General features: G+C 33.6%; 10 protein-coding genes and 1 pseudogene across 24 annotated transcripts in view; 1 reads left to right on the top strand and 10 right to left on the bottom strand.

The window, feature by feature from the left end:
• LOC131182919 ((+)-neomenthol dehydrogenase-like) overlaps window positions 1-803 on the bottom strand; it is a 4,006-nt gene extending 3,203 nt beyond the window's left edge. For both annotated transcript variants that reach the window (XM_058152383.1, XM_058152384.1), the window contains exon 1: window positions 674-803. In XM_058152383.1, the coding sequence (XP_058008366.1) occupies window positions 674-680 (7 nt within the window). In that variant the 5' untranslated portion in view covers window positions 681-803. The remainder of the gene's footprint in view (window positions 1-673) is intronic.
• Window positions 571-3,324, bottom strand: LOC110644555 ((+)-neomenthol dehydrogenase-like; annotated as a pseudogene).
• A 12,580-nt stretch (window positions 3,325-15,904) lies between these two features.
• LOC110644533 ((+)-neomenthol dehydrogenase) lies at window positions 15,905-18,177 on the bottom strand. The gene is made up of 5 exons (XM_058152386.1): window positions 18,023-18,177; window positions 17,674-17,920; window positions 17,243-17,308; window positions 16,814-16,987; window positions 15,905-16,493 (listed from the first exon to the last, which is right to left on the bottom strand). The coding sequence occupies exons 1-5, from the start codon at window positions 18,040-18,042 to the stop codon at window positions 16,116-16,118; spliced, it is 885 nt and encodes a 294-aa protein (XP_058008369.1). The 5' UTR covers window positions 18,043-18,177; the 3' UTR covers window positions 15,905-16,115.
• A 2,868-nt stretch (window positions 18,178-21,045) lies between these two features.
• LOC110644534 ((+)-neomenthol dehydrogenase-like) lies at window positions 21,046-23,797 on the bottom strand. Its single transcript, XM_058154223.1, has 5 exons — window positions 23,682-23,797; window positions 23,202-23,355; window positions 22,526-22,591; window positions 21,823-22,056; window positions 21,046-21,599 (listed from the first exon to the last, which is right to left on the bottom strand). The coding sequence occupies exons 1-5, from the start codon at window positions 23,795-23,797 to the stop codon at window positions 21,192-21,194; spliced, it is 978 nt and encodes a 325-aa protein (XP_058010206.1). The 3' UTR covers window positions 21,046-21,191.
• Window positions 23,798-24,067: 270 nt separating this feature from the next.
• LOC110644535 ((+)-neomenthol dehydrogenase) lies at window positions 24,068-26,320 on the bottom strand. Its single transcript, XM_021797352.2, has 5 exons — window positions 26,168-26,320; window positions 25,812-26,058; window positions 25,591-25,656; window positions 24,992-25,165; window positions 24,068-24,660 (listed from the first exon to the last, which is right to left on the bottom strand). The coding sequence occupies exons 1-5, from the start codon at window positions 26,185-26,187 to the stop codon at window positions 24,283-24,285; spliced, it is 885 nt and encodes a 294-aa protein (XP_021653044.2). The 5' UTR covers window positions 26,188-26,320; the 3' UTR covers window positions 24,068-24,282.
• Window positions 26,321-33,975: 7,655 nt separating this feature from the next.
• On the bottom strand, window positions 33,976-42,606 carry LOC110656650 (NAD-dependent malic enzyme 59 kDa isoform, mitochondrial). 2 transcript variants are annotated; one of them, XM_058152381.1, is made up of 19 exons: window positions 42,259-42,605; window positions 41,487-41,583; window positions 41,192-41,310; window positions 40,932-41,099; window positions 39,962-40,090; window positions 39,482-39,542; window positions 39,234-39,337; window positions 39,061-39,144; window positions 38,840-38,946; window positions 38,637-38,739; window positions 38,044-38,151; window positions 37,819-37,884; window positions 37,195-37,267; window positions 37,013-37,099; window positions 36,507-36,561; window positions 36,343-36,414; window positions 35,661-35,723; window positions 34,775-34,889; window positions 33,976-34,479 (listed from the first exon to the last, which is right to left on the bottom strand). In XM_058152381.1, exons 1-19 carry the CDS (start codon window positions 42,385-42,387, stop codon window positions 34,408-34,410), a joined length of 1,812 nt encoding a protein of 603 aa, XP_058008364.1. In that variant the 5' UTR covers window positions 42,388-42,605; the 3' UTR covers window positions 33,976-34,407. The 2 variants fall into 2 exon arrangements, with proteins under 2 accessions (XP_058008364.1, XP_058008365.1); XM_058152382.1 differs by lacking the exons at window positions 33,976-34,479; window positions 34,775-34,889 and adding an exon at window positions 34,903-35,174 and having other exon boundaries at window positions 42,259-42,606.
• Window positions 42,607-44,510: 1,904 nt separating this feature from the next.
• On the bottom strand, window positions 44,511-47,957 carry LOC110656653 (uncharacterized). Its single transcript, XM_021813528.2, has 3 exons — window positions 47,795-47,957; window positions 47,387-47,628; window positions 44,511-44,722 (listed from the first exon to the last, which is right to left on the bottom strand). Exons 2-3 carry the CDS (start codon window positions 47,570-47,572, stop codon window positions 44,636-44,638), a joined length of 273 nt encoding a protein of 90 aa, XP_021669220.1. The 5' UTR covers window positions 47,573-47,628; window positions 47,795-47,957; the 3' UTR covers window positions 44,511-44,635.
• A 271-nt stretch (window positions 47,958-48,228) lies between these two features.
• Window positions 48,229-51,510, bottom strand: LOC110656651 (uncharacterized). The gene is made up of 6 exons (XM_021813527.2): window positions 51,165-51,510; window positions 50,827-50,986; window positions 50,121-50,308; window positions 49,856-49,979; window positions 49,248-49,378; window positions 48,229-48,555 (listed from the first exon to the last, which is right to left on the bottom strand). The coding sequence occupies exons 1-6, from the start codon at window positions 51,393-51,395 to the stop codon at window positions 48,433-48,435; spliced, it is 957 nt and encodes a 318-aa protein (XP_021669219.2). The 5' UTR covers window positions 51,396-51,510; the 3' UTR covers window positions 48,229-48,432.
• Window positions 51,511-51,940: 430 nt separating this feature from the next.
• LOC110656654 (pentatricopeptide repeat-containing protein At3g42630) lies at window positions 51,941-54,346 on the top strand. 4 transcript variants are annotated; one of them, XM_021813529.2, is made up of 3 exons: window positions 51,941-52,062; window positions 52,408-52,598; window positions 52,781-54,346. In XM_021813529.2, the coding sequence occupies exons 2-3, from the start codon at window positions 52,467-52,469 to the stop codon at window positions 53,942-53,944; spliced, it is 1,296 nt and encodes a 431-aa protein (XP_021669221.2). In that variant the 5' UTR covers window positions 51,941-52,062; window positions 52,408-52,466; the 3' UTR covers window positions 53,945-54,346. The 4 variants fall into 4 exon arrangements, with proteins under 4 accessions (XP_021669221.2, XP_021669223.2, XP_058008362.1 ...); XM_021813531.2 differs by having other exon boundaries at window positions 52,776-54,346; XM_058152379.1 differs by lacking the exon at window positions 51,941-52,062 and adding an exon at window positions 52,069-52,297.
• A 116-nt stretch (window positions 54,347-54,462) lies between these two features.
• Window positions 54,463-59,027, bottom strand: LOC110656655 (uncharacterized). 3 transcript variants are annotated; one of them, XM_021813534.2, is made up of 7 exons: window positions 58,809-59,027; window positions 57,900-58,269; window positions 57,650-57,743; window positions 56,982-57,103; window positions 56,728-56,877; window positions 55,862-55,960; window positions 54,463-54,835 (listed from the first exon to the last, which is right to left on the bottom strand). In XM_021813534.2, the coding sequence occupies exons 2-7, from the start codon at window positions 58,218-58,220 to the stop codon at window positions 54,779-54,781; spliced, it is 843 nt and encodes a 280-aa protein (XP_021669226.2). In that variant the 5' UTR covers window positions 58,221-58,269; window positions 58,809-59,027; the 3' UTR covers window positions 54,463-54,778. The 3 variants fall into 3 exon arrangements, with proteins under 3 accessions (XP_021669226.2, XP_021669225.2, XP_021669227.2); XM_021813533.2 differs by having other exon boundaries at window positions 57,900-58,241; XM_021813535.2 differs by having other exon boundaries at window positions 57,900-58,235.
• Window positions 59,028-62,141: 3,114 nt separating this feature from the next.
• On the bottom strand, window positions 62,142-65,708 carry LOC110656656 (cell division protein FtsY homolog, chloroplastic). Of its 8 annotated transcripts, none has more exons than XM_021813536.2 (12): window positions 65,409-65,708; window positions 65,201-65,305; window positions 65,002-65,075; window positions 64,838-64,896; window positions 64,555-64,592; window positions 64,102-64,222; window positions 63,923-63,991; window positions 63,741-63,841; window positions 63,305-63,373; window positions 63,029-63,091; window positions 62,806-62,954; window positions 62,142-62,696 (listed from the first exon to the last, which is right to left on the bottom strand). In XM_021813536.2, exons 1-11 carry the CDS (start codon window positions 65,706-65,708, stop codon window positions 62,841-62,843), a joined length of 1,113 nt encoding a protein of 370 aa, XP_021669228.2. In that variant the 3' UTR covers window positions 62,142-62,696; window positions 62,806-62,840. The 8 variants fall into 8 exon arrangements, with proteins under 8 accessions (XP_021669228.2, XP_021669229.2, XP_021669230.2 ...); XM_021813537.2 differs by having other exon boundaries at window positions 62,142-62,427; XM_021813538.2 differs by having other exon boundaries at window positions 63,741-63,823.
• Between the last annotated feature and the right edge of the window lie 2,527 nt (window positions 65,709-68,235).

Here is a 68,235-nt window from a genome sequence, read left to right as displayed (position 1 = left end):
ATTATAAATATTATTATAAAAAACATATTTTATATTTAATTAAATATGTATATAAATAAATTTAAATAATAAATACCGAACTCAACTCAAATCAATAAGTGATTGTATTTTTTTAATTTTAAATCTATCTTGAACTTGATTATATTAAATTCAAATTCGTCCTATTAAAATTCGATTGAATCGAATACTTATAAAAGTAAAATTCAATCTATTATCATCTCTAACTTCACATAGGTAAAGTTACTTTTCAATTGAAATTTAAATTCATAATTTTGCAACACTCTTTCAAATATTTGGAATTTATTTTCTAACCCCACAAAACATTTACTTAATTAACAATGGGATAATTACTAATATTTTTTGAAATTTTCCTTAATCTACACTTTGATCGAATAAACACTTCTAATACTTGACTATAAAATTATAAATTTTTTCAATATATTTTAGTTTCTGATTTTTTTGAAATTAGATTATACTTTGGTTTTAAGGTTTGAATTTTAATTGCATTATCATACCAGAATTATTATCTTATAATCTACTTTTGTGTTCTTTTTTAACTTGCATTCAAAATAAATAATCCAGCGGAGTCAAACCCTATTATTCAAATCTGTTTTCACTGAGTATGAGATTATTCTCCAACTATACCGTTGAAAAGCACATAAACTGATCTAACCATGCATATTTTTCTGCAGAAATGTATCACGTCCAATTAAAAAGGTGACTCCTCTTTGCGATCGAAGAATCAACCAGAAGGACCATCATTAGGCAACGGTGCTAACGTCACTGGACTTTCAGCCCCTTCTTCAACTGATAATATTCCTCTATTCATGTTAATGTCTGTTTTGACATAGCCAGGGCAAACACATTTGATGCGAAAAGTAGGCAACTTCTTGGCTAGGATTCTTGTGTAGGCATTCATAGCTGCTTTTGAGAGTATATAAGCAGACTCAAAAGCAGGCCAACCTTTGCTTTCAAGAGAACCCTCTTTAAAATCTTCTAGATACTTGCTTAACACCTCATCAATTCTCTCTTCAGAAAGGTTGTCAGCATCACCTAGCACCTCTGTAGTCCATTCATTTGATATATTCTGAAACAAATTACAAGAGAACACTTTTAGCTATCACCATCATTATCAAAGTCACAATTAACCATCTAATTTTATCAGGAAGAAACTAAGGAATGGCAAAACAATCAGTTGTTCAATGGGGAATTATTGCTGCATTCTAGAATTCAACATGTGTATACACTATACAGTTATTATTTTCAATGGCTCCAGCAAAAAATTTGCATTCTGTTCAGCATAGCTGAACTTTTGTCCAATTCAGCCACTTGAATCAAACTGGAGAAAGTTTCTTTACAGAAACAATGATCTGTAGCAAAATGTCATACGATTTCACCTTCAACTTCCCCAAGGAGGAGGAAACATTGACAATCCTCGGCGAATCAGACAATTGAAGCAGGGGAACAAGCGCCTCTACCATTCTTTTTGCACCATAATAGTTTATGGCTAGGCATTCTTCAGTTAACTCTTATGTTTGAGTTATTATTTTATGCCAATTGATTTTTTCACCTTCCTGCAACAATGAAAGAAACTTAATCATCATGCTAGTTATATGCATTATCACAACCAAATGTCCAGCAGAAAAAGCTTATAGTTTACGTTGCCTGTCTAGCAAGCCAAACCACACTTCAAATCACAGAAAGTGTTGTGTATCAGTAAAATTTCATCTCAAAAGTCATAATAAACTGATAAATTATCTTCAAAAGCACAATTAGCAACTTTGACACTTAATTAGCCGACAAAGCAGATGTGGGCATATATCTATGAGGGTTACCTCCACAATAAAAAGGAGAACATGGTATACACTAGAAATTTACAGAAAATGTTTACAGTGAGGTGGACAAAAACTCTCAGCCTTCACACAATCATTCAACCAGACAGATATTGATCTCTACGCAAATAGTAACAAGTCCAACCATAACCATCAAATAAATTACCCTTCCTTTAAGCTTCATCAAACATGTTCATTTGTAGAAACTTGCCTTCCTAGACTTGGCTCTTAAAACATCAGCATCAGCTCTAACTCCAGGAACACCAGCATTGTTCACCTGTGGGGAGGTGCAGCATCTTTAATTATTCAACTTGTAAAAAGCTCAACACAAAATAAAAAGAAAACCTTTAGAAGTTTTCATCTTTTTACTATTAGGTTCACTTCAGAAATTTAATAGCAAATGGACTAAAATCTTGAAATTTTCATTTTCCAGCATTAAGAATTCAATAAAACATTTGGACGGCCAGCATTCCACATTTCACACCCTTATGCTCATTTCTCCCGATTAATTGAGAAACAAAAAATAAAGAAGAAGCAGTGTTGCTGCTGCAAATTTCTTTTTTTTTTTTTAACATGGACTGGGACTCGAATTCAAGAATGAAAGTAATATTATTTAAGTACTCCTTCACACTTGTATGATGAATAAAGAGATTCAATATTTCAAATTATTTACCAAAAAAAAAGTATAAATTAAATTTGGGGGCCAGTTCTTTTTATCAATCACCCATATATATTACTTTTTTTTTTTCAATTTTAGTTGACCAGATTGGGCAGCAGACAAAGGACAGAGCCAATTCAATCCAGTGATAAAACAGGATATAGGATACCATGTTGAAGAAAAGGTAAGTGGGTTTTAGTTGGTACCAGGATATCAAGCTTTCCTATTTGCGTTCTGACGAAATTTGCAAGAGCAGCAATACTGGCAACGTTAGCGACATCAAGTTGATGAAACACAGGAAGATCAGAGAGACCAGAGTGTTTGAGTTTTCCAAGAGCTTCAAGGCCTCTCTTCTCATCTCTAGCTGTTAAAACAACCACAATCACATTTAAAGCCAACTGCCTGCAAATTTCAAACCCAATCCCTTTGTTCGCTCCTGTAACCACTGCATACCTGAAAAGGAAAAAGAGAGAGAGAGAGAGAGAGAGAGAGAGAGAGAGAGAGAGAAGAAATGTCAGCAACAAGAAGAAGCAGCAACAGCAGATAACTAAATAGGATTACTGTGTATGCGATGAGTGAAAGAATTGCCTCTTGGTTGCTTCTGCCATTGACGATGATAAAACAGAGATAAGACTGGGACGAGCTAGCTTCAACGGTCTACTTTTCTTTTGATCTCAACAATAATATTTTAATTATATTCTTATAATTGAAATTTCACCGCTTTGAAATTTCTCCTGGCTCTCGCTCCACTGCCATTGTCCTTGGCTGCTTGGCATTGTCGTCAAAAACAATGTTGGAAGAGACTTTGCTCTCCACTGTTGAAATTTGGGCCATGCATGCACTTGGCTTACTTGGGCACAACTCCCATCGGGTGAATTATTTGCAGTGCAGCTGAATGGAACTTTCTTCAAACATCACTTTCACGTGGCCTAAGTAAAAGCATTCCAACTTTAGTTAGTAAGGCTTAGGCTTAGGCTTTGTCGTCTTCAAACATCTCTTGATGCCATAATTTGCATATTTAATTTTGAGTAGGTGACGCCTGTTAAATAGAAAACAGAGCAAAACAGAGATATAAACAGAGGAAGTCGAAGACGTATTTATTCAGCAGCTCATCACTTGCTTAAATAGCAAGATTACAACGGGAAATAGGACTAACAGAATTGCAAAATATCTGCTAAAAATCTGCAACTACCCAAAGACTAGAACAAACTAATAATACTTGGTCAAACAAAACATGATTAATTTATTCAACATTCCCTCTCTTAAACTGATGTCAGTTTAAACAAAGGAACACCCTCTCTCAAACTGAACAAACTCCAAGTAGCCTTCTAAGCTTCTCAAAAATTGGAAATCTAAGGGCTTTTGTAAATATGTCAGCTAACTGATCTTCACTTCTGCAATAGACCATCTGAATTACTCCTTCACTGCTGAGATCTCTTAAGAAATGAAATTTCACATCAATATGCTTGCTTCTCCCATGTAAAACGGGATTTTTAGACAATTTTATGGCAGAACTATTGTCACAATAAATTATAGTTCCTTCTTCTTGTTTAAATTTCAGCTCAACAAGAATATTTCTCAACCAAATTGCTTGTGAAGCACAAGCAGTAGCAGCCACAAATTCCGCTTCGGTTGTAGATAATGTGACAATTTGTTGCTTCTTTGTTGACCATGAGACTGCACCTGAACTCAACATAAAAACATAACCCGAAGTACTCTTCCGGTCATCCAAATCTCCAGCATAATCACTGTCAGTGAATCCAACCAATTCTGATTTTTCACCTTTTTTGTAAAACACCCCAAAATTAATTGTACCTTTTAAGTAGCGTAAAATCCTCTTCGCAGCTAGAAGATGTAATTCAGTGGGGTTCTCCATGTATCTGCTGATAACACTCACAGCATGCATGATGTCCGGCCTTGTTGCTGTCAAATACATCAAACTTCCAACAATTTGTTTGAAAAGAGTGCTGTCAATCTTCTTGTCATCTTGATCTTTTGTGAGCTTCAACCCAACATCTGATGGTGTAGTAACAGAATTGCAATTGCTCATTTGAAATCTATCTAATATCTCCTGAACATATTTCTTTTGAGAGATAAATATTCCATCAGCAGATTGCACTACTTCTATGCCAAGAAAATAATGTAGTCTTCCAAGATCAGACATGTCAAACTCAAGCATCATGGATCTTTTAAAATTCTCAAACATAACTCCATCATTTCCAGTATATATTAAATCATCTACATATAAGCATACAAATAACATTTTCCCTCCATCTCCACACTTTATGTAAAGAGTATGCTCATATGGGCATTTTCGAAAACCTTCCCTTTGAAAATAGGCATCTATACGACTATACCAAGCTCTAGGTGCTTGCTTAAGTCCATATAGAGCCTTTTTTAATCTGTAAACTTTATGTTCTTCACCAACTTTAATGTAACCGGGAGGCTGTTCGATAAATACCTGTTCTTGTAAGTTTCCATGTAGAAAGGCTAACTTTACATCTAACTGGAAAATGGGCCATGAATTTTGAGCAGCCATTGCAATCACCAATCTGATTGTATCAAGTCTTGCTACAGGAGCAAAGACTTCTTTATAATCCACGCCAAATTCTTGCTTGTAGCCTTTCGCCACGAGCCGCGCCTTGTATTTTATCAACTTCTCCGTTCTCCTTCAATTTGGTTTTATAAACCCATTTGACACTAATTTTTTTGTGTCCAGTTGGAAGATCAGAAATCTCCCATGTATCATTTTTTTCAATTGCTGTAATTTCTTGATCCATTGCCTCTCGCCATTTTTCATCTTTGACAGCACTTTCAAAATTTGTTGGATCACAATCTGAGAACAGAGCAAGATAGGTGAGAGGATCTTCAGAAATATCAATTCCTGTTACCTCATAGTCTGACATCTAAGCTGGCCTTTTCCGAATACGTTGAGCACGTGAATTTGTTGGAGTTTCAGTTTCTGCCTCCATAATTGGTGCAAGATTAGAATTCGGAACATCGTCAACGTCATTTTGGGAATTTCTAGAGACAGCAGTAGGAACTTCTTCTTCATTTTCTCCATCAAAATTAGTTGGAATTTTGACTGAAGTAACAATTTTGTCCCATGACCACAAATTCTTCTCATCAAAAACTACATCCCTGCTAATGATAATTTTCTTAGTGTTAGGATTGTAAAGTTTATAGGCTTTTGATTGATCACTAACACCAAGAAAAATGCATTTCTCCCCTTTGTCATCTAGTTTCTTTCTCTTCTGATCAGGAATATGTGCATATGCAATGCACCCAAAAATTTTAAAATGATCTACTGTTGGTCTTTGTCCACTCCAAGCCTCTTCCGGAGTCATGTTTTTAACAGCAAACGTGGGACTTCTGTTCAGAATGTGAATGCTCCAATTGACAGCTTCAGGCCAGAAATTCTTGGGGACGCTACTACTCTTTAGAAGACTTCGCACCATGTTCATAATAGTGCGGTTTTTCCTTTCACAAACTCCGTTTTGTTGAGGTGAATAGGCTGCTGTTAGTTGTCTTTTTATTCCATGAACCTCACAAAAATTTTCAAATTCATGTGAGTTATATTCACCCCCACGGTCTGTTCGAAGAACTTTAATTGGACTTCCAACCTCCTTCTCAACAAGAATTTTAAAGCTTTTAAAAGCTTCAAAAGCTTCAGATTTTTCCTGCAAAAAATACACCCAAATTTTCCGTGTATTATCGTCGATGAAGGTAATTACATAACGTTTACCTCCATTAGAACATGGTGTTATTGGGCCGCAAATGTCAGAATGAACAAGTTCCAGAACAGCCTTTGCTCTCTTTGATTTTCCTTGTGGAAATGAATTACGATGTTGTTTGCTCACGACACAATCTTCACAAATTTGAAAAGGTGGTGTAATTTGAGGAAGGCCAATTACCATGTTCTTTTGCTGCAGGGTTTTTAATCCACCAAAATTTAGATGTCCATAACGAAAGTGCCATAACCAGGCTTCATCTCCTTCTTTCACCAAGAAGCATGAATTATCAACATGATTTAAATGAAGAGGAAACATTCTATTCGTTGTCATTTTGACCTGAGCAATTAAGCCCAAATTATCATCCAGAAGCCGGAATATGCCATCCTTAATTCGAATTTCATACCCCTTTTCTTGCAATTGACCAACACTGAGAAGATTGGTGATGTGAACCTTCAAGTAATTGATAACTTGAAAACCCACATTCAAGAATTAAATGAACAATATGGAAAGCACCAAATCAAGATGTATGAATTTGATTCTTTGAACCAGCACAATCAGATTGTTGTGTAATTCAAAGAAAATATCAGAAATGGGATTCTTGACCTAATTCATATGGAGAATGAATAAACCAAGAATATTATGCACATTAAACCTTGCAAGATAACAATCTCAGCAAGTTAATGGGCTTCACAAGAACAAAGGCAACAGCCAATTTACTCACTAAAGGAGCAAAAACAATCTTTCATTAATATTCAAAGTGTGTCCTCCACTCTCTCATTACACTTGTATTTATAGCCTCTTGGCTTCAAAGCTAAAGACAAAAATATCCCTACTTTAGTAACAGCTGCAAGGAGCTTTAAGTCCAAACAAAAATTAATCTATCAAAAGACTAAAAACTCCTTACAAAAAGTAAATTTAATACAGCAGCAAGTAAGGGCATTTAAGTCCAAAAGAGAGGTGGTTATAACAGCAAGGAATATTCCTTGAAAAAGGTGCCAGCAGATACATGTACATGGGTTGGATCTGGTGCATGCATATCCACAGGTTATTCCATGTAACCTAATGCTCCACATGACACCTGGTCACTTCCAAGCTTAATTTTCACCAAATTTAATCCTTTATAATTTTCTTCATGCCATTCTAGCTTATAATCCTTGCTCCTTATGGTTTCACAAATTAAATTCTGAAGTGATTTAGCTCTAGCTCTAGTAATTGGACCTTGGATGAAATCCTTTAGCGTGGATGAAGCTTGATTCTCATCATTCCCCTCCGCTTCAAAAGGATTCGTCCTCGAATCTGTTCCTGCATCAACACAAGGAGATAAATCAGCAACATTGAAGGTGGCACTGACATTATACTCACAGGCGGAGTTTATTTTGTAGGCGTTATCATTAATTTTGGCCAGCACTTGGAAAGGTCCATCACATCTTGGTTGTAATTTTGATTTCCTTCGAGAGGGAAACCTTTCTTTGCGCAAGTGAACCCATACCCAATCTCCAGGTTGAAATGTGACTTTCTTCCTTCCTTTGTTGGCTTGACTAGCATATTTTTCATTTTTCTTTTCAATTTGAAGCTTGGCTTGTTCATGGATTTTCTTCACCAATTCTGCTTTTCTTTTTCCATCTAAACTAGCAAGCTCGTTCACAGGCAAAGGTAAAAGATCCAAAGGAGTTAAAGGATTGAAACCATACACAATTTCAAATGGAGAATACAACAAGTGGAATGCAATCTTCCCATGACTTCAAATTTTGCTTAACCACAGCACGCAAAAGAGTAGTTAGTGTCCTATTTACTACTTCAGTTTGACCATCGGTTTGTGGGTGACAAGTGGTGGAAAATAACAACTTGGTGCCCAATTTTCCCCACAAAACCTTCCAAAAGTGACTGAGGAATTTAACATCTCTATCATTAACTAAACTCTTAGGTATGCCATGCAACCTAACAATATCTCTAAAGAATAAATTTGCAACATTTGTAGCATCATCAGTTTTATGGCATGGAATAAAATGTGCAATTTATGAAAACCTGTCAACAACAAAAATTGAATCATGGCCTTGTTTAGACCTAGGTAATCCCAACACAAAATCCATAGACAAATGAACCCAAGGATCACTAGGGGTAGGCAAAGGTGTATACAAACCTTGTGGCAAAACTCTAGATTTAGCCTTAGCACACACAATGCACCTAACACATACTCTTTCAACATCTCTTTTCATATTCGGCCAATAAAAATGTTCCTTTAACACATCTAAAGTTTTGGCAACACCAAAATGACCCATTAATCCACCAGCATGAGATTCATTCACAAGTAATTCACGCATGGAACTCTTAGGCACACACAATCTATTTTCTCTAAACAAATATCCATCATGCCTATAAAACTTCTCAAAAGCATTCTTTTCACTAGCTGCATACACTCTAGCAAAGTCATCATCTTCAGCATATAATTCTTTCACATATTCGAATCCTAATAACTTTGCATCAAGAAGGGCAAGAAGGTTATACCTTCGAGATAAGGCATCAGCCACCACATTTTCTTTCCCATGTTTGTATTGAATTACATATGGGAAGGTCTCAAGGAACTCAACCCATCTTGCATGACGCCTACTCAACTTATTTTGCCCCTTGATATGCTTCAATGACTCATGATCTGTGTGGATGACAAATTGCTTTGGCCAAAGGTAATGTTGCCATGTTTCCAAGGCACGTACCAATGCATACAACTCCTTGTCATATGTAGAATAGTTTAAAACTGCTCCATTAAGCTTCTCACTAAAATATGCTATTGGTCTCTTATCCTGCATTAAAACAGCTCCAATACCTATACCTGATGCGTCACACTCAATCTCAAAAGTCTTAGAAAAATCAGGTAAAGCCAACACAAGAGCGGAACATAACATGTCTTTAATTTTGTGAAAAGCATCATCTTGTTTCTGTTCCCAAACAAAATTAACATTCTTTTTGACAAGATCATTCAATGGTGCTGCAATGGTACTGAAATTCTTAATAAATCTTCGATAGAAACTAGCTAGTCCATGGAAACTACGTACTTCAGATGCAGACTTTGGAGTGGGCCAGTCTCTAATAGCTCTAATTTTTTCATCATCGACTTCAACACCATTAGCACTAATGACAAATCCTAAAAAGACAGCATTTTCCATGCAAAATGAACATTTCTTCAAGTTAGCATATAATTTTTCCTTTCTTAATACATCGAATACAGCTCTTAAATGATGCATATGTTCATTCATGCCTCTACTATAAACCAATATATCATCAAAATAAACAACAACAAATTTTCCAATAAAAGCACACAACACATGATTCATCAATCTCATAAAAGTGCTAGGAGCATTAGTTAGCCCAAAAGGCATCACTAACCACTCATATAGTCCATGCTTTGTTTTAAATGCAGTCTTCCATTCATCACCTACTTTCATGCGAATTTGATGATATCCGCTTTTCAAGTCAATTTTGGTAAAAACACAAGCACCACAAAGTTCATCCAACATATCATCCAATCTAGGTATAGGGTGGCGATACTTTACAGTGATTTTGTTGACCGCCCTACAATCCACACACATGCGCCATGTGCCATCTTTCTTTGGTACCAAAAGGACGGTGCAAAGACAAGGGCTCATACTTTCTCTCACGTAACCCTTAGCTAGCAATTCCTCAACTTGCCTTTGTAATTCTTTGGTTTCTTCAGGATTAGTTCTATAGGCTGGACGGTTGGAAATAATTGCTCCAGGTACAAAATCAATCTGGTGCTCAATCCCTCGAATAGGTGGTAGTCCAGCTGGCATCTCCTCAGGTAGCACATCCTCATATTCCTGCAAAAGAGAGATAACAACACTAGGCAAATTGGGGTCAAGGTCAGATGTGGATAAACAAGAGTCCTTAAACACAATTAATAACATTTGCTTGTTGGTAAACATGGCATTCCTCACATCTCTTCCTTTAGCATACAAGCTTAATTTTCTCTCCCCTCTTCTCGCATGACTCTCCTTTGCGTAGAAGATTCACCTTTTTCAAGCACTCTTGGAATGTTTTCTTTACTCTCTTTTCTTTCCTCACAACCACCCTTGTCTTGCTCACTCACAACATTTTCAATCAATTTCTTTTCACTCCTTCTTTTCTTCTCTGCTCTCTTTTCGGCCACTCTTGATTTTACCTCACCCATTGCTTGCTTAAGCCTTGTTTGGTCTTCATAAATCTGTTTTGGTGTCATAGGTGCCAATATGATTTTCCTTCCATTCATTTCAAAAGAATACCTATTTTTATACCCATCGTGGATCACCTTTCTATCAAATTGCCATGGTCGGCCAAGTAATAAATGGTCAGCTTGCATTGGAACCACGTCGCACATAACCTCATCTTGATACTTTCCTATTGCGAAGGAAATCAGCACTCGTTTTGTTACTTTCACCTCACCGCATTCATTCAACCACTGCAATTTATAGGGTCTAGGGTGTTTGAAAGTCCTCAACCCTAATCTCCGCACCAAATAAGTACTAGCAACATTGGCACAACTTCCCCCATCAATGATGACACTACAAGCTTTGTCTCGGATAAGACACCTTGTATGGAAAATTGTTTCTCTCTGCAATTCATCACCAACATCCTCCTTCACTTGAGTATTTAATGCTCTCATAATCACTAGAGCACTTCCTTCAGCAGCATATTCCACCTCTGCATCCTCCTCCCCTGAAGATGTGGAATCACTCACAATTTCCTCATCCGTTTCTATCTCACCATTTTCTCTCATGACCATGACTCTCTTGTTAGGGCATTGAGAAGCAATGTGTCCACTGCCCAAACACCTAAAACACTTCACATCTCTATTTCGGGCAGTAGTTGTAACCTCCTTTCCTTTATTTTCTACAAATTTCTTCTCCACCTTCTTTTCCTTTTCCTCATTTTTCTTATATTTGCTAACAGCATTTTCCCTATCCTCCTTCTTCCAGTTAGACTTCCAAGATAAAGAAGTTCCGACATTTCCTCCAAATTTTGACTTGCTTTTAAGTTGCCTTTCTACCTTCATAGCCATGTGGACCATATCCTCCAACTCAACATAGTGATGTAACTCAACAATATGAGCAATCTCCTTGTTTAGCCCATTCAAGAATCTAGCCATGGTGGCTTCTCTATCCTCCTCCACATTTGCTCTAATCATAGCAATTTCCATTTCTTTATGATAATCTTCAACACTTTTAGAACCTTGAGTCAATCTTTGTAACCTCTGATGTAGCTCTCTATAGTAATGACTAGGAACAAATCTCTTCCTCATTATATTTTTCATCTCACCCCAGGTTGCAATTGATTGCTCATAATTTCTCCTTCTACTAATCAACACTTGATCCCACCATACCAAAGCATAATCAGTAAATTCTACTGCTGCTAACTTTACTTTCTTTTCCTCTGAATAGTGATGACAATCAAACACTGACTTCTACCTTCCTTTCCCATTCAAGATACACATCAGGATCATTTTTCCCTTGGAAAGAAGGGATGCTCATTTTAATACTTTTGATATTGTCATCTACCCTATTCCTCTCTCTTTCCTCTCTTCTTATCCTCCTATCCCCATTCCTCCTATCTTCAGCTCTTCTCTCATATCTACCCCTCCTAGGTCTTTCAACCTCAAAATCATAGTTATCAACCTCATCTTCATCAGATTCAACTACTGGAGGTACAAGATCCCTCCTATTTGGCCTTCTCCCATTTTGCCTATCTCTTTGCTCCAATATTTCCAACCTATCTATGATTCCATTGCACACAACATTCATTCTTTCAAATTCTTTGTCTGACTTTGCATGTAGAATGGATTTTCACCTTCCCCCTCACTACCATCACCCCTTCTAGACATGTTTTCAGACCTGCAAGAAAATGGTTAGTGTAAAGAAAACACCTCACTCACTCCCTTACGTGTTTACACTCAACAGGAGACACTCCACTCGTGTTTAACTCAACAAGGCTTTTCCCCTCTTATGAACTCACCACTCTGTGCCTTTTACCTCTCTTGGCTATGTCCACAAGTTCTTATCAAACTCAAGTAACTCAAACCAAGACTGTATTCACAAAAAATTTAACACACAATAAAATTCTTGAACGTGACGGATCAAAACGAGTAATCAAGAAAGCAATAATGTGACTCAAGAAGTCAAGAAAAGAAAAAGCTCAAGTATGGAAATGTAATGCAATAAGGAATCAAGAAAGAAGACACCAAAAAATAAAAGAGTAGCAAGCTGGGAAAGAGACAACCTAAAGTAGAGATATCAAGCTTACATATCCAAGTTTGCCACCAACTTATCACAATTACCAGCAGTTCACACAATACACTAAGAATTGCATAAATTTAGGATCACCAAGCAAACGAGTGTATTTTGATCTGAAATTGAGTAGGCAAATCCAACCCAATACTGACTAATTGCTGCTAGAATTTCAGGCTTTTCTTGACAGGTTTACCTTGTAAACCAAATTTAATCATGTCTGTCGCAAAATTTTTGTTCCCCACCCAAACGGTTAAATTTTGAGCTGAAATTTAATTTGAGAACAGCTCAAATGCGGAAAAACAACCTGTAAATTTTCAGGAATTTCTGGGCTGATTTGCTATGTGAACTTAATTTGATCGGGTCTGCAGCAAAATTTTGGTTCCCCACACAAACGGACGAATTTTAAGCTGAAATTTAATTTGGGAACTACTGAAATGGGCTATAAACACCCGGTAAATTTTCAGGAATTTCTGGGTACATTTGCTATGTGAACTTATTTTGATCGATTCTGCCGCAAAATTTTGGTTCCCCACACAAACGGACGAATTTTAAGCTGAAATTTAATTTGGGAACTACTGAAGTGGGGTTTAAACACTCTGTAAATTTTCAGAAATTTTTGGGTCTATTTGCTATGTGAAACTTGATTTGATCGGGTCTGCCGCAAAATTTTGGTTCAGCAGGCAAACAATATCAAACGACCCCAAAAATTTACACCCAATGTCTTAAACACACCCAAATAATGCTGGTACAATTTCAGGCCAAATTGGTAAGTCGAACTCAATGACCCAATTAATCTCTTATGCTTGATATCAAAATGAAGGAAGTAAGATGGATGGCTAGAATAATGGCTTTGGCTTGATTAACCCAAAACCCTAAGACAAACTCAACAAAACAAATTTTTAAACAAACAGGTCAAACTAAACCCCAAGAGCCAAACAGCAAATATGAAGAAGGTAAGAAACACAAAGAATAAGAAGCAAATAGAGAATCTACCTTGTTTGGACGTCCCTTTGCTCTGATACCAAATCTGATGTGAACCTTCAAGTAATTGATAACTTGAAAACCCACATTCAAAAATTAAATGAACAATATGGAAAGCACCAAATCAAGATGTATGAATTTGATTCTTTGAACCAGCACAATCAGATTGTTGTGTAATTCAAAGAAAATATCAGAAATGGGATTCTTGACCTAATTCATATGGAGAATGAATAAACCAAGAATATTATGCACATTAAACCTTGCAATCAGCAAGTTAATGGGCTTCACAAGAACAAAGGCAACAGCCAATTTACTCACTAAAGGAGCAGAAACAATCTTTCATTAATATTCAAAGTGTGTCATCCACTCTCTCATTACACTTGTATTTATAGCCTCTTGGCTTCAAAGCTAAAGACAAAAATATCCCTACTTTAGTAACAGCTGCAAGGAGTTTTAAGTCCAAACAAAAATTAATCTATCAAAAGACTAAAAACTCCTTACAAAAAGTAAATTTAATACAGCAGCAAGTAAGGGCATTTAAGTCCAAAAGAGAGGTGGTTATAACAGCAAGGAATATTCATTGAAAAAGGTGCCAGCAGATACATGTACATGGGTTGGATCTGGTGCATGCATGTCCACAGGTTATTCCATGTAACCTAATGCTCCACATGACACCTGGTCACTTCCAAGCTTAATTTTCACCAAATTTAATCCTTTATAATTTTCTTCATGCCATTGTAGCTTATAATCCTTGCTCCTTATGGTTTCACAAATTAAATTCTGAAGTGATTTAGCTCTAGCTCTAGTAATTGGACCTTGGATGAAATCCTTTGGCGTGGATGTAGCTTGATTCTCATCAATTGGTCTTTAAATCTGGAACATAAAAGACATCAGAAATTTTGTGAGTAACATTCCTTGTGGTTTGAATAGTTACTTGTCCCTTTCCCATGATTGAGACTCTAGAATTATTTCCAAATTTCACAGAATCTTGGTATGATTCATCCAAGAAAGAGAAAACAAACTTGTTACCACTCATATGATTGCTAGCTGCAGTATCAAGATACCAAATATTTTGTTTAGTATCCTCCTCTGTCTGATTTAATGCTTGGTATGCCATTAGAAGAGTGATTTCAGAATTTCCTTTTCTGCAAAATTTGACTGCCGTCCACCATCTCTATTCAAATTAGTTCGACATTCAGATTGATAATGGCCATACCTGTGACATCTATAGCATTCAACTTTAGATTTGTCAACATACTTTGCCTTTGAGTGGTCATCATCTTTTCCTCTTTCTTGAACAAAATTATCTGAGTTCCTCCCTCCACCATAATTGTTGTTGTTTCTGCCTCTTCCTCTGGTTCTTCCTCGGCCTCTACCTCTTCCGCGACCACCTCTTGATGCTGAAGAGTGATTACTGGAAGAAGTTTGTAAAGTTGCTCCTCAGTGTGTTGACGATTCATTTTCTGCTCATGAACCAGCAATGAACTTTGCAATTCATCAATGGAAAGTTCATTGGTATCTTTGGATTCCTCAATTGAACAAACAACATTGTTGAATTTTGAAGTCATAGTGCGTAGAATTTTCTCAACAATGGTGACATCTTCCATCTTTTCACCATGTATACGCATCTTGTTTGCTATTGCCATAGCCCGTGAGAAATAATCTGAAACAGATTCTCCTGTCATCATTTTTAATGTTTCAAAATCGGCACGAAGCGCTTGTAGCTGTGCTTTCTTTGCCTTTGAAGTCCCTTGATACTTCTTTTTCATGGAATCCCAAATTTGCTTGGAAGTGTCTTTACTAAGAATGGTTTCCAAGATTGACCGATCAATCGCTTGGAAGAAATAATTTTTGGCCTTGAGATCTTTCAACTTTAGTGCCTCATGCTCTGCCTTTTGAGCATCTGATAGCACAACATTCGCCGGTCTGCTAACCCAGACTCAACAACTGTCCAATATTCTTTGGACCGCAAGAAATTTTCCATAAGCATGCTCCAGTGGTCATAGTGACCATCAAAGCGAGGAATGGCTGGTTGAACAAAATTTTCTGCTGCCATTTGCTACAGCAAACTCTCAAATTCTCTCCCTTACGTGTTTCGCTCAAACCTCACGTGTTTAACTCTCAAGACCAGGCTCTGATACCACTGTTAAATAGAAAACAGAGCAAAACAGAGATATAAACAGAGGAAGTCGAAGACGTATTTATTCAGCAGCTCATCACTTGCTTAAATAGCAAGATTACAACGGGAAATAGGACTAACAGAATTGCAAAATATCTGCTAAAAATCTGCAACTACCCAAAGACTAGAACAAACTAATAATACTTGGTCAAACAAAACATGATTAATTTATTCAACATCACCCTTCGATTTCTAAAGAATCATGCTTTGAAAGTGAAATACATAACATTATCATGACAAGAAACTTGCGCTAAATTATTTACTACTTCAGCTAACTCGTTATATCAAAACCAAGTTCATTACAGAATTGTACCTTTGAGGTTTCCATGGTAGAAAAAAAAAAAAAAACCAACAACAACAACTACTTCACATATTACTCAGACTATATGATACATAATCTGATATTATTCTCCAACTATAAAAATCAGAGAAACTCTTACAATGCGTCATTCCCAATCAAAAAGGTGACTCCTCTTTCCGAACAAAGAAGCAACCAGAAGGACCATCATTAGGCAACAGTGCCAACCTCGCTGGGCTTTCAGCCCCTTCTTCAACTGATAATATTCCCATATTCAAGTTAATATCTGTTTTCACAAAGCCAGGGCAGACACAATTGATGCGAAAAGTTGGCAACTTCTTGGCTAGGATTCTTGTGTAGGCATTCATAGCTGCTTTTGAGAGTTTATAGGCAGACATAAAAGCAGGCCAACCTTTGCTTTCGAGTGAACCCTCTTTATAATCTTTTAGATACTTGCTCAACACCTCATCAATTCTCTCTTCTGATAGGTTGTCAGCAGCAACAAACACCTCTTTGGTCCATTCATTTGTTACATTCTGAAACAAATTACAAGAGAACATTTTTACCAATCACCATTACCAAAATCACAGTTACCCGAAACAGCAATTATTCTCCAACATTATCAGGAAAAACTAATTAAGCAATAGTAAAACAATTATTGGCTCAGCAGTGAATTTCTCAATGCTGTATTCTAGAATTCAAGAAGTACCCGCTATAAATAAACATTTTCAATGGCATTTGTTTCTGTTCAGCTTAGCTGAACTTTCGTTGAAATCAGCCTTCCACCAGAATCAAACTTGAGAAAATTTCGTTATGAAAATAAATGCTCTGTAGCAAAATGTGATATGGTTTTTACCTTCAACTTCCCCATGGAGGATGAAACATTAACGATCCTTGGCGAATCAGACAACTGGAGAAGTGGAATAAGTGCCTCGGTCATTCTTTTGGCACCATAGTAGTTTATTGTCAGGCATTCTTCAGCTGACTCATATGTTTGAGTTGATACTTTGCCCCAATTTATTCCACTGCCCTGCACCAATGAAAGAAACTTTAGTTTGTCCTGGCTGTTTAGCAACCAAACAGCATTCCAAATGATTGAAATTCTGTTTCGACAAAATTTGATCTTTACAATCATACCAAACTTAATCGCATAGGGCATCACTTTTCAGAGATTGTATTAGCATTGATCACCATGCAATTAGCAAAAAGTCCAACCAACCATAACCATCAATTAAATTATCCTCACTTTAAGTTTCATCAACCATGTCCATTTATAGAAACTCACCTTACTAGACTCAGCTTTCAAAGCATCAACATCAACTTCAATTCCACCAACACCAGCATTGTTCACCTGCGGAGTGGTGCAACTTTTTAATCATCCAACTTATAAAAGCTCAATAATAAGAAATTAAGAACCAAATAATGAGAAAAAAAAACTTGTAAATGTTTTCATCTTTTGCTACCAAATACAAGGTTCACTTGAGAAATTTAATAGGAAATAGATTAAAATCCCAAAACAAAGTTTTTTCCAGCACTAAGAATATTTGAAAATTCCACACCCTTATGCTACTTCTCGGCTGCACGTGTAGGCTCATCTATATATATATATATATAAAATTTCCAAATTTTTTCGATTTGAGTTTATCAAATTGCGCAGGATAAAACAGGATATGGGATTCTATGTTGAAGAAATGGTAAATGGGTTTTAGTTGGCACCAGGATATCAAGCTTTCCGAATTGGGTTTTGATGAAATTTGCAAGAGTAGCAATACTGGCAGCATCAGCCACATCAAGCTGATGAAACACAAGAAGATCAGAGAAACCAGAGTCTTTGAGTTTTTGAAAAGCTTCAAGGCCTCTCTTCTCATCTCTGGCTGTTAATACAACCACAATCCCGTTTGAAGCTAACTGCCTGCAAATTTCAAACCCAATCCCCTTGTTTGCTCCTGTAACCACTGCATACCTGAAAAAAAAGAAAGAATAATTCGTCACCAACAATCGAAGCAGCCGCAGAAGCAGATAAAATAGGATTACTGTCTGTGTATGTGATGAAGAAAAGAATTGCCTCTTGTTTGCTTCCGCCATTGATGATAATATGAAGTTACGAACTTTGATAAGACTGAAGCAGGCTTTTATCCAGTGCTAATTGGTGCTTAGATTTTTTTATCACTTCTTATATATCTAGAAAATTCTTGGGCGCTAACTCCAAAACAATTCTTACATATATCATACATCTAATTAATACAAAATTAATATATTGTAATTTGAAATAAGAATTACTAATTTCCACAAATATAAAATTCTCTTTTTTTCATATACCTTAAATCATAGATTACTTTTTATTTTAAAATAATATTATAATTATAAAAAATTTAAATTCATGTATATATTTTAATTAATTCTATATAAATTTTATATAAATATTTAATTTAATTATTATTAATTTTGAGGTCTATTAGTGAGTTGGACATGTTGATCTTTCGAATTCTATATCGATTGTGAATAGAGTGTGTGAATAGCTTATATAAGAATAAAAATTTTATTAAAATTATTATAATTTTTATAGATATTTATTTTCGTTACTAATCGTTTATGTGTTTAATATTTACACAAGAAAATAATTTTATGAAATGAGAAAGTATTATATTTTAAATAAAATTTATTATAAATTTAAATAATATATTAATTATAAATTAAGTAATTACACACAATCAGGGGTAAATATGTCTTTTCAGAATATTTTCTGCTCTTGGATGTACTGGTTCCCTTCAATCCACGAGGGCGGGCAAGTGTTGAATAGGGATGATAACTGGTAGATACCCGTAAAAATCACCAAACTCGAACACAAACTCAATTAATATTATCTGCGACGCTATCTTTGGAAAATGACGGCAGGTGACCAGCAGAGAAGAAAAATGGCATCTTGGGCCCTTGGCCTACTACACCAAAATATCTCTCTCACTAAACCCTCACCAGAAGGACTAATTATTTGATACACATAAAGCCACCGAAAACCGCATGTTTACCAGCTCACTTTTCAGGGTCATGTATTTTCATATGTTTTACCGTGTTTGGATTGGAAGAAAGAAAATAATATTAAGAAGGAAATAAATTTTTTTATGTTTAAATATAGAAAAGTAAGTATTGATGGAAAAGTAATTTTATGAATATTTTTAAATTTATTATAAAATATTAAGATATATTTGTAATTTTTAGTATTTCTTTTCTTAATTTTTTTTAATTTTGAGAGAAAATAAAAATAAATCTTTCCTCTCAAAATTATTTCTCTCATTTTTTTTCTTAATGAAACAGAAAATAATGGAAAATAAAGTTTTTTTTTTCTTTCTTCCTTGATTAAGGAAAATTAAAAAAAAATGAAGGGAAAATATTTGGAAAGAGAATAAAATGCAAAGAACAAGAAATATTTTGTGAGTTTACAATTATATCCTTTATTTTTTAAATAAAATTTAAAATATGATGGATAAATAAATAATTTTACACTAAATAGTAAGTTTTTTTTTCTTTTTATTTCTTTTTAAATTAAAGAGAATAGGTTAAAAAGAAAATTAAGAGTCTGTTTACTTTATGAAAAATAATTTTTTATTTTGTATGAAAATTTTGATTTTCATTTTTAATAAAAATAAGAAAAAATATGAAGAATATATATATTTTTTTGCCAAAAAATAAAAAAGGCATTTATTTGTCAATAATAAAAATTAATTTTTAATTCAAAATTTTAAAAATATGAACCTTCCATTATTAAAAAAATACTTATTTTACATTTTAATTTTTTATATTTGTTATTTTTGTAATAACATGATTAATTTTTATCATTATAAATAAATATTTTTTAAATATGTTTAATACAAAAGAATTATAATATAATTTTAATTATAGAAAATTTATTATTTTCATTTAAAAACATTTGAAAATTATAACTTTTGTTATAAAAAAATAGTGAAAGACCAACTTAAAAACATTTTTTAAATTTTAATTAAATTCAAAAAATAATTTTCAATTCTCTATTTGAAAATCAACCCTGTGAATATAAATTTTTATTTTTCATTTTTTTATAATTTTTTTTTTCAAAAAACTACCATAATTTTTCATAAATGAAAATATCCTAAATATCTTTTCTTTTATAATTCCCCTCTTATCCAAGGGAAAATCCTCTTGGGTAATTATTAGATACTGGGAGCACTAAAAAATAGTGTTCTCTGTCTGACAGAAAAATAGATCTACCTTACAATATAGAGAGTGAGTCTCACATAATTGTGAGAGATTGTGCATGTGTACCTAATAATTTCGGACAATATGAGAGATTGTTTGAAGAAAATTTGACAAATATTTAAAATTTTATTTTGTGGTTGCTCTTCAAATGTGCTCAGAACTTTTAGCCAAGTTTTAAATATTTATCATGTTTTTTTCATAACGTGTTAAAGGTTCCAGGTTTTAAATATTTGAAATGTAGAAACTTTCATAACGTGTTTTTTTCATAACGTGTTAACGTGTTAAATATTTATATAAATATTATAATAAAAAATATATTTTATATTTAATTAAATATTTATATAAATAAATTTAAATAACAAATACTTAAATTCGAATTCAACTTAAATTCATCGATAGTTGTACTCTTTCAACTTAAATCTATCTTGAGCTCGATTATATATTATTCAAATTCATATATTAAAATTTGATTAGATCGAATACTCACAAAAGGAAAATTTAACCCATTACCATCTCTAATTTCAGATAGATAAAGTTACTTTTCAATTGAAATTTAAATTCATAATTTTGCAACACTCTTTCAAATATTTGGACTTTACTTTCTAACCCCACAAAACATTTACTTAATTAACAATGGGATAATTACAAATATTTTTTGAAATTTTCCTTAATCTACACTTTGATCGAATAAACACTTTTAATACTTGACTATAAAATTATAAATTTTTTCAATATATTTTAGTTTCTGATTTTTTTGAAATTAGATTATACTTTGGTTTTAAGGTTTGAATTTTAATTGCATTATCATACCAGAATTATTATCTTATAATCTACTTTTGTGTTCTTTTTTAACTTGCATTCAAAATAAATAATCCAGCGGAGTCAAACCCTATTATTCAAATCTGTTTTCACTGAGTATGAGATTATTCTCCAACTATACCGTTGAAAAGCACAGAAACTGATCTAACCATGCATACTTTTCTGCAGAAATGTATCACGTCCAATTAAAAAGGTGACTCCTCTTTGCGATCGAAGAAGCAACCAGAAGGACCATCATTAGGCAACAGTGCTAACCTCACTGGACTTTCAGCCCCTTCTTCAACTGATAATATTCCTCTATTCATGTTAATGTCTGTTTTGACGTAGCCAGTGCAAACACAATTGATGCGAAAAGTAGGCAACTTCTTGGCTAGGATTCTTGTGTAGGCATTCATAGCTGCTTTTGAGAGTATGTAAGCAGACTCAAAAGCAGGCCAACCTTTGCTTTCAAGAGAACCCTCTTTAAAATCTTCTAGATACTTGCTTAACACCTCATCAATTCTCTCTTCAGAAAGGTTGTCAGCCTCACCTAGCACCTCTGTAGTCCATTCATTTGATATATTCTGAAACAAATTACAAGAGAACACTTTTAGCTATCACCATCATTATCAAAGTCACAATTAACCATCCAATTTTATCAGGAAGAAACTAAGGAATGGCAAAACAATCAGTTGTTCAATTGGGAATTATTGCCGCATTCTAGAATTCAACATGTGTATACACTATACAGTTATTATTTTCCATGGCTCCAGCAAAAAATTTGCATTCTGTTCAGCATAGCTGAACTTTTGTCCAATTCAGCCACTTGAATCAAACTGGAGAAAGTTTCTTTACAGAAACAATGATCTGTAGCAAAATGTCATACGATTTCACCATCAACTTCCCCAAGGAGGAGGAAACATTGACAATCCTTGGCGAATCAGACAATTGGAGCAGGGGAACAAGCGCCTCGACCATTCTTTTTGCACCATAATAGTTTATGGCTAGGCATTCTTCAGTTAACTCGTATGTTTGAGTTATTATTTTATGCCAATTGATTTTTTCACCTTCCTGCAACAATGAAAGAAACTTAATCATCATGCTAGTTATATGCATTTTCACAACCAAATGTCCAGCAGAAAAAGCTTATAGTTTGCGTTGCCTGTCTAGCAAGCCAAACCACACTTCAAATCACAGAAAGTGTTGTGTATCAGTAAAATTTCATCTCAAAAGTCATAATAAACTGATATATTATCTTCAAAAGCACAATTAGCAACTTTGACACTTAATTAGCCGAAAAAGCAGATGTGGGCATATATCTATGAGGGTTACCTCCACAATAAAAAGGAGAACATGGTATACACTAGAAATTTACAGAAAATGTTTACAGTGAGGTGGACAAAAACTCTCAGCCTCCACACAATCATTCAACCAGACAGATATTGATCTCTACGCAAATAGTAACAAGTCCAACCATAACCATCAAATAAATTACCCTTCCTTTAAGCTTCATCAAACATGTTCATTTGTAGAAACTTGCCTTACTAGACTCGGCTCTTAAAACATCAGCATCAGCTCTAATTCCAGGAACACCAGCATTGTTCACCTGTGGGGAGGTGCAGCATCTTTAATTATTCAACTCAACACAAAATAAAAAGAAAACCTTTAGAAGTTTTCATCTTTTTACTATTAGGTTCACTTCAGAAATTTAATAGCAAATGGACTAAAATCTTGAAATTTTCATTTTCCAGCATTAAGAATTCAATAAAACATTTGGACGGCCAACATTCCACATTTCACACCCTTATGCTCATTTCTCCCGATTAATTGAGAAACAAAAAATAAAGAAGAAGCAGTGTTGCTGCTGCAAGTTTCTTTTCTTTTTTTTTTTAACATGGACTGGGACTCGAATTCAAGAATGAAAGTAATATTATTTAAGTACTCCTTCACACTTGTATGATGAATAAAGAGATTCAATATTTCAAATTATTTACCAAAAAAAAAGATAAATTAAATTTGGGGGCCAGTTCTTTTTATCAATCACCCATATATATTACTTTTTTTTTTCAATTTTAGTTGACCAGATTGGGCAGCAGACAAAGGACAGAGCCAATTCAATCCAGTGATAAAACAGGATACAGGATGCTATGTTGAAGAAAAGGTCAGTGGGTTTTAGTTAGTCCAAGCTTTCCTATTTGCGTTCTGATGAAATTTGCAAGAGCAGCAATACTGGCAACGTCAGCGACATCAAGTTGATGAAACACAAGAAGATCAGAGAGACCAGAGTGTTTGAGTTTTCCAAGAGCTTCAAGGCCTCTCTTCTCATCTCTAGCTGTTAAAACAACCACAATCCCATTTAAAGCCAACTGCCTGCAAATTTCAAACCCAATCCCTTTGTTCGCTCCTGTAACCACTGCATACCTGAAAAGGAAAAAGAGAGAGAGAGAGAGAGAGAGAGAGAGAGAGAGAGAGAGAGAGAGAGAGAAGAAATGTCAGCAACAAGAAGAAGCAGCAACAGCAGATAACTAAATAGGATTACTGTGTATGCGATGAGTGAAAGAATTGCCTCTTGGTTGCTTCTGCCATTGACGATGATAAAACAGAGATAAGACTGGGACGAGCTAGCTTCAACGGTCTACTTTTCTTTTGATCTCAACAATAATATTTTAATTATATTCTTATAATTGAAATTTCACCGCTTTGAAATTTCTCCTGGCTCTCGCTCCACTGCCATTGTCCTTGGCTGCTTGGCATTGTCGTCAAAAACAATGTTGGAAGAGACTTTGCTCTCCACTGTTGAAATTTTGGCCATGCATGCACTTGGCTTACTTGGGCACAACTCCTATCGGGTGAATTATTTGCAGTGCAGCTGAAAGGAACTTTCTTTAAACATAACTTTCACGTGGCCTAAGTAAAAGCATTCCAACTTTATTTAGTAAGGCTTAGGCTAGGCTTTGTCGTCTTCAAACATCTCTTGATGCCATAATTTGCATATTCAATTTTGAGTAGGTGACGCCACCCTTCGATTTCTAAAGAATCATGCTTTGAAAGTGAAATACATAACATTATCATGACAAGAAACTTGCGCTAAATTATTTACTACTTCAGCTAACTCATTATATCAAAACCAAGTTCATTACAGAATTGTTCCTTTAAGGTTTCCATGGTAGAAAAAAAAAAAAAAAAAAACCAACAACAACAACTACTTCACATATTACTCAGACTATATGATACATAATCTGATATTATTCTCCAACTATAAAAATCAGAGAAACTCCTACTATGCGTCATTCCCAATCAAAAAGGTGACTCCTCTTTTCGAACAAAGAAGCAACCAGAAGGACCATCATTAGGCAACAGTGCCAACCTCGCTGGGCTTTCAGCCCCTTCTTCAACTGATAATACTCCCATATTCAAGTTAATATCTGTTTTCACAAAGCCAGGGCAGACACAATTGATGCGAAAAATTGGCAACTTCTTGGCTAGGATTCTTGTGTAGGCATTCATAGCTGCTTTTGAGAGTATATAGGCAGACATAAAAGCAGGCCAACGTTTGCTTTCGAGTGAACCCTCTTTATAATCTTTTAGATACTTGCTCAACACCTCATCAATTCTCTCTTCTGATAGGTTGTCAGCAGCAACAAACACCTCTTTAGCCCATTCATTTGTTACATTCTGAAACAAATTACAAGAGAACATTTTTACCAATCACCATTACCAAAATCACAGTTACCCGAAACAGCAATTATTCTCCAACATTATCAGGAAAAACTAATTAAGCAATAGTAAAACAATTATTGGCTCAGCAGTGAATTTCTCAATGCTGTATTCTAGAATTCAACAAGTAACAGCTATAAATAAATATTTTCAATGGCATGATCAAAAGATTTGTTTCTGTTCAGCTTAGCTGAACTTTCGTTGAAATCAGCCTTCCACCAGAATCAAACTTGAGAAAATTTCGTTATGAAAATAAATGCTCTGTAGCAAAATGTGATATGGTTTTTACCTTCAACTTCCCCATGGAGGATGAAACATTAACGATCCTTGGCGAATCAGACAACTGGAGAAGTGGAATAAGTGCCTCAACCATTCTTTTGGCACCATAATAGTTTATTGTCAGGCATTCTTCAGCTAACTCGTATGTTTGATGAGTTTTATGCCAATTGATACTTGCACCTTCCTGCATCAATGAAAGAAACTTAATCATCATTCTAGTTACATGCATTGTTAGAACCAAATGTACAGCAGCATCAGTTAATGGTTTCCCCTGCCTGTCTAGCAAACCAAACAGCACTTAAAATTACAGTTCTGTCTCAGAAAATCTTGATCTAGAAATCATACCAAACTTAAATTGTCAGCAATTCAGTGGTATACACTAGTGGGATGTATCTATGAGGTTTATCTTCAGATTGAAAAGGATAACTGGTATCCACTAGAAATTTACAGAAAATGTTTAAAGCAAGGTGGACAAAAACGTCTCAGCCTTACACAATTGTGGGCATCAAACTTGTCAGGGACTGGAATAGCATTGATCTCCACGCAGACCATCAATTAAATTACCCTTCTTTTGAGCTTCATTAAGTATGCTAATTAATAGAAACTCACCTTACCAGGCTCGGTTATGAAAGCATCACCATCAACTTTGTTTCCCAGAACCCCAGCATTGTTCACCTGTGGAGAGGTGCAAAGTTTTTAATCATTCATCATCAGCTTATAAAAACTCAACGTTTTTAAAATTGCTAGAATTTAATTCTTTTAATTAAAAAAAAAAAAAGAGGCAACGAGATACGATCTTGAAGAAATGGAAACAAGATTTTAGTTGGTACCAGGATATCAAGCTTTCTGAATTTAGTTTTAATAAAATCAGCAAGAGCAGCAATACTGGCAGCGTCAGCCACATCAAGCTGATGAAACACAAGAAGATCAGAGAAACCAGAGTTTTTGAGTTTTTGAAAAGCTTCAAGGCCTCTCTTCTCATCTCTGGCTGTTAAAACAACCACAATCCCATTTGAAGCCAACTGCCTGCAAATTTCAAACCCAATCCCCTTGTTTGCTCCTGTAACCACCGCATACCTGAAAAGAAAAAATGAAGAAGAAGAACTCGTCAGCAACAATCGAAGAAGCGGGCAGGGCAGATAAAGGGAGGAATAATATCTGTGAATGTGAATAAGGAAAGAATTGCCTCTTGGTTGCTTGTGCCATTGAAGATACTATTTGTGAGTTAAAAGACTGAAACGGGCATAATCTGGTGCCAATTGAAGATGGAATGGCATGTACTGCTCCCTTTCAATTATGAGCTTCCCTTTCAATTATGAGCTCACCATGTTCCTGTGGGTTGAAAAAAAGAGCACCGATTGAATTTTAATTTATTTTAATTTAAATTGATATAAGTAATTAAATTATTTTATATATATTAAAATTTAATTATTTATATTTACTTTTTTATATTTATATTTTTTTACGTGAAATTTATAATCCTAACAAAAATTGTTTTGAATAACTAATTGTGTGAAATTCATTATAATTTATTGTACAATTTTTAATAGTTCAGATAATCGAACTAATAAGAAATATATGAAATTAAGCTTATTTTAATGATTTACTTTAATTTTAATTTTTCATTAAAAATTAAATTGAACTTAAATCGAGTTGAAATTAAATTGATAATCAATTTTTTATATATATATATATATATAATTTAGTATTATTTATTATTTTTTTATATTTTTTCAATAATTTTATACTAAATTATAATTAAAATATAAAAAAATTATATTAAAATTTTAATTCAATTTCAATGCTTAAATAGATCCCAAATCAAAATCGAAACCACACCCTTTTTACTTAAAGCTACCGATTTTTTTTATTTTTTTAAGTCCTATGAGGCGAACCAAGTAGCGGATAAAAAATGAGTGGATTTAAAAGCGGCGACGTTATCTTTGGAAAATGACGGCAGCTGACCAGCACTGAAGAAAATGGTATCTTGGGCCCTTGGCCTACTACACCAAAATATCTCTCTCACTAAACCCTCACCAGAAGGGCTAACTATTTGATACACATAAAGCCACCGAAAACCGCATGTTTACCAGCTCACTTTTCAGGGTCATGTATTTTCATATGTTTCACTGTGTTTGGATTGGAAGAAAGAAAATAATATTAAAAAGGAAATAAATTTTTTTATGTTTAAATATAGAAAAAGTAAGTATTGATGGAAAAGTAATTTTATGAATATTCTTAAATTTATTATAAAATATTGAGATATATTTGTAATTTTTAGTATTTCTTTTCTTAATTTTTTTTAATTCTGAGAGAAAATAAAAATAAATCTTTCCTCTCAAAATTATTTCTCTCATTTTTTTCTTAATGAAACAGAAAATAATGGAAAATAAAGTTTTTTTTTCTTTTGTCACGACCCAATCTATGGGCCGAACCGGCACTAGGACCTGGGCCAGTCTAAAACCTCCGAAGCCCGTAGTAAGTCTAACTATTCCTCAACCCAACTCTAAGGCCCATTTGGGCCCAATTTCAAGAATTCAACAGGACAGAGTCCGGCCATAAAATGAACCTTTTAACGGGGAGTTTTTTACTCGCCCGCCCTGTAAACACAATATATAATCATCTGGGGAACTCAGCTCACCCTCAATATAATCCTGATGCCATAAAAATAAATGGGAGCTCAGCTCCCTCATCCAGTCTAACACACATGCTTTTAAATAAATTTACAGGTCCAACATGGCAATTATATTACAGACCCAAATCAAATAAATATTTATAACACATGCGGAGTCTAAGAATTTTAACCCAATAGAACAAACACATTTAAAACTATCAATAGACCTGCGAAGAAGAAGAGCAGGTTAGACACAACAAAAATTCTCCTGTAGCATGAAAAAAATATATGAACAGGAGTAAGCGTTCGACTTAGAGAGTAAAATATCAATTTTAACCATAATCTCTATAGCTATCTAAAGCTAATGCACCCTGTAGAGTGAAATGCAACATCGTCATAAATTTCATATAAATCACATCAAAAAGGCAATTTGGAGCACTCACACGCCCAACACTATCAAACAATACATATATGGGAGCTGATCCCCTATACAGCCCTCTTAATCCAACCTCTGTCAGTGAAGATCTCAAGCCGGACTTTCGCTTAATAAATCAATACAGGGTCTCAGCGAAGAACTCAAGCCGTGTCTACCCCGAAGGACCGGGTCCCAACAAATATCTCAAGCTGTCACGACCCAACCCATGGGCCGGACCGGCACTAGGACTTGGGCCAGCCTAAAGCCCCCGAGGCCCGTAGTAAGCCTAACTATTCATTAATCCAACTCTAAGGCCCATTTGGGCCCAATTTCAAGAAATCAACCGGATAGAGTCCGGCCATAAAATGGACCTACCAACGGGGAGTTTTTGACTCACCCGACCTGTAAACACAGTAAATACTCAATTGGGGAGCTCAGCTCACCCTCCACATACTCATCAGCATAAAAATAAATGGGAGCTCAGCTCCCTCATCCAATCCATCAAACATGCATAGAATATTAAGTTTACAGGTCCAAAATAATAATTTAGTTTACAGACCCAAATCAAATAAACATTTCTAACACATGCGGAAATTCTAAGATTTAACAAGTTTATACAAACATTAGTAATCGACCTGCGAGGGAGAAAGCAGGTTAACCTCAAAATATCCTCCTGTGGCCTGGAAAAATTTTTGAACAGGAGTGAGCGTTCGACTCAGAGAGTAAAATATCAATTTTAACCATAATCTCTATAACTATCTAGAACTAATGCAACCTGTGGAGTGAAATGCAACAGCAACAATATTTTTCACATCATAACAGCAAAAAGGTAATTTGGAGCACTCACACACCCTGTAATATTAATCATAATATATGGGAGCTGATTCCCTATACAGCTCTTTTAAATCCAATCTGATGCCAGCGAAGAACTCAGCTCGGACTTCCACTTAATAACCAAATCGGGGTCCCAGCGAAGAACTCAAGCCGTGTCTACCCCGAAGGATCGGGTCCCAGCGAAGAACTCAAGCCGTGACTACCCGTCCTGTCCATAGTCCACACCACATCACACGCACGCCAACGCACGCACACTGCTCCAAATTACCACAACAACATCCATGGCACTTTAACAGTTATGAATGCAACATAAATCGTGCCTAGAGTTTAACTACATAAATATATGCATATAAGTGATGCATGGGCATGCTTGAACATATAATAATATCGAAATTACAATTAAAATTAATATTCTACTCACAGACTTGACAACGGTCCTTTGTAGCGGTAGGCGGAGGAAGAAAGGCGTCAGCTCACCTGACAATTACATTACAATTATTTAACACAATTGACTCAATACAAATCATGAAAAGACCAAATACGTCCTAAGTCGTGCCGAAAATCCGGCAGAGTCTCCCCTATACCTAGGACCTACCCAACCTGCAAAAGGGCTCAAAACACACTTCTATACTCACAATCCATATATCCATAACTCAATCACATCACACAGCCCCTCATGGGCCCATCAAATCAGTCATCCATCACAATATGTAAAATTTCAATTTAGTCCTTATAATTGATCATTTTTGCAAAAACTGCCCAAATAAGCTCTAAAAATTTTTAAACTTTGCCCCGCTGTCCTTAGCAATATTACTAAACTATTGCAAAAAGAATCATAATTTTCTAAGCTACCACGAATATTTTATGGATTTTTAATCCTATTTAAGCACTAGAAAATTACGAAAAAGCAAGGTTCGGGTTTACCTTTACCGATTCCGACTTAGGGGACGTGCTCGGGACATCTGACAATGGGGGGGTAGCCAAAACCTCGGTCCAATTCGGAGACTTTTCAGGTAGCGGGTTTGTCTGGCCGGAATTTCATATACCCGGTCAACTGTCGAATTTTCACGAATTGAGGATACCTACATGAAGCTCACAACACGGGGGTTAGTACATAAATTTTTCAGAATTTTCTAAGCTCATTTAATGCTCGGAAAGACACTGCGAAGTTCTGTGGGACCCACCGAAAAACGGTGTCGGAAAAATTTGAAATTTATGTCGCCGCGAAGCTCTCGACGAGTGGAGCGCTCTGGTACTCTCGGTTTTCTCGTGGGGTTTACGGTTTGTGAGAAATCTAGCCCAAAAGTCAAAATGGGCTAAAAATTTCCCGGGCAAAAATTGAACAAATCGCTCTACGGATTTCGGTGTTCTTGGTGTCTATGGAAAGCTCTCGACGAGTAGATGTGTTTAGACACAAGACCCGGTCCGATTGGTGGCCGGATCGACCGGATTTTGGCCGGGAAGGTGAGCAGTCGCGGCCGCGGGTTATCGAGGCCGTTTCCGGAGGTCGAGGCGGCGAGGTGGGGAGGCAGGGGAGGTGGCGGCGCGGCAAGGGGAGGAGGGAGGAGAGAGAAAAGAGAGAGAGAAGGGAGAGGGGTCGGACGCGCGAGGGAAGGAGGAAGAAAAAGAAGAAGACCGGTCCGATTCGACAGGTCCGATCCGGTCAAATTTGATTCGGCCGGTTCGATTCAGGATACAAAATTTTGAATTTTTACTCTGCCTCGGGACCGAAAACGAGGTCCTAAAATTTCGAAAAAATTTCAGAAAATTCAGAAAAATTCGTAGACTCCAAATATATTTTTAGTTTTGCCACGTGGTCTTTAAATAAATTTTTAAAAATCATCAAAGTTTATATTTTCGGAAAATCGAACCCGATTTTTAAAATCCGAAAAATCTCAAAAAATTTCCTAAAATTTAAATAAAATTAAAATACCAATATTACTCATAAAATAATAAAATTTAAAATTTTTGGGGTGTTATACAAGCTGTGTCTACCCGTCCTGTCCATATCCAACACTATACTTCACGCACGCCAATGCACACACACTGCTCCAAATTACCACAAACAACATCCATGACACTTCAACATTTATAAATGCAATGTAAAATGTGCCTAGTGTTTAACTACATAGATACATACATATAAGTGATGCATGGACATGCTTGAACATATAATAATATTGAAATTATAATTAAAATTAATATTTTGCTCACAGACTTAACCGCAGTCACTGTGGCGGCTGGGCAGAGGAGGAAGGCTGTCCCGGCTCACCTGACAATTTTATTATAATTATTTAATACAATTGACTCAATACAAACAAAAAAAAAAATCAAATATGTCCTAAGTCGTGCCGAAAATCCGGCAGAGTCTCCCCTATACCTAGTACCTACCCAACTTGTAAAAAGGCTTAAAAACGACTTCTATATCCACAAACCATACACCCACAACTCAATCACATCACACAACCCCTCCTGAGCCCATCCAAACAGTCATCAATCATAATATGTAAAATTACAGTTTAGTCCTTATAATTGACCCTTTTTGCAAAAACTACCAAAATAAGCTCTAAAAATTCTAAAACTTTGCCCCGCGGTTCTTAGCAATATTACTAAGCTAATGCAAAAAGAATCATAATTTTCTGAGCTACTACGAATATTTTATAGATTTTTAATCCCATTCAAGCACTAGAAAATTAAGAAAAAGTAAGGTTCGGGTTTACCTATGCCGATTCCGATCTAAGGAACGCGCTCGGGATGTCTCACAACGGTGCAGTAGCTAAAATCTCGACCCAATTCCGAGACTTTTTCGGTAGCCTGTCTGTCTGGCCAGAAATTCACAGACGTGGGCAACCGTCGAATTTCTGCGAATTGAAGGTACCTACGCGAAGCCCATAACACGGGGGTTAGTATATAATTTTTACGAAATTTTCTAAGCTTATTTAGTACTCAGAAAAATACTACGAAGTTTAATGGGACCGAAAAGGTTGGTCCAATTCGACCGGTCCGATCCGATCCGGTTTGATTCGGCTGGTCCAATTCAAGATACAAAATTTTGAATTTTTATTCTGCCTTGGGACCGAAAACGAGGCTCAAAAATTTCGAAAAAATTCTAAAAAACTCAGAAAAATTCGTAGAGTCCAAATATATTTTTAGTTTTGACACGTGGTCTTTAAATAGATTTTTAAAAATCATAAAAGTTTTATAATTTCGGAAAATCGAACCCAATTTCTAAAATCTGAAAAATTTCAAATAATTTTCTAAAATTTAAATAAAATAAAATATTAATATTTACTTGCAAAATAATAAATTTAAAAATTATAGGTGTTACATATTTCTTCTTTGATTAAGGAAAATTAAAAAAAAATGAAGGGAAAATATTTGGAAAGAGAATAAAATGTAAAGAACAAGAAATATTTTGTAAGTTTATAATTATATCCTTTATTTTTTAAAAAAAATTTAAAATATGATGGATAAATAAATAATTTTACAGTAAATAGTAAGTTTTTTTCTTTTTATTTCTCTTTAAATTAAAGAGAATAGGTTAAAAAGAAAATTAAGAGTCTGTTTACTTTATGAAAAATAATTTTTTATTTTGTATGAAAATTTTGATTTTCATTTTTAATAAAAATGAGAAAAAAATATGAAGAACATATATTTTTTTTGCCAAAAAATAAAAAATGCATTTATTTGTCAATAATAAAAATTAATTTTTAATTCAAAAATTTAAAAATATTCATACCTTCCATTATTAAAAAAAAATACTTATTTTACATTTTAATTAAAAAAGAATTATAATATAATTTTAATTATAGAAAAATTATTATTTTCATTTAAAAACATTTGAAAATTATAACTTTTATTATAAAAAAATAGTGAAAGACCAACTTAAAAACATTTTTTAAATTTTAATTAAATTCAAAAAATAATTTTCAATTCTCTATTTGAAAATCAACCCTGTGAATATAAATTTTTATTTTTCATTTTTTTATAATTTTTTTTTTCAAAAAACTACCATAATTTTTCATAAATGAAAATATCCTAAATATCTTTTCTTTTATAATTCCCCTCTTATCCAAGGGAAAATCCTCTCCTATTTTTCTTCAATCCAAACAGGGTTGTGGCCAATTTGAGAGATTGTTTGAAGAAAATTTGACAAATATTTAAAAATTTATTTTGTGGTTGCTCTTCAAATGTGCTCAGAACTTTTAGCCAAGTTTTAAATATTTATCATGTTTTTTTCCTAACGTGTTAAGGTTCCAGGTTTGATTATTGCCCCTCAGTCCTCTCATCAAGCACAATTTGCCCATTACTAGGGCGTATTTGATATTATTATTAAATATTTTTTAAAAATAATTATTTTTTAAATAACATTCAAAAATATTACCTCATATTGCATCACACCATATAATAATAATAATAAAGAAGAAGAAGAAATACTCAGGGTCACGTAACTTTGTTTACAGAGTTATATGTAAAACCATGGCTACCAGAATGAAACCATGACTTGATGATCTTGTTTCCCGTTCCAGTTAAGCTTTTGTGCTAGCAAGAAATATCCAAAACAATGTGCTGGTTTATTACGAGATCTTTCATTGTTTGAAACATGAAAACAAGGGGAGGAAATTTGCTTCAGCCATCAACGTTGACATGAATAAAGCTTATAATCTGATCACTGATCTGATTATAAGCTTTATTCATGTCAACTTAGATGGCCATAGCACTATTTTTTCCCTTTCCTTCTGTGTTTCAAACCTTGAAAAGCTTCATGAGTAACAGGCACATATTTCTTGCACAAAAGCTGATTGGAACAAGAAAAACGGGATCTTTTAGACGTAGGAAATTTCTTTCTAGACTCGGTTCAACATATACCAACACATAAGACATAACGTGGTAAATGAAATTACATAAGCCTGAATATAAACAAGTTGGTTTGATAGAACTTCTATTTGATGCTTGTATTTCAAATTGGCCTTGTTTGGTTATGCTCTACTTCCTAGAAAGTATATTTATCAGGAAGTACATTTGTAAGACACTTTTTTGGGAAGAATGATATAAATGTATTTGATTGCAAATTTAATTTTTTAGGAAGTAAATTACTTTTAAATTGTAAAAGACAATAATACTCATAAAATAATGTAAAGTGTAATAAATTAAAGAACAAATTAGTGAATTCATTATATTTAACTAAGGAAGTGCAACTTACCAATTTAGGTAAGTCACTTTACTTGCACAAGAGAAGTAGAGTGCTCTACTTCTCAGGAAGTTGGTTGGATAATGTAAACTAAACAAGACTAAATTCTACTTCCTAGTCTATTTACTTCTTAACCAAACAAGGCCTAGATTTGTTCCAAGATGATAACATTTCATTGCAGTGATTGAGCTTTGAACTAACGAAGAGACTGAATCAGTGGTCCAAGATTGCTCAATAGTTCATTGACAATCTTCTGAAGTAATCCATTTAGGTTCAAACTTAAAACGATCTTTTCACTATTTTTGACGTTTCTGGAGATGAAGCAGTAGAGGGCGATGATCAGAGCCCATAAATTTTTCATGAACTACAGCTCTATTTCTCATGAACAAGGGGGTTGTAAACTGGGAACCACATATAGCGCGTGATGTATTCCACCGTCTCCTCCTGCATCCAGAATCACCATGAAAAAATTAGGGGGGAGATTGATTTCACGGCAGAGCTACACAAACAAGGCCTATATACAACCAATTATCATGTGTCATCTTATTGCCTTTAGTTGCAAATACTTAATTAATTAGCCAAGGAAAAAAATTACAATCATTTTGTTCTATCTAATGCTTTTTCAGAGACGTATCAATCATTTAATATTAATGCTTTCTTGGATAAGTGTAAAGTTATTTGCCATTTTTTTTCCCTATAAAAGGAGCTGGTTTATTTTTTCCATAAGAAATTGACATACTTTTGACATGTGCCTGAGCTCTCTGGGGCCCACATCACCATGTCCTTCTGCCAAACCTTCGGCAACAGCTGCTCGCAGAACAGCAGCACCAACCTCAGCTGTAATGTGTCGAATACTGCATTATGCACAAATATGGTATCAATCTACTACGAAAAACCATCAGAGAGAGATCTTGGATGGAACCCACAATCCAACTTTTGTAATGATGACAACTTACCAACAAGCTAAGACAAAATATATATGTACAAGATGCACTGTTTTACTCAATAAAAACTATAAGCAATTACCATTTTCCTTCTGCCTACCATTTCTTAATTTTTTTTTTCCTTTAGATGCCTAGAAGTGTTAATCCAAATCCTACGTTTCTCTCAGGGCTATGACAACCAGTTATCATTAAATCCTACATGAAATGAATAATTAAATGATCAGTATTCACATAAAGTTGACAACAAATTACTCAAAATTAATAACCAGAAGCAGGTCATGCAATTTTGCAGTCTTCCTCTTTATTATCTTTTCTTAATTTTTTGTAGAATAAATGGTACCAATGTCAGCACTGGTGATGGCATAATCAATGGTGGTGCTGTTGGTAGTAATAGTGATAGCAATAGTAGTGACCATGTTGGTACCAATAACTATCACGAAAAATAAATGGGTTTCGGAGCTAATTAGTAACATGCACGTAGGCGGTGGAAATGTGGGTGGTGGCAGGAGAGGGGGAAGGAGAACATACGCTTTCTTTTAATTGAATTTTCAGAAACTGGTGAAGTTCTATATAGGAAAACAATAGAAGACAAGTATTCATTGTCCACCTCCAAAAAAAAAATTAAAAAAAAAAAAAAACAAAGGAAAATAAATTGCAATCACCAAGAGCTGGAAGTATTACCTATTAACAGATGGATATAATATGCCCTTCTGGATTTCCTCATCTGTCATGTAAGATGCGAGGCTGTAAAAATAATATCATGTAAGCAATTCATGGCTGAAAAGAGGCTTCAGGCCTCATGATCTCATAAAAATCAAAGAGCACATCTATCAAATTATTGTTCACTTCAGAGTCATATAATAGTGGCACTTGAAAAACTTTTGAATGCAAGTGTTTTGAATATTTAGGTGACATATTCACTATAATGCATGTTTGACAAGATAGAAAACAAATTGCTCCAACCCTCCCAAGTTGCCATGAATTCCAACAAAGCAATTAGCTAAATCGATCAAGGCACAAATATCATAATGCATAAGGATACAGGAACTAAAGCAGAGTCTTCATAACTAACTACTAGAGGATTGGCTCATCCAAACATGTAGGAAGTGTAGTAATAACATAGAAGAAAAGAACTCCACATGGAAAAATAGAACCCAACCCCATGGTAGAATTTCATGAATTACAGCCAATTTCAAGGCAGGAAGCTAATGAGGCTGCACACCAATTTTCATCATGACAAATCAGAGGCCACTAAATCCAACATTTTCCTACCATTCTTCAGCTTTAACTATAGTTCTCTCAATTAAAAATCTAAAAATTTCATTCAAGCAAAGAGGCAAGGAGCAATTCATAAATTCTATACCATTCAGAAGCTGCTTGCAACATTTCATCTGTAATAAAACGTGCACCTGAAAGAAGAGTTCCCAAACCAATACTGATAACAAAAAAAAATATATATGCATAAATGTTAGTTTTAAGCATAATCTACAGAAGTTCAAAAATGAATACATAACAGGGAACACAAACCCAGGAAACAGGTACATATTGTTTGCTTGATTTACATGCCCTACTTTCCCATTCCCTGCAAACACATGCATGATAGTTAAGGCAATAAAAACTAGATCATCAAAGTCAAAAACTTTTTACAATAATAGATATGAACTAACAATTAAGTTTATTAGGAAAAAATAAACCTGCTCCTCCCTGGCAAACCCCAAGGTGGTAATTCATACTTCAGCCATCCTTCATTTTGAAAAAAAATAAAATAATTCTTTTATTTTACAAAATGACGTGTTCTGGACCACTATGCAGTTTTGGATCAGTTTTATGCAATGGACCAAAATGTCCAGTTTTATAAAAACTCAAGGACTATATTGCAGATTTTTTTTAAAAAAAAGAGGAAGATCAAACTGTAAATACGACACACCTTGGGGGACCCTTTGTATTTTTCTCAATAAATAATCATGATAATTGCTTCAACACGTGGTGTCAAAATATTTCCAAACAAGTTAAACATCACTAAGAAATAATACCAAGATCAACATTTTCAAATGGGCTTCCACTAGCAAAAACTATATTTTCCCCAGTATATTTGAAAGCATCAGCAGCAGTGCATTCCGCTGTTCCAGGGGATACAATCACAATACACAATGTCAACAGAAATAACCAGCTCCTGTCATAAATTTGGAAGCTTGTGAAATTCACCAAAGCAGACCATTCATTGTGGGGTTTGACATAGCAAAAATAGCAGGTTTAGTTGAATCAGATTCTTGCATGGCCTTGAGCACCTGATTCATATTCCAAGCAAAATTTATAAGGAACAAAATCAGGAAATATAAAAATAATAATTATATATAGTTTCTACAAAAAAAAAAAAAAATGATTATGGCAATCAAAGCTAGTTTTAAAATTTATCTGACTAATGCATCTGTACTTCTGTCTTAGCAACAAATTCAGTACTTCTCTAATGCACATGCAGTTGTACTTGTGTCTCACCAACAGATTTGTTCCACTTCCAAAGCAAAAATTTGGATGAATGCATCAATGCTAGTGCCACAGAACAAAAGAAAAAGAAAAGGATTATTAACAACCATTATAAAAGTCTTATACAACAATGAGTTCCTTTTATCATCAGATGGTATCGTAAAGTATATTACTCAAACATGATAGCAATTTACATATCCAAAAAATTAGAAAAAAGGAACTCATGAAATAGAGAAGAACCACAGTTAGTAGTAGCAATATACATTTTTTAGCCACTTTTACCAATTTATCAGTTCCAATGCTAATAACTACTCATGACGAAAAATGAAATCACAAAGCATGATAAAGATTTTACCTCTTCATTAAAGATCCCACCAACTCCAGACAAACCAAGAAGAACATGAGGCTTTAACTTTTTAACCTGAATAACATTTAACTCTTACAATGACAAAATGAGTATGCACAATTACAAATAAGAAGTATAACTCTAAAGTTGTGGTTTACAACTAATGCCTTTCATGCCTTACAATATCAGTCTTGTACTTATTAAGGCTGTATAAAGGAGCTGTAGAAGTTTTACCACTTCAGTAAGACTAGCTCCCTCCCTAAGCCCCTCAACATCTTTTAAGCCTTTAGCAAATGGTGCTGCTGCTGTATCAATATTTCTCCTCTCTTTTGTGATGAGACCCTTCATCAGAGATAATAATAATAATAATAATTTTCAAAAAAAAAATTACAGACAACAGGAAATAAATGCTACAGAAGACAATCTAGCGGCAAGTATAAAAAAGAGGTAAAGGTTGATAATATTGATTTCCCCTAAGAACTGCTTCATGTTTCTAATCACTTAACCAAAACTTAAACTACTATAATGACCACAGGTTAAAAAAAATACTGGTTATGCTGATCATCTAGAAATCCATCAGATATGTAATTAATATATTATCAAGGATAAGGCACCTGCTACCATATTAGAAAATATAGAAGACAAATGTAGTTATGTATGATTATAGACTGCTGTATTACACATTTCCGAGGATTTAACTCAAAATCGTTTAGAGTGGAGAAAGAGAATCCATAAAGCCGACCCCAATAAATTTTTGGGATAAAGCCTTAGTTGAGTTGAGTCGAGTATAGACTGCTGTAAAGGAAGGCAAAAGCATAGAACCTTACATCTTTATCGAGTAGGAAAAATTGATTCTTTACAGCTGTTTCATTTTTCCCAGACATTCTTGAAACAGCCTGTACGGCCACATTCAGGACCCCAAGCCCGGCACTGTAAGCATTAACAAATGTAGAAATTAGCACATGCAAGTAACAGAATTTATATGCAAGCCTATTATGTAATATCATCAAAATTGATCTTTAGCAAGTACCTCCCAGCCCCCACTACAACTATCTTTTGGTTCACAAAGTCAGACAATGGCCGACCTTGGGCTCTTACAGTTCCCAGCAATCCCGCAAGTGCAACACCAGCAGTTCCCTGTAAGTCACAAAGTAAGCACAATTGTCAAAACTGCAGAGGCACTCATGATATTTTGTGGCCCACAATGCATTATAATATATGTAACTAGTAAAATAAAACAGCTGTACTCACCTGTATATCATCATTAAACATGCAAAACCTTTTACGATATCTTTGCAGAGTTTCAAACGCCCACTTCATTTGAAAATCCTCAAACTGATAAGATTATCCAAACCACCAAGTTATGGCATGACCAAGACTTTACACAAATACAAAAGGAAACACTTTTTTTAAAAGAAACAAACCTGTACAATGGCCTTGGGCCAACGTGTAAAAACAGCTTCCATGAACTCGTCAACAATTGATAGATATTCTTCTCCTTCCAGCCTAGGTTGTCGAAGTCCTAAATCTGTCAAACAGAGTCATGTGAAATCCATAACTTCATAATATTTGCTAGAAAGAAAAGTTTTTCAAGTTCATAGCATATCTCCTTATTCTCCTAGAAAACAAGAAAAGATCGATTAAAAAAAACAGCATGTAAAATTTTACTCACAAAGACGATCTTCGAGCAGCTTTTGATTGTTTGTACCAACATCCAGCATAACTGGTAGTATCTATTATACATAGATATAGATTGAATAAGAGAAGTGATAACATAATCAGTAGGTAAAATAAGAATATGTGGAAAGGAGAAAGAGTTGAATAATAAATGATCTCCAAAGTTAAAATAGACTCTAAATTTTCAGAGCTTTAAGGCCATATTGTCAGGGAACTCACTTGGTATAGATATTTATGCAAGTATGATAAATAAGTGGAGATAATGGGAAAATTCAGCTTCACATTTTTAGAGGTGGCTGGCTGATAAGCAACTTCAGTGAACTATCCTTATGCATCATAGCCATTGGCACATTATTGCATAAAGTATAGTAAAACCTTTGCGTCAGCTATACAACAAATGTGTATACACTTGTACATATGAGAAGCAACTGGCACATAGCACACCAAGGTAAGAGAGAGAGAATGAGACACATACTTTCTGTGGGTTGATACCAGCAGCAGCAACATACATATCAAGCTTTCCAATGGTTATGCCGATTCCTTGAACACCAAGGTCACCTAGGCCAAGAATACGACTTCCATCTGTTAGGACTATCATGTCCACCTGCAACAAAAGAAAAATAAAAAAAAAAATAATTGGAAAAATTGAATCCCTGTATTTTCCAATGTAACAGAATTTAGATTTATCAAAGCACAGATAAGTTAAAAACTGCCTTTTGACCTAACATTCAAGGACACTACTATAAATAGTACTCTAGGAAAAGTTATCCAAAGCTTTGCTTCCGAGGACTCAGTTAGCAGTAGAAGAGTTAAAGAAAACTTCTTTCTCAGAGACCCTACTTGTTTTCATTTACCTTGACAGTAATAAGAGTCTATTAGGCCATTCTTGCTATGGCAAAAAAAAAAAAAAAAAAAAAAAATCCGCCAATGAGGAAAATATTGTGACCTTGGGTTTATATACCAATTGCCTAAACCAAACTTGAGTCAAATTAAACTGGACCTTCATGATTATATATTTAGCATTTGGGGCCATAATGAAAAAAATAATGAACAATTGGGATGGAAGTAAATTAAATTAAATTTTCTATGTGTTTTTTTTTTTTTTTTTTTGGGTGGTGTTTGGGGGGGGGGGGGGGGGGGGGGGGGTGGGGGGGGGGGTTGTTGGTGTTTAATCTAGAGAAGACTATATAACAAACAAATTCTGCAATTTGTTGCTCCTCTGACATATTTTACATGCTAAGGGAAATGTGCTAACTTCTCTAACAGAACACTATTTCTATAACTCACAATATGTTCATTTTGTCCATCTCAAAATTGCTGCTACATATGAAAAATAAAATAAATAAGAACCAAAAGATAATAATAGAGATAACAAGATGCATGTAAACTCCGACAAGTGAAACAAAAGGGCAATGATATGTTCTCAGCATAGATTCATAGCATACCTGTTGAGCTGGCCAATTATAGATCATTGACATCATCTCTCCTTTATCCTTTGCACTAAAATACATTCCACGGGGACGTCTAAATAGACCTGAATAATTTTGGCATACCAACCCCACAGTTGGAGTGTATATTATCGGAGCAAAATCCTTGATGTTGTCAATAAGGACCTAGAGAGGAAAGGAACCTGAGTCTCTCTAGAGTACAATAAATTGCACTGATACCTTAATATATTCAGGCTGGAATTTTCCACAGAACTTACTCGATAGTACAATGTCTCGTTCCTATCATGAAGCCTATTCAAGATCCTCCATTTTGCTAAGGACACAACACTATTTGGTTGTCCCTGAGTATTTTTCTCCAGTGATCGATATGACTCCACTAAAAATTCAAGTTACAGAGCATAATATGTCATTGATACCAAATGACTAAAAACACATACAATAAAAATAAAAAGGCATATAAATATAATAAAGCAAAAAGAAGTGACAGGTTATTGGCATAATATTTGAGCAATAAGTAAATAATAGCTTCAACAAGGTAGAAATCCAACTTACTAAAACGAGCATATTGCTGGTCAAATGATATAACACGAGGTGGAAGGAGGCCACGCAGCCCTAGTCGATCTCGCTCAGTCAAAGGAAACCCAGTATCCTAAGAAAGAGAGAGAGAGAGAGAGAGAGAGAGAGAGAGAGAGCAGAGCAGAGAAAGGCCTTACATTGATCAGCAAATATAGGCGTACATCTTCCTACACGTATGGGCATATTTTGCTGGGTACAAATTAAATGTAACCGAAAAGAGTCGCATAGCAACAACAACTGGTACAAACAAGCTCCTCCATTACAATCCTTAAAATTAGACTAATACATACAATTGAAGTATAAAAGCTACAAGGTAAACAATTGTGGGTAAATCATCTCTATGGATAAAATTATAGTGGGTGGACCACATAAAACTTTTAGAAATCAACAATATGAAATTATATGTAGCCACTTAAACACAGTTGAAAGCCAAGATTTCACATCCGTTGCCTTTTAACTTCCAGAGTCTTAGAGCTGACAAATAACACATTGTATAAAAACTTCTACTACAATTATTTCATCCTATGTAACGCACACTCAACAGAATCTTCAATTCACAGAACTTGTAAACAAACTGGCATCGAAATCTCACGCATCAATAATCATCAATTGAAACTTTTTTTTTTATTCTTAGGTGTACCGACAGTAACAAACTTTTTATTTTTTTGCTAGCATGGGAACAGCTACTTCAAAACAGTGCTACAACTACAAGCTAAAAACAAAAAGAATTGACGTAATAATGCATAACCTTATTGAACCAAGGATCATGGAGAATATCAGCTCCACGCTTGTGAACAATACATGGACCAGGTATCGCCGTCGAGAAACTCCGTGGTCGGCGCAAACTGGAAGCCGCAAATCGCGCAACATTCCACATTTTGTGCCCTAAAATCGAAGATCTTACCAAACGACAAAATGAAACAGAACTCAAAAATCCACTTCACAATCACAGCATCTTAAACCACAGTAACTATTCTTGAAGTCAGAAATCAAAGAGTGAAGTGATAAACTGTGTAAAAGCAAGTCCACGCTTGGATTTTATTTATTTATTTTTTAATTTTTTTCCCTATAATGGGTTTTGCGACTTTCCTGCTCCATGGTCTCTTGTCTGTATAAGTAGAGCAAAAACAGTTGAAGCTGTTGACACGTGACAGGAAGGGGGTCACGGCTGCCCAAGTTCGGGGGCAGTTGCGGGAACAGATGGAATGGTCGTACAATGGCTGCCCGGAGAAATTACGGGCAGTGAGGGTATTTATGGGAATGCAAGCGAAAAGAATATGACTTGATTAGGAGCACGAGTAGTCAGTCGCCACGTGGATGATTGCTTTTCGAATAAAGGGTAAATTAGTAAATGAACAAATCTCCATCCGAAAGAATTGAATGGTTGGAAATTAATTATTCTCTTTTTCGGAAGAGAATGCAAAAAAATAAAAGAAGATAAATATGTTAGTTGGAGTGTGGAATAAAGGCTCAACAACCAGAATTTAATTTGGGGTCCAATAGAATTCAAAGTTCAAACAAGAGGTTGATATCGTTTGAAGTTTCAAACTTTGAGAATATAGTCACAAGTTCTGGGCCGCACTTGGGGTAGGTATCCCTCTGCAAGTGAACGATGGGGGTTTACCTGGAAAGTCATTGCATTATTAGATATTATTCTGAACAAGTCAAGGACAAATATATGATCTCGCCATAGTTCCTTCTATCTCATATTGTTTTCTGCTTCGCTATTTATAAACAATAAACAATGAGCAATGATTGAGATTAAAATTCAAAATCTAATGGCTTTAGCAACAATTGTATTAGGAGTGTTTGATTTACCAGTTGAGAGCAGTTGATAGCCGATAAATATTCAAACAGTTGAATTAAAGTGTTTGATAAGTTTTAAAAAATAAAGAGTTGATTTGATTTTATTTTTTATTTTGATTATATTATTTTTTTTATTTAGTTTAAAAATTAATATTATTAATATTTTTAAATTTTTATTTATAATTTTAACATTTTAATTAATATATTTTAACTTTATTAAAATACTTTTTATTAATAACATAAAATGTAAAATATTTATTTATATTTAAAAACTTAAAATTAATTATAAGTTTTTTTCTTTATCAACAATAATAATTACTTTATTATTTTATCTAAATTTTTTAATTATTTTTTAAAAATTTTAATTATTTTCTTATTTTAATAATAAAATAAATAATATAATATAATAAATTAATAATTATATTTTTATTTTAATAATATAATAAATGATATAATATATTAATTTAATAATTATATATTTAATTTAATAATAAAATAAATAATATAATATAATAAATTTATAATTTTATATTTATTTCAATAATAAAATAAATTATATAATATACCATCGTTAATCATTTCACATATTAATATTAACACCAACAGTTAAATATAATTTTATCAAACACTTAACATAAATTAACTAACAGTAACAACTATCGGCTATCAACTATATTTAACAGTAAAACTAAATAAAACTTAAATCTTAAAGTTTTTTTTTTTTTTTTATATTCTGTCTAAAGTGGAATTTGATTCGAATGGAGAGCGAGTTAACCCCGGCCGTTCCAGAAATACTTTTGCTTTTCCACGCTTTGTAATTGCGGCAAACCGAAGTTGTTCACTCAATCTCCACTGCTTTTCATCCATTTAATAGATCGTCACTTTTTTTTTTTAATCACTTTTTGTTTCTCTTACCCTTTATAAATCGTTGGCCTCTGGCCATACATGATTGCAGGTGCCTATATACTTGGTGGATTAATTTACTTTTACACGCTCCACTACTCGTTTAATTTCTCCCTGCCCAGGCGCTGGATCTCCTAATCCTATGCGTCAAAATTTCAAGCTACAGTAACGCCGTGATGAAAACAGCATCAATGCCAAAATTGGAGCAAATCTTTTAACAATTTCTTGATGATATGGAGACAAAACGAACAGCAACTTATTAACAATATACAAAAGATTATAACCCACTCATTAAGTTGTAGATTTATCACTTATTTCAGAATATAATTAAACCGAGTCTAGATCAAATCCTGCAATCAAAAGATACAAAGTCTTGCTTTGACACACTGCAAGATACAACTATTCAGCTTCTACTATCACTTCACTTCATTGTAATCTTTCGTACCAAAGTTCTTGCACCAAAGCTGTGACGGAATTGGGCGAACAGGGTGATGTGGCCGTTGCTGCAAGGATAATATCTTTTCAGCTGTTTACTGTCATCTCAGAAGCACAGTAATAATGCATGCACATATAAATTGTAGCATGTTGATTCAAATTAAATTAACTAACCATGCATTAACTCAGAAAGGCCTCAAGCATAAAATAATACAGGGTCATTGTTAAGGTAATTGGTACTATTTCCCACAAAAAAAAAAAAATCCCTAATTTATATGCAATAAAAGAATGAATGAAGTATGTTATTTTGTTAATGAGTAGAAAAGGCTGCACATAATCTAGATACAACAAAATATAACTTAACTTTTCAGCTCCTATGCTTCATCACTACTACTAACTTCAAAAGAAGCATAGGAAAAAGATTGAAAGAATACTTACTAGAAATGATAACCAATTTCATACCTTGAACATAAATTAAAATTTTAATTTACGAGGGAGATGCTCACAAGTTTTGTCAGCTCCCTCCTCTGCTAAGTAACTATTCCTATTCCAGAACCAGAAATGAACTTATTCTAAAGCCTTATCTAATATTTACATAGTCATGATATTGCCCCTTACCAAGGGCATACCTACAGCTTCACCAGAAATTTCTTAAGTGTTATCAGTTTTTATTAATATTTTTTTTTCTTGATGCCTCCACTGAAATTCAATGCTTCAGTTGAATTTTTTCCCATAGTCTATATAAAATTTGACATATGAGAGTACCAAAATTTGAATTAGAATATATTAAAGTTTGATAATTATTTAATTATTTATTGAAGAAATAACTTGAAAAATCTTTTAATGAGATCATTCATTACATTTATAATTCACAAATTATAGTTATGAGCTAAAGTTAAAAAAAAAAAAAGTTCATATTTAGTATTACACTATTACTTATATATTTTAATTGACTGGTAATTACTATTTAATATATAATTAAAAAATATATATAAAATAAATATATAATTATTTTTTGTCAAATTTTCATGAGGATATAATGAATATTGTACATTTCATCTCAAAACAAAGTTTAATAAATTGAAATTTTAACATATTTTTATTAAAAGAATATATTTTTTTTGCTAATGACACAATATTTTGTAAATAAAAAATACATTTAAAAAAAAATGTTTTATAAATACATAAAGATAAAACTTTTGACCCCACTGAATAAAAATTCTGACTTGGCCACCGCCCCTTGCTATGAAGCGCATCAATCTAAAGCATGCACCCAACAAGATACCTTGAGAACATATGACATTAATATATCTAGCTTGACACCATATATCATACACCATGCAACAAATATTTCCAAATTGAACTTAACACAACAATGTGCTGACATGCGGTTAATCCACCTTTCACTCAAAGGTTACAGCAATTTGAAACCAATTATATGTCCATGTTCATGCCATCTGATGGCAAGAGATCATTTTAAATCTCATGACACTCTCAGGAGAATCCAGAAAAGAACCTACCATTCCATATCAACCTAAACAAATTGACCTCTGTAATTAAGTAGTTCCTCTGCCCCTCGAGAGGAAGGGTTAAGGGTACAACTCATTGGAGATAAAAATATACATACCAAGAAATTATCAAACTATCCTGTAAAAAAGTTGTTATTTTAGAGAAAGGGAGCAGAAAAGCAACACGTGGAAAGGAAGGAAAGCCTGGCCATTCAATAACTAAAAATTCACAATCAAGCACATAAATTGTAGACATGGCTTAAAAAATAATCTATGGATTATCAACTATTTGTGCCACCTTGGCTTTAAACATTGAAAAGGACACAGAAAGGTTAAGTTGGAATCTTATCAGCCCACTAGACTGAACTCGATATGACAACTGATACATCCCTTGTCTCAGAAAGTATTTAAGTAAATAGCATCTGATACATGTTATATCACATAAGAATCTCCCAAACAAATGACTGTAATCATGATTTAAATTGTTCAAGCAAGAAATCAGTTAATTTCAATTTGAGCATTGGTCATTAGCAAGAAACAACCCAAAAGATTTGTGCAAATGAAGGCGGAAGAAACAATGCAACAGCATTTGAGGAAAGATGTCACCAATCCGGCAAACTAGTGCTCACAACACAAGAAAATGGGCAGATAAAACATAGGCAGTGATGGTTATTACAACAACTGAGCATACCATAACTGGCTGTTTGAATGTTAGTGGCAGTTGAGATCCCAATGTTGGTGCAGCCGTGCAGCCATAATACAGTGGCAAACAAGAAAATAGAAATAACTCATTGATTTAGCTAAACCACTGTCTTTATTTTAAAACTTCTACCAAGTGAGGCTTCATCACTCATACTAGCTGAATTACAATTAAACCCAATACCAATAACCCAATTGTAAGCAAAAGAAAAGGAAAAGGGGCGGTAAACTGAATTAGATTTCCTAGAAAATAAATGAATAACTCGACTTATATGGCATTGAACTCAAATGAATCAAATAATTCATTGTTGGATCCACTAATCCAATTCCTCCCACTATCCTAAATTTTCCCATCGAATAAATTAATTAATGTGATAGTAACCAAAATAGAATTTACTAAATTCCTTCAGCCCTCAGGCTTCCAACAAAGTGAAAGATCAAAGATCCATAACTTCCTTTCCTCTTTTTTCTCGGCAACTAGACAGAAAATGAAAATAATTAGCGGTGAAAAAAGGGAGGAAATACCTCCAGCTCGGCCGATTTCATGGCGATTGGGATGCAAATAAGGACAACGCCGAACATTGCGATGGCGGTATTGCGACGCCAATGCTTGGGCCTGCAGTATGGGCCTCCACTCATGCTCCACACCTTCGCCCTGAAATCCCCATGGGCACCCTCAGCTCCATGACCATGCTCTGCTCCTCCTCCCATGTTCGATCAATTTTATTGGTTCACTCTTCGTTCTCTCGCTCCCCCTCCTTCTTCGACTGCGCCAAATGGATCACAAGATTTATACACAATAAAAAAAAAACCTAAATCAACTGATTAGCAGAGATAATATCTTTCACGTCTTGCAAAAGGCAAACGAAAGTGCAGGGAAAGTTAGACTTAGAGAGAGAGAGAGAGAGAGGAAAGAAATTAGTCAGTAAGCACCTGAGAGATGGCTGAATAGAGCGGGATCAGTCGTCCACCAGTGGCGGTTTGGTGCTCGTTGCCTCCGGGTGCTCGTTAATGGTATGGAGGCTGATAGGATAGTTTTGTCATTTCACGTCCCCGTACGTGGCAAGGGAAGGAAATTGTTTAGTTCTATTTCTGGGCCCAATTCTTGATATTTAAATGGGCTTCCAGAAAAGGCCTGGTTTTTTGTCTGGATTTTCATTGGATTACTGAGAAGCTACTTCGAAGGAATTAGTTTTTTTTTTTTTTTTTTTTAAGGAGATAAATGAGAATTTATTTGGCATAATAGAAATAAGAATTTTATTTAATACAATCATATAGATTACTCTTTTTTTTTTATTTATAGCCTTTCATATAGATTACTTCAAGAGGCAAGATAAATGGATAGAAACTAGTGACAAATGTCAATATCCCAAAACGAGTTGCACAACCCGCAAAAGTTTACATTATGTAATTTTAAACAAAGGGTTTTCATATAGTTTACTTCCATAAATATTTCATTCCTCACTCAACAGTTACCATTTCGCATACGATGAAAATCAATATTCATGCCATAACTTTCGCAATAATACTTGCACAAGAATAAGAAAACACTTCAAAATATCTTCATGCATTCAAGCAATTTCAAGTGTCAATTTGACACCATCCTTGAATGGAGTAGGCAAAATGTTTAGTGTTTGAACCAGTTTTGAAATATCCATGGATATGTCTGCTGGGGATGCAACACCACGATCAACCTGAAAAATCAGCATCACATATATAACTACCAAGCACATAGAAGATATTATCAACATGAATTTTAACCCTAAAAGTTGTTTGGTACGAGGTTAACAATAGATAATTGTTACCCTTATAACTTTTAACCCTCCTTAATGTTGATTAATATTTATGACTTCTTAGTTGTTAGTGACTTCTTGGGGGCCTATGTTACTAATTACCCTCCTTAAAGGTTAAAACTTACAGAGATAACATCTAAATCTTAATTTTTTAACATTTTAACGAACACATCCTAAGGTTAACAATATGGGCCAAGGCAAGTGTCCGTGACGAGTAAGATAGGCTTACTTAGGCTAGGATCAACCCTCACAAAAAGATTAGATCTAACCAATTAGATAGCTAGCCGTTCACCCTTATAAGTCCATGAATTTCTTGTAATCTTTAGATGTGGGACTCTTGACAATATCAAATGGAAAGGCCTAATTAGAGTATGATAAACTTCTGGGAGTAAACAATTGGCTGGGTACACCACCTCATGAAGTGTATATCATTGATACAAATTTCACTCTCCCTCAACTAGCACTCACTTATCTAAAAATGACAAAATAAAAAAATAAAAAAAATAAAGTATGATACAAGTATATCCCAAAAGACCAGGAAGTGAGGTTGGTTTGAGCCATTGCATCTCAGAAATAGCTAAAAGTCTACTTACTGATGATGAAGGTACTGGCTTAATCAAGGCAGTATTGTATCCTCTAATATCTGCCACATCCTCAGCCATTTGAACACGAGAAACCCTGTCTGGTCCACCAACGTTTAGAAGCAGCTGCATTTGCTTGTGCTCTAGGACAAGATTCATAAATATCAACATGATCACATCAGATAGGAAAGCACAGAGACAAAGAAAGTTTGGGCAAAACCAAGAAGTACTGTGCATGCATATAACAACCATTACAAAAGGAAAAGAATTATTGCCCTTTTTTTTCTTGTAATGACAGAACTACAGTATCATAAATAAAATAAGTAAATGAAGGTCACTAATTTAATAGTGTTTCATTTAGCAAGGATGACCTTCCTTAAATTACTGTAAGGGATGTTGAAGTTGAATTATGATGACAAGATGGAAGGTGCTTGCGACAAATATAAAGGCTTTCCATGGGCCTTTCCTTCATAAAACAGAGATCAATATTCAATATAGAATTTCTTCTTTTCAACAAAATGTCACCACTAAGTACTAACTAGGAGCTTAACAAAACTAAAAAGTTGAGCATTTTGTTGTTTGTTATCAATATGCAAGGGTAAACGTCAGTAGTTACCCACCTGACATCCATATGTTTGTCAAAGACAGTATGATAGCTACGACATCCTTGACATACACAGGGCAGCGGAACTCATCGTGGAAAAACTCTGCCGGTTCTCCTTTGGAGAGGATAGCATCAATCCACTGCATCATCAGACATTATTTGTGAGACAAAAGGTAATAATGGAGTCCAATCCATTAAGTTTGATCTTTTCCAGGACAGGGAAAAAGAGCAGCAAAAGTATGAAATCAGAGTCTAATTTTTTTTTTTTTTTTTTTTAACACCTGAATTGGAAGAGATTTTGGAACAGGTGAAATAGTCTGTGGCCCAAAGATGATACTGCTTCTCAGAATTGCAAAGTTTGAACATTTCTCATAAATAAATTGCTCTGCTGCCACTTTTGATTTTCCATATACATTCACAGGAGCAGTTTCATCTTCTTCCTTGTAGAAGGATTTCACCCCTTCATAAACTAATGGGGAAAAAGTAATAACTTAGGGGATGCACTTAGAATAGGCACATGCATTTAAAAAAAAAAAAAAAGAAATTGATTATAAATATGCAATATACAATAGGAAAGCTCAGACACATAATTTAACATGCAACAAAAATGCTAGTATAAATATATGGAGCTGAAGAACTAGAACAAGGTGATTAATCAATAGTATCTGTTTACAAGCTTATTCAAATCAAAGTTGCCTGGTAGAATTCATCATTTCTAAAACAGAAATGCATCAAGAGTCTCAGAAAATAAAAAAGGCCCATTTGCCAATCATATACAGTAAATATTCCCTTTTATTTCTCCAAGCATACAGAGTAACATTCAACAAATATTCCCACCACAATTAACCCTAAGCCCTTTTATATCAAGTTACTCTCGTGAATTTATCTAAACCCATCAAGCAATCTCAGTATCTCCTCCCCATATTTTTTCCTCCTTTAGTTTCAGCTATGAATTATATTAGCACAGTAAAAGGATTAAGCACCGACCTTGATCAGTTGATAAATGGATAAGAAGACTCTCTCTTTCTTGAAAGCTTGATAGCCAATTTACAAGGGAGCGAGGTACATTTATAGACATAGCAGTGGCAGGATCCTTTTCACACGCACGAGGTACTGAGATTGCAGCACAATTCACAACAACATGAGGCTGCCATATCAAAAAAAAGAAGGATAATAAATAGAATACTGAAGAAAAAAGGGAAAAGTATCATTTTCATGGGGTTTTCTTAAAACCCATAAAAGCCATGTAAGTAGATGTGTAGAATTAATAGATTTTAGTACACAAAGAGAAAGTAAGGAAATTTTGTTGTAATGGGAATGAAGACCTGGCCAAATTGATGTGAGATGGCTTGAAATCCCTCTCCGGATTGCAAATCGACATGGAAAGCGAGGGAGTGAGGAATGGCATCGAGCAAGAGCTGAGGAGGAGTGGAACTGGAGTGGTGGGTGAAGGCAAGATTAAAAGGGCTGTCTTTGATCTGCGAAAGGCCTTGCAATAGGTGTTGCCCTAAATAGCCTGTTCCTCCTATTACCAACACTTTGTTCTTACTCTCCATCTGTCTCTGCAGGAGGAAATGCCGCTGAATTGCACTCTAAGCTTGAGTAAGGCCCTGTTGCCGAGCGTTTAGTGTTTTCATTTCAGTATCTATACTTGCGTTTAGAGGATTGAAAAATTGGTTCTTACGTTTTAACTAAAGTTAATAATATGTTATTATTATTATTATTATATATTTAAGGATGTAAAAATTATTTTATGATGTATTTATTTAAAAATAATTAGTTAATAAAAAATATTTTTATAATAAAAAAAAATTTTTTTCAAAATATTTTTAATAAAAAATATTTTTATAAAACTTAAATATTATTTTATAAATTTTAACTTTAAGAATAATAATTATTAATCTATATCTACAAATTAAAGTAATAATTACCCCTATTAATTTCTTTATTAATCTCGTAAAATATGATCATCAATAATTTATTTTTTAAAATATATAAATTAAATAATTAATTTATTAAAATATAAAAATTAAATAATATTTTTTATTATATTAATTCTGCAATCATTATCTGAATTTTACAAATATTAATTATTATGAATTATTTTATGAAAATCTCTAAAATTTATCAAAATTACAAGTTTGTCCAAATTTATCCACTTTCTCGGGCCATGTCCATGGAAACTCTGCTTCTCTCCCTGCTTTCATCCGTGAGAAATTAGAGGTACAATCTTCGTCTCCTATCTGATTTTTCACATTACGTAGTTTCAATTTTCAAGAAGAGGAATCAGTTCTGCATCTTCTTTTGCGTTTTTAATTCTCCAGAATCTATCTTTTCTTTAATTCAAGCGTGCCAATGTTCAGGATTCTTGAAGCTTTTGATAAATCTTGTTTTCTTCAGTGGAGTCGTTTATTGATGTTAAATTCTAGCTTCAAAAGCTATTCTAAACGCGGTGGATGTATGAATATAGCCTAAAACTGTGTCAATTAGAATAAATTTGGGTAACTGCGAATCAACTTGGATTGTAATTCTAAGTTGCATAGAACTGACATTTTCCGATTGTTACAGATGATTTTGTGAATTTCTCTATCTCAAAATCAAGAAATCAAAGAAGGAAGAGGATAGAAATGAAGGCACAATCAGTCATGGCAGGAAGCACAAGTTCGCTATGTTTTGTTGGCTCTCTCAAGAGTATAAGGCCGCGTTTCATTGTTTTCTCTCAACAAAGAGAACCAACAGGTCGAGCTTTAGCCCGCAAGGTATTGCTCTTGTCTCAAAATCCTAGATGCAATATCTGTTTTGATGTTTTCTTCTGTTCTCTTGCTAGAATTTCAGGCTTTGTCACTTTCTTGAAATATTCTAATTATGGCTGCTGGATATTATTTAATTGCTTTGTGCTTGTGGAGTGGGTAAATTTTCATGCTTATTGTGCTCAGTGCAGATTATATGGGAGTGGAAGAGAGATCAAAGCGTCTATGGCAATGACAAGGAAATTTTTGTAGATTGTGCATCATTAATACACACTTTACATTGGAAAAGAATGCCTCATCTAGCTCATGAACTCTTGCTAGAGATGAAATCCCAGGGCTTTCTACCCAGCAACTCTACCCTTTCAGCTATGATGCTTTGCTATGCCAATAATGGCCTTTTCCCTCAAGCTCAAGTGCTATGGGAGGAATTGTTGAATTCTTCTTTTATGCCTAGTATTCAAACAGTTTCTCAAATATTTGACGCTTATGGAAAGTGGGGACTTTTTAATGAAGTAATGAAAATTCTGGACCAATTAAGTTACAGTAATTTCAGCTCGTTACATGAGGCTTACTCACTGGCTATATCTTGCTTTGGAAAGGGAGGGCAGCTTCAGTTGATGGAAAAAACGTTGAAGGAGATGATCTTGAGGGGTTTCCCAGTAGACTCTGCCACCGGGAATGCCTTTATCAGATATTCAAGTATCCATGGTTCTTTGACTGAGATGGAAGCTGCTTATATTCGCTTGAAAAGGTCTAGACATCTCATAGACAGAGAAGGAATCAGAGCAATGTCATTTAAATATATAAAGGAAAAGAAATTTTACAAGCTAGGTGAGTTCCTGAGGAATGTGGGTCTTGGTAGGAAAGATGTGGGAAACCTTATATGGAACTTTCTGCTTTTATCTTATGCTGCCAATTTCAAAATGAAAAGTTTGCAAAGGGAATTTTTGAGCATGTTGGAAGCTGGTTTCAGTCCAGATCTCACTACATTTAATATTCGAGCTTTGGCTTTTTCAAGAATGGCTTTGTTGTGGGATCTCCATCTTAGCATTGAACACATGAAGCATGAAAACGTTTCTCCTGATCTTGTGACTTATGGTTGTGTTGTAGATGCATACATGGATAGAAGACTAGGTAAAAACTTGGACTTTGCCCTCAGCAAAATGAATTTGGATGGTTCTCCGGTACTATCAACCGATCCATCTGTGTTTGAGGTTTTGGGTAAAGGGGATTTTCATTCAAGCGCAGAAGCATTTTTAGAGTCTTCTCTGCACAGGAAATGGACTTACAGGGAACTTGTTTCGCTATATCTCAGGAAACAGTACCGAAGTAACCAGATCTTTTGGAACTACTAAGCAGTGACGATACGAGGACTTCTCGAAGATCACATGGATGAGCACCATATGGGAGTTCATTGGAGCGATGGTGACTGGTGATGGATCTCATGCGTGATCTCATTTGAAGATTTAATAGGGTTAAGGTGCTTTTGTATAAGAATTGGGTCATCCTCTCCTTTTTCACTACACTTGTGAGAGAGAGAGAGAGAGAGAGAGAGAGAGAGAGAGAGAGTTTCATTTTTGTTGCCTTCCTTCAATAAATTCCTAGATGCATACTTGAAAGGAGGCATTGTTCTTAGCAAAATGTCCTTTCGGGAAATAGTTGATTCCCAGAAATTTACGTAATTTGACAAATGTTCTGCTACAAAGTTTTTCTTATGTTCATCATATATAAAAATAACTGCATCTCGTTTATAGTGATACCTTGTTAAACGTACAAAATTGGCCATTCCTTTAGCGTATCCAACCAGCTTGCAAAGACTCTTGACAAAATTGAAGTTTTGTGCTAGGTAGATCAACACATTGGAAGCAGATAGTTTACAAAAAAATGGAAGTTAGCAACATTCCCATGGTAGAATTCTCTACAACATCAAAACTGTAAGAAGAATACATATGAAAATTGTCTTAAACGAAAAGAAAAGCCAATCGATACCCCAGGTTTAAAAAGTTTTAGGGAAACAAAAATCCTAATTGCATTCTATGCATTAATCCATGAAGCAAGCAGCCCTACTTGTTAGCCGGTTACCGCAATTTTTCCCCGAGGGCTCCACGGAACTACTTCTTTGGTTACTTTTGTAACCAGACTGGCTTCTACCCTGATGATTGGATTCTGGAAAGACCTTGGATATTGATTTAGTCCTGGCTGCTTTCCGGGGCAGTCTGGGAATTCTCAATTAGCAACTCAATTTTCTGGTCATGAAGATCATAAACGCACATTATGTACCAATAAAAAGCAAATGAAAACAAACATAACCATTCTCCTGTCAACAAGAAACTAATGTGAAAATAAGCGTTCTTTTACTGATTGCAGGACAACTGATTAGGGGGGAAAAAACCAAACCTTTTATGTAAATTTTCAAATTCAGCTAATTCTTTGAATTTATCAAATCTACCCCCAACCTTGAATCAATACCTCGGCACCTAAACACAGCTTAGCCTTCCCTTCCCTAAGTCCTCGGCCAACAGCATTCCATAAAGTAATTTTATTGTTTCTCAATTAAATCCAGACATACAAAACCCTAATTATAAGTAAAAGTTCATGAAGATCCAGCTTAGTATTCCCTGTCATCATGTTGATAACACAACATAAGATCTTGGAGGGAAACTGGCATCTGTTGGCCACCACCTGTTTTGACTTTTGTGGACACCTCCATCAAATCCATTAATATAACTGGCAAACTGAGCAGCCAAAATTCCAGTTATAAAAAAAAGTACAACTTGGGTTGAGAAAACAATCTTTTAAAACAACTACCTGATTTCAATCTACTTGGTTGTTGTATATCTTGAGAAGGGGGAGAAGAGGAGCTGAAAAAGGATCAAGGACCTCGGCAAGGGTAGTGAGAGAGAGAAGAGGAGGATGAGGAGAGAGAGAATGGGAGGAGGGGCTGTACATGTGCGAAAGGTTTGGATTTTGCTTTTAATATCATTAGGCGTTATAGCAAAAGTTACTATTATCTAACAACAAGCACATCGTGAAAGCATTTGAATTAAAATAGAAAATTAACTGAAAAAAAGTGTGAAAAAAAAATGTTCACCACTATATTCAAGAATAAACACAAGAAAACACATTCAAAAGGAAATGAAGCGTTAAAAGAATGGTTGCCCCTATTTTCAGGAGTGACCACATGAAAACATATTTAAACTGAAATATGTTCTGAACTCCTTTATTTCTATGCATTTGCCAGACATCCTATGAAAATATAATAAAATCCGCACCTTTACTGATCTACTGACTTCTTCAAGCTTATTTAGCAACACTTCACTAGGTACTGCACTTCTAGGCTCCATAGATGTATAGCGTGGAGAAGCTGTCATCTGCATAACATAAATAATAATAATGGCTAAACATCCAGCCATCTAAATAGAAGTAGCTGTCTTTTGTTAACTAAATAATTGCATTCCAGGATACCTTCTTTTATCAAATCCCAAACTTCAAGGAAGTTGCACATTCAACCACTGATGACTAATAGAAAATGATACTAGATCCAGGATAAATGAGGCCGAATTTGAAAACTAGAATACCACATTATTCTTATGGACAATCAGCGCAACTTACACTAAAATTCTCAAGAGCAAACAGCGGTTTGCTTTACTTAACCCCAACGAACTTTTGTGAAAGTTGATATTTCTCAATATCAGGTTCATCCTAACAAGTATGATACTGTTTCTGCACCCAACTTTCCTCAGTACATAACTACTTATTCTAAAATCACTTCCATAAGATAACATAAATTTGTGAACTTGAATACTGGAAGCAGGACCAATTTTAAGGCACACTTTTGAGTTACATAAGAAAGCAGCCCAAAATGATTTAAACTCTAAAAGTAAGTAGAATCACAGCCAACAATGAGTACTAGAGGCATTGTGATAAACAAGTAAACTAGGTAGAAACAATTAAAATTCATAACTAATGTAGCTTAGCAAATAAATAAAAAACCCTAATTTATGGCACAAAAGTGAAAAATTAGAAAATGTTTCAGAAAGATTACACATTTGTATTTGAATGTGGAGGAGCATTGCCTTTCCTTTATCAGGGTTACAAGTAACATCCAAAAATATAGGAAAACATTTTAAAAAGTTACCTTCCAGCTTTTGGTGGGTGATTTAAAAACAGCTGGTCCCTCACTCAATGATACTGTTCTAGACATACTCTCCCCTTCCCCTGTGTAAGTAGCAGGTTTCCAGCCTTTTCCAACATCTTGCATATTCTTTGCAGCTTCAGTTATTATGACCTGCAAGAAACGCCGTAACCTATTTGCTGTAGCTAACATCCACTGCTCATCTTGTTTCAATAATAATCAACATCTAAAGGAACAAGGAATCAACTTTGCATTACCTTCCTTAGAAGTGCAGGGTTATCAACACCTTGAATTTGTAGCTCATCTACTGGTGCCGCTTTTCCACTTGCTATACTTTCAACTCTAAATGTATGAATTCCATAAACAGACTGCAAGCAACCTATAAGCATTAGCAATAAATAAGTATATCACTAGTCCATATAAAATAGCATTCATTAAGGACAGTGTACTTGCACTTCAAGCATATTGAATAAACCACTCACATTAGTTTACCCAATTAAGAAGCTAATATAGTCCATAATATTTGACCAAAAAAAAAAAAGCAATTACTTTCATGGGATAAGCTGAATGCCTTCCCCTGCTCCCATCATCTGCCCCACAACCAACAAACAAGAACTTTCCAGTCTACAAGCCCATAAATTTTTTAGTAGATGAAAATCATAGCAACCAATATGATTGAACACCAGTAAAGGGTTCAATTATACTGTTTAATAATTGAACAGTATAATATACTGTAGGATCTAGGATGGCTAAGAAAAAAAGAGGGGGAAAATATCTTCTACTTTTGGACCATATGCCTAGGAAACAAGGAATGGAAAGAAAAATGTGCATCCATTTAACCAATACAATATATCGAGCATATGGACTGGTAAAATGAATTTAGCCAATGGAAATAGATCATAGAAAAATCAAGTTGCTCTGGTACCTTGTTCAATGATGATATCAATCACCATGGAAAGTGGAACACGCTTCTCAATTGCTGTTACTCCCCAAAAGGGTACGAATGAAGGCCTTGAAACCTTGACATAAGTAAAATAATGAAAATAATGGCAATCGCATCAGAATTGCTATTTCTTTCTTACTCTTTCTTATGAATACCAAAGATATAAAAATTCAATACCCAACACCATAAGAGGAGAGGGAGAGAGAAACCTACAGAAACATACACATTGTACCTTATAAACTATTTCATTGGGTGTAACATGGAGTTTACGTGAAGAAATCTCCTTCTGAAGCACATATCTTCTAACGGGCAAATATAGCAACATAAGGATACCGACTCCCCAAGCTAAGACCAGCAACAATGATATGGAAACCCATATAACAGTGTCATACTTCAAAGTATTTTCTCCAAGTTCCTCGAACGAAGCTGTGTACAATATCTGTTCAGAAATAGATCCATCATCACCATCATCAAACTCCGGTTCAGGATCAGAAAGTAGGTGATCCCTTGATGATCCAGGTTCTGATAGACCCTCTGCTCGTCCCATCAACATTCTCCAACTTCAGAACTGAAACTGAATACGTGAAATATCAATGCTGAATCTGTATTATAAAAGATAATCATTTATCTGTGCATCAATAGCTTCAAATACAAAATTCACGGGTACAATACAAATTCCCCAAACAAGTTAGTATTGCTTATGGATTGAAATGGATAAGGCGGCACACCAGAACTAAACGCACTCAACGAAACAAGATTCTCGACGCACTCTCAGAATCCCTCGCCCCGCGCCGCCGCACCACCCCCCCCCCCCCCCCCCTCCTCCAAAAGAAAAAAGAAATGGAAAAAAAAGAGTCATACTCCAACTTTCCTAAAGCACCAAAGAAAGAACCAAAAACTAAAGTCTACAAGGAACGTTTCCGCTGCTAAAAAAGCACTGCTTTTTCAGTAAATAATCAGCGTTTCAAGAATTTAAAAAAAAATTGCAAATAGAGATGGAAACTCAAGAAATCTCATTTCTAACAATTAGCTTAGTATCTTCTCGGGAACCAAACAGGGAAAAAAAAAGCAACAAAACAAATTGTAAAACGAAGAAAAAAAAAAGGGAAGAGTGTGAATTAAAGTTTTGTTATTTACTTACCTTCCAAATATTCGATGTCCCAATTGGAAAAAAAATTCAGATGAAGTTATGGACGTTGATGTTAGGGTTTTGATGTGAATTTTGGGGGTTTTATGATTAGGCAAAACTACCAGTCCATCCTCCGTAGACTGGTGCTCTTTTACAACGTTCGCGGTTGCAACCAGCCATACACGAAAACCAAGCAAAGAAGAGTTCTGAGGTACGCTAATTCCGACGATATTGATTAATACAATCTAATGCTTAAGGCCGTCAGATTAATTCCAACGCAATGATGGGCCCACTTATAACTGCCACCCAGCTGGATAAAGGAAACGAGTGACCTTTTCTTTTTTTAACTTTTTGAAAGAACCGTTCCGTTATTTTTTCTCCTCCTTGTTTTTTTTTTTTAATTGCGTAATTATATTGAAAATAAACTCAATTTATCTCGTATTTTTTAAAAAATATTTAATTTAATTTATTTTTAATTTTTAGTATAATTTAATTTTTTATTTTTATTTAAATTCAAATTGATTTAATGTGCAAGCGCAACCCACAAACCACTTAATACAAGAGTTATTTTTTTTTTAAATCAGCTCAATTTTATTTGTATATTTTTTAGAAATATTTAATTTAATTTAATTTTTAATTTTTAATCTAATTTAATTTTTTTTATTTTTAATTTAAGTTGATCCGATTGACATGTACTTGCCATTTTTTAATATTTTATTATTTTTTTTATTTTTTAATATTAAAATATTATTTTTATTTTTTTATAATTAATTAAATTAAATAATAAAAATAATATTATTTAATATTAAAATGAAGTATGAAAAAAAATATTATTTTATATTTTCCTTAATTAATTAAAAATAAAATAATTAAATTGAAAAATAATAAAAAAATATTTTTTATATAATTAATTAAAATTAAAAATTATTATTATCATTAATTTTAATTATTTAAAATAAAAAATATTATCTTATTTTTTTTAAATCAGCTCAATTTTATTTATATAATTTTTAGAAATATTTAATTTAATTTATTATTAACTTTTGATCTAATTTAATTTTTTTATTTTTAGTTTAATATGATCCGATTGACATGTACTCGCCATTATTTTTTAATATTTTATTATTTTTTAATATTAAAATATTATTTTTATTTTTTTATAATTAATTAAATTAAATAATAAAAATAATATTATTTAATATTAATAATTAAAATGAAGTATAAAAAAATATTATTTTTATATTTTCATTAATTAATTAAAAATAAAATAATTAAATTGAAAATAATAAAAAAATATATTTTTATATAATTAATTAAAATTAAAAATTATGATTATCATTAATTTTAATTATTTAAAATAAAAAATATTATCTTATATTTTCACTTTCTTAATTAAAATTAGAAAATTATAATCAAATATAATTAAAAGTATAAACTACTATTTTTTCATATTATTAATTAATATTAAAAAGTTAAATATAAAAAAAAATTATTTAATTATAATTATTTAATTAATATTAAAAAATATTAACTAAGTAATTATCATTAAAAATATTAAAAAAAACAACTCACACATTAAATGGTGAATGAGTTACATATTAAGCCAATTTAAACTTAAATAAAAAATAAATTGACTAAATTAGATTAAAAGTTAAAAAGGAATTAAATTAGACATTTCTAAAAAATACAAAGGGCAAATTGAGACTTCTAAAATGATGCATATATATCAATGAGCTAATTTAAACTTAAATTAAAAATAAAAAAAAAATAAATTAAATTAAAAATAACTAAATTAAACATTCTTATAAAGTACATGAGTAAATTGAACTTATTTCCTAATTACATTTGAAGACTAAGGGGGTGTTTGGTTTCACACATGTTGAGTGATGTGATGATAGACACCCAGCAGGTTAAATTATAGTGTTTGACAAGCTTAAAAATAGATATTTTCATCGGTGATTTGGTTTTATTTTTTATTTTGACCATATTATTCTTTTTTATTTAACTTGAAAATTAATATTATTAATATTTTTATTTTTTTATTTGTAATTTTAATATTTTAATTAACGTATTTCAACTTTCTTAAAATATTTTTTATTAATAACATAAAATATAAAATATTTATTTATATCTAAAAACTTAAAATTAATTATAAATTTTTCTATTAACAATAATAATTATTTTATTATTTTATCTATATTTTTAAAATTATTTAATTATCTTAAAAAATAATTATTTTCTTATTTTAATAATAAAATAAATGTTATAATATAAAAGATTAATAATTATATATTTATTTAAATAATATAATATATTAATTTAATAATTATATATTTAATTTAATAATAAAATAAATAATATAATGTAATAAATTTATAATTTTATATTTATTTAAATAAATAAAATAAATTATATGATATATACCCTTATTAGTCATTTCACATATCAACAGCAACAACTAAATATAATTTTACCAAACATTTAACATAAAACAGCCATCATCAGCTATCAGCTAACAGTAACAGCTATCAGTTGTATTCAACAGTTAAACAAAACAGGCCCTAAAAAGGTAAAGGCAAAGTTCAGTTGAAATCCATAGAGGGACCCGCTGTATGTGTGTGTATATATATATATATAAAATAATGTTTTAAAATTTTTATTAATTATTCCAGATTTTATTTTACTACTTTTTATATAAACTAAACTTTTATCCCTTAAATTTTTTACTAAAGATTCATAATAAAAATAATAAAAAATTATTTACATATAATATAAATATATATAATAAACATAAATATATATAATAAATATATTTAACATATTACAACTTACCTTATATAATACTGCTCATTATAATATTAAGAAAATAATTATTAAATAATTTATAATTTACATATATATAATTAGATGATTAATAATTTAATTATAGTTTAAAATAATTAAATAATTAATAAAAATAAAAAACAATAAAACTTAATTAATTATATTTTATAAATAAATTGTTATTTAACATAATTTTATGTGGCAGTATATATATATATATATCCACTGAGAGAAATAAATAAGAAATAAGAAGGTAGAGAGAGGATTAGGTTAATAGATAAGAATAATTTTTTTAGTAAGAATAATATAGTCAAAATAATTTATTTATACAAATTTCACAAAACATTTCAAATTCTATTAAATTTACTGAAATTTAATTTTGTGAAATTTATTTCAACCAAATAAGCCCTAGGTCATATTTATAATTTTGTATAAATTTTTATATTTTACAAATAAAAGTAAAAATAAAAGGATCTTTCAACTTTAAATTCTCACTTAATTCTACCACCATCACTTTAAAAATAAAATAATAAAACTAAATTATATTTAAAAAAAAAAAAAAAGGCTACAAGAACAAGATAAAAGCTACAAGTTTCACTCCACCTTCTTTGACAAATATAGTTTCATGCCTTATCTGTCGAGTGAAAATAGGAGAAGAATGGCGTATGGGATCTAAACAACAGCATCTAACATGCAACTAAGGGATCTGCAAACCCAGTTGTCCGCCTCACGGAAAAGTCTTCCAGATCTCAATGTCATGTCCGGTCGTTTAGCCAAGAACTTTCAGCAACTTGCAAGACTAATTGCTCTGCAAAACAGGAGGCAAAGGAAGAACTGCTTTGGAAATGATCGCCTGATCAATTGTCCTTGCGTTTCAGAACAATGGAGTTCATGTTAAATTGCCGTGCAAGTTCATCAACCATTCCTACCTAAACCAATTTCCCAAAAACCAACATTTGATAGATCTAATGGTGTAACAGGTTGGAAGACTTTCTCTGAAAAGGCCGTATCTTGAGACAGACATGTTGGACGGCAGAAAGTTGGACAATACAATTTAATTGTTTCAGGCATAATCCACTTGAGAACAGGGAGGAAAAAGAGAGAAAAAAATTTCAGTAAAAACCAACCCCACTACTTTTATTAAGGACCAGCACCAATTAAACAACATTTGCAAATAGGATTGTACCTAATTTTGTCATGTAATCTGCCACATTTGAGACCTCATGAAAATATGGCATTGACGAAGGCCTCAGCATCAAAGGGTTGTAGGTCTTCAACACCTTCTCCAACACCCACAAACTTTACTGGGATGCCAAGCTCATCTACAACACTTACCTGCAAGAGCAAATTAGAGTCTCACTAATTGACAAATCATGAAACAAGAAAACACCAATGAAACTGGAGCATACCACACAGCCACCTCTAGCAGAACCATCAAGTTTAGTCAAAATCAAACCAGTTATTCCAACCACCTATAATGAAAGTTGCATGTCAAACAACTATGCATGATGTTTTTCGCTAACAGAAAGAATAATGCATCAAACCCAAGCGAAGCAGCCACGCATACATTGACAAGTCTCACTGGCTTACATAACAGATAATTACAACAGGGAAAATAAAATGTTCTTCAGAAAAAATGTATAGCAAGCCATCTTTTATGAATAGGCAAAGGACGGAGATATTACTTCATTAAACTCTCTTGCTTGTGGAAGCATATTCAAACCAGTGTTCCCATCTAGCACTAGAAGGATCTCCTGCAAATTAAATTAGATATTTGGGATACCAAACAGAGAAACAACTATTCAACTTATTCAAATGCATTCTCGTAATCAAAGATCAAAACTATATTTACTGTCTCTAAAATCAAGATGGAAACAGAATTGCTAGACAGCAGAAGATTCATAGAAAGATTATAATTACACCTAAAATTTAATCATATTAGCGACTTGTATATTACCTGCAAAAAGTACTATTGGAGATAAAAGCCAACAATACAGAAGAAGAAAATTGGAATACAATATTCTACAATCTGCTCAAACCTATTGAATTCTACAGGAGATATTTAAATGCTTCAAGGATCATAATGATGTTGAAGGCTTCAAATAGTTGAGTAGAGCTTACATTAGGTGCACCAGGAACAACTTTGCCTACAGCTTTCTTACATGCTATCAACTCTTCCATCAGGCTGTAGTTAGTGTGAAGACCTGAAAAAATAGGTACAACTTTTTTTTTTTCTGGAGTAAAACTGAATGGAAAGCTCATAAAACTAATGACGGCAGACCATCAAAGCTTCACATGCTTACGTCCTGATGTATCACACAATACAACATCAAAGCCTTGTTCTTTCCCTCTTTTTACAGCCTGTGAAAGAACTATCCAAAAAGCACTTTAAGATCATATGATGGTAGTTATACAAAGTAAGCTAAACTTTCACAGATTGATAAAATCTAAATTTGTTTCACTAGATTTCTTAGCCATCTACCTGATGATGCTTTGATCTTCTCCTTCTCAGCCACAACAATATCACATCCAGTTCTTTCAGCCCATATCTCCAGCTGATCACTGGCAGCTGCCCTAAATGTATCACCTGCTGCCATTAATATCTGGCAAAGTATCATAAAAAGAAGCAAATGAGTATTGATTACTTGCAAATAAGGTATATACTTTCGGACACTATAGAAAAAACAATGGGCAAACTAACAGTCCGAGTAAAATAAATTGAGTTTGCTTTTAAATAGACAGTCAATTGTAATAAAGGGATTTGAATTTGATATATTAACTTCAGTGATTATAAAATATACAGATTTTCTTGGATTAGGTAGGTTAATTGAATGGTGACCAAATTCATAAATGAAACTATAGTCTTTGCTATGCAATTTTTTTGCAAGGAATTTATAATTTTGCAGAAAATCCAGGAAAAGAACAATATATTCACCTTTGCCCCCTCATTCTTCAATCTATATGCCAGTTTTCCTGCAAATGCAGACAATGAGATCATCATTTTTCTTTTCTAATCTTTAACCTTGCCAAGCTTAAAGACATAAACACTATGGGACATGGAAAAGCTAAGGACCTTCATTTTCAAACATTAATTTGTATCACAGCCATTAACATCAATTTTAAGATAATGATGCAAAAGTGGCATGCCTTTAAGCTCTATAATGAAAATGTATAATCTGAATATCGAAATAAGGACACCTCAGGTTGTCTTTACTTACCAAGAGACGTTGTCTTCCCACCTCCATTGACACCAACTATCATAATAACAGCCGGTTTCCTGCATAATATGTACCCATACCAACTCCAAATTAAAACCTACCTTTAATTAATAATAAAATAAGAGCAAAATGGGGGATTTAAAATAAAATAAGATACCCACAACCTGAATCCAAGCTGAAGATCAGCCTTATTCCCTTTCTTAATTAGCAATTCAAGTACACTCCTCTTCAAAGCATCCTACAGAGAGTACAACCCAAATGCATACGACAAATAATAAAAACTGAAGCTCTTAATTGAGGCAAATATCAGTTTGTCGATGCTAAAATCCTCTGTACTCAATCAAGCATTATAGTTCCAAATACCTTTATTTCGCTACCCGATTTGAGCTTCCCAGCTAGAATATCCTCCCTCAAGCTCTCCACAATCTTAATTGTGATTCTCGGCCCAAAATCAGATGCTAACAGAGCCTACATTGAAAAAAAAAAAAAACCATCTTTGCATCTCACTAATCTGACATGCTCCCGAAGAAATTTTGCATTGAGCAGCAAGTAAAAGAGATTAAAGCGAAACCTCTTCGAGTTCATCAAGGACTCGGTCGGTGTCGGCGAGGTTCCAGTAGAGGAGGAGTTCGTCAATTACAGCTAAGTTGTCTCTGGTTTTGGAGAATCCTGAGAAGATTTTCTCCACGTCACTCCTGGCCTTCTCTTTTATCAATCTGCCAAGTCGCGTGAAGAACCCGCTCTGGCTGGCCAGGCATTTAAACCGGGCAGTTTTGTGAGAAATGGACCCGGTTCCAGGGAATGCCAGGACTAGGTGTGAGGGTGAAGTTTTGGAGAGGAGGGAGAGATGAACTGGAGTAGCCATTCCCATTTCTGAAGCTCCCTTGAGAGTTCTAATTCACTATCCGGATATATTGCCTTACCCGACGTCGTTTCATTCTAAATGGGCTGGGCCCTTGTTCCCATTTCTTTAACAATTATCTTATAGTCAGTTTATTTTAACCGTTAGATACGGCTGATAATAGTTAGCTAATAGCTGTTAATATTAGTTGTTAACTGATAACTTATAGCTGATAATTGCTGATTTATATTAAATGTTTGGTAAAACTATGTTTAGTTGTCGGTGTTGATATGTTAAATAACTAATAAGGTTATATATCATATAATTTATTTTATTATTGAAATAAATATAATGTTATAAATTTATTTTATTGTATTATTTATTTTATTATTAAATTAAATATTTAATTATTAATTTAATATATTATTATAATACCTTAAATTTATTGACCGTATTCAATATATTTTAATAAGAAATTCAAATATTTAATATAATATGTAAATTGAATAAATGATTTATTAAATTAAAAATTTGAAAAAGATACCTATAGACTTTGTTGCAAAATTAATGAAGTAGGGGGGTGGAATTTAAAATTTTTCAACTTAGCATCTAATTAAATTTAATTCAAATAATTAAGTGTGATTAATTAAGTTAATTAATCACTAATTAAATGTGACCAATGGCAAAGAGATATATACAAAGAAGAGTTAAATATGCATATAAAATAACAAAAATTGGTATCTTCTTCTCACATCCATTTAGCGACTCACTCTCTCCATTCTTCCCTTTTTTTTTTCTTCCAAACTTAAATACAAACCCTAATTCAACAATCTAAGATAATGTTTTGTGATGGAATTGAAGGAATTGACAATCAACACATAAAATCAAGGTGAAAGAGAATGAAGAAATAAGAAATTGTGAGCTTATTCAAGAGGAAGAATTATTATGCTGCAAAACCAAGGCTAAACACTTAATTGGCTTGGTGATTTTTGACGAAAAGTGGTTGCAATTGAGAGTAAATTGCTGGAACTAAGTTGAGGTAAGTGCTTGTCTAAGGTTATTAGTAAAATTGTTACTTTATGCATCCTTGAATGGTGACGGCCAAGATTAGTAAATTCAGTGAGCATTCTACACTAATTTGACTATAAGTTGAGTTATAGAGCTACAATTGAGTTGCAATTAGTACCAAGATTTTCTTAAGACGTAGACTTATAATTTTCATGTTTTGAGGAAGACCTAATTTTTAGGGTAAAGTGGTTGAAAATTTAGAGTAAATTGGTATTACAAATCTGAAATTTCCTGGAATTCAATAATTCAACCCTGTGACCTCCGTGTAGTAAATAGGGCCTATCTCCCTTTGTACATCCCCAATTGAGGTGGTACAAGGTGATTTGAAAACTTAAGACATAGGCCTAAAATTTTGCTTTAGAGACCCTGTACAAATTCTAAGTGTAAAATGCTTAAATATTAAGTGAAATTCTAAGTTGGAAATCTAAAAATCTGGAATTCTCAGGACACTGCATCCGTGAATAGTAGTTGGTAATTTAGCTATAACTCATGATTTGGGCCTCCAAATTAGGTGATTCTTAAACCATTAGAAACCCAAAACATGTAGGAACATATCTTATGAAGACTACTTTGATGGAATCTGTTTTAAAATGGTCAAATTGGCCTATGAACAATAACCATGAATTCTTATTATAGCCAGACCTGATCAGGTAGAAATTGAACAGTATGTATAAAAATAAGCATAAATTGAGATCCAGACCTTGAATGTAACACTCCTATTTGTATAGCCTGTTATATTTTACTATTCTGATGATCGGTGTCGGTCCGGACAATTAAGGGGATTAGGACCACACTTAAGACAACTAGATAAGCCATACACACAAATAATTACTAATTGTCAATTAATTAAGTATAAATAAGAAAAACAGAACATAAGAAGTTAAATGAGCCGAGAATCACAGCGATGGGTGACCTTCTCGGGAAGGACTGCGAAGTCGATTTAAACTCAAATTTCAAACTGTAAAATGTGACACTACGGTCCTTAGGACTATTGCGAACACAGTGGAAAAGAGAAAATCACGAAAAAAAATTGTTAAGCTAGTCAAACAATTAGGTCAGGGATCCGGAAGAAATATTGAATTATTTGCAAATCGGGTCGCACCAGCGAGAGGCAATTTGGTCAATTGACCCCGAGAGCTGATTCCTGACCTAACTGTCAAATAAAATCAGAGAAAAGAAAATTTTAGAATCGAAAATTAAATTAAAGAACTAATGAAAAAATAAATAAAAAAATAAAAAGAAAATAAAAAAGGTGAAAAGAGATGACATCATGCATGACATCATGCATGATGCCATAAATATTATAATTAAAAATTAGATTTATGATAATTTATGGTCTTCCATAAGACTAAAAACATAAAGAAAAGAAAAAAAAAAAGAGAAAAGAAGACTTATCTTCTTCAAGCCGTCACTCACCTCTCTCTCCCTCACCCTCACTTTCCGCCATTAAAGCTCATCTTTGAGCTTGAGAAACTAAAAACCTCACCAT

Source organism: Hevea brasiliensis, chromosome 9 (genome assembly GCF_030052815.1).
Source record: "Hevea brasiliensis isolate MT/VB/25A 57/8 chromosome 9, ASM3005281v1, whole genome shotgun sequence".
NCBI lineage: Eukaryota > Viridiplantae > Streptophyta > Magnoliopsida > Malpighiales > Euphorbiaceae > Hevea > Hevea brasiliensis.
Note: the sequence above shows the minus strand (reverse complement) of the source record. Positions and strands in the feature narration are given on the sequence as shown.

What these genes read in the sequence shown, in the direction of transcription:
- LOC110656651 (XM_021813527.2), bottom strand. Translation starts at nt 51,395, where the DNA reads ATGGAGAGTAAGAACAAAGTGTTGGTAATAGGAGGAACAGGCTATTTA. An exon ending in TCTCACATCAATTTGGCCAG is followed by an intron (nt 50,987 to 51,164) that starts GTCTTCATTCCC and finishes TTGATATGGCAG; the next exon opens with CCTCATGTTGTTGTGAATTG. An exon ending in AGCCAGTACCTTCATCATCA is followed by an intron (nt 48,556 to 49,247) that starts GTAAGTAGACTT and finishes CTGATTTTTCAG; the next exon opens with GTTGATCGTGGTGTTGCATC.
- LOC110656650 (XM_058152381.1), bottom strand. Translation starts at nt 42,387, where the DNA reads ATGTGGAATGTTGCGCGATTTGCGGCTTCCAGTTTGCGCCGACCACGG. An exon ending in ATAATTGGCCAGCTCAACAG is followed by an intron (nt 40,091 to 40,931) that starts GTATGCTATGAA and finishes CTTTTGTTGCAG; the next exon opens with GTGGACATGATAGTCCTAAC. An exon ending in ATTTGAAAATGTTGATCTTG is followed by an intron (nt 36,562 to 37,012) that starts GTATTATTTCTT and finishes ATGTGTTTGCAG; the next exon opens with GGAATGGGAAAGTAGGGCAT.
- LOC110644533 (XM_058152386.1), bottom strand. Translation starts at nt 18,042, where the DNA reads ATGGCGGAAGCAAACAAGAG. An exon ending in TGAAAGCTGAGTCTAGTAAG is followed by an intron (nt 16,988 to 17,242) that starts GTGAGTTTCTAT and finishes TCATTGGTGCAG; the next exon opens with GGCAGTGGAATAAATTGGGG. An exon ending in CCTCCATGGGGAAGTTGAAG is followed by an intron (nt 16,494 to 16,813) that starts GTAAAAACCATA and finishes AATTTGTTTCAG; the next exon opens with AATGTAACAAATGAATGGAC.
- LOC110656653 (XM_021813528.2), bottom strand. Translation starts at nt 47,572, where the DNA reads ATGGGAGGAGGAGCAGAGCATGGTCATGGAGCTGAGGGTGCCCATGGG. An exon ending in TGAAATCGGCCGAGCTGGAG is followed by an intron (nt 44,723 to 47,386) that starts GTATTTCCTCCC and finishes TTATCCTTGCAG; the next exon opens with CAACGGCCACATCACCCTGT.
- LOC110656655 (XM_021813534.2), bottom strand. Translation starts at nt 58,220, where the DNA reads ATGTTGATGGGACGAGCAGAGGGTCTATCAGAACCTGGATCATCAAGG. An exon ending in TGATATCATCATTGAACAAG is followed by an intron (nt 57,104 to 57,649) that starts GTACCAGAGCAA and finishes TAATGCTTATAG; the next exon opens with GTTGCTTGCAGTCTGTTTAT. An exon ending in ACCCTGCACTTCTAAGGAAG is followed by an intron (nt 56,878 to 56,981) that starts GTAATGCAAAGT and finishes CGTTTCTTGCAG; the next exon opens with GTCATAATAACTGAAGCTGC.
- LOC110644534 (XM_058154223.1), bottom strand. Translation starts at nt 23,797, where the DNA reads ATGGCCAAAATTTCAACAGTGGAGAGCAAAGTCTCTTCCAACATTGTT. An exon ending in CCAGGAGAAATTTCAAAGCG is followed by an intron (nt 23,356 to 23,681) that starts GTGAAATTTCAA and finishes TGAAATTTGCAG; the next exon opens with GCAGTTGGCTTTAAATGGGA. An exon ending in TAAGAGCCGAGTCTAGTAAG is followed by an intron (nt 22,057 to 22,525) that starts GCAAGTTTCTAC and finishes TCATTGTTGCAG; the next exon opens with GAAGGTGAAAAAATCAATTG.
- LOC110656656 (XM_021813536.2), bottom strand. Translation starts at nt 65,708, where the DNA reads ATGGGAATGGCTACTCCAGTTCATCTCTCCCTCCTCTCCAAAACTTCA. An exon ending in GATCTTCAGCTTGGATTCAG is followed by an intron (nt 64,897 to 65,001) that starts GTTGTGGGTATC and finishes CATATTATGCAG; the next exon opens with GAAACCGGCTGTTATTATGA. An exon ending in ATTGTGTGATACATCAGGAC is followed by an intron (nt 63,842 to 63,922) that starts GTAAGCATGTGA and finishes AAAAAAAAAAAG; the next exon opens with TTGTACCTATTTTTTCAGGT.
- LOC110656654 (XM_058152379.1), top strand. Translation starts at nt 52,195, where the DNA reads ATGTTCAGGATTCTTGAAGCTTTTGATAAATCTTGTTTTCTTCAGTGG. An exon ending in CTATTCTAAACGCGGTGGAT is followed by an intron (nt 52,298 to 52,407) that starts GTATGAATATAG and finishes CGATTGTTACAG; the next exon opens with ATGATTTTGTGAATTTCTCT. An exon ending in GTCGAGCTTTAGCCCGCAAG is followed by an intron (nt 52,599 to 52,780) that starts GTATTGCTCTTG and finishes TGCTCAGTGCAG; the next exon opens with ATTATATGGGAGTGGAAGAG.
- LOC110644535 (XM_021797352.2), bottom strand. Translation starts at nt 26,187, where the DNA reads ATGGCACAAGCAACCAAGAG. An exon ending in ATGGCACAAGCAACCAAGAG is followed by an intron (nt 26,059 to 26,167) that starts GCAATTCTTTCC and finishes TTTTCTTTTCAG; the next exon opens with GTATGCGGTGGTTACAGGAG. An exon ending in TCATAACCGAGCCTGGTAAG is followed by an intron (nt 25,166 to 25,590) that starts GTGAGTTTCTAT and finishes TCATTGATGCAG; the next exon opens with GAAGGTGCAAGTATCAATTG.